The sequence below is a fragment of the Chlorocebus sabaeus genome, chromosome 15 (assembly GCF_047675955.1).
Source record: "Chlorocebus sabaeus isolate Y175 chromosome 15, mChlSab1.0.hap1, whole genome shotgun sequence".
Classification (NCBI taxonomy): Eukaryota; Metazoa; Chordata; class Mammalia; order Primates; family Cercopithecidae; genus Chlorocebus; species Chlorocebus sabaeus.
In genome coordinates, this window is record NC_132918.1 from 76,614,746 (window position 1) to 76,686,834 (window position 72,089).

Here is a 72,089-nt window from a genome sequence, read left to right on the forward strand (position 1 = left end):
AGCAGCCTCAGCTGTACCTGGGCCCCTTTGAACCAAGGCTGGAGCTGGAGTGGCTGGGATGCAGGGAGTAGTGTCCTGAGGCTGCACTGGGTGGCAGGGGCCCTGGGCCTGGCCCACAGAACCGTTCCTCCCTCTTAGGCCTCTGGGCCAGTGATGGGAGGGGCTGCCATGAAGGTCTCTGAAATGTCTTGAAGGCCTTTTTCCCATTGTTTTGGCTATCAGCACATGACTCCTCCTAACTTATGCAAATTTCTGCAGCAGGCCTGTATTTCTCCCCAGAAAATGGGCTTTTCTTTTCTACCACATGGCCAGGCTGCAAATTTTCCAAACTTTCAGGCTCTGCTACCCTTTTAAATATAAGTTCCAGTTTCAGGTCATTTCTTTGCTCACACATAGGAAGCAGCCAGGCCATCTCTTGAATGTTTTGCTGCTTAGAAATTTCTTCTGCCAGATACCCTAAATCATCATTCTCAAGTTCAAAGTTTCACAGATCCCTAGAGCAGGAGCACAATGTTGCCAGGTTCTTTGCTAATATATAACAAAAGTGACCTTTACTCCAGTTTCCAATAAGGCCCTCATCTCCCTCTGAGACCTCATCAGCCTGGCCATCTGTTTATATCACCATCAACATTTTGGTTAAAACCATTCAACAAGTCTCTAGGAAGTTCCAAACTTTCCCTCATCTTCCTGTTTTCTGAGCCCTCCATGCTCTTCCAACCTCTGCTGGTTACCCAATTCCAAAGGTACTTCAACACATTCAGGTATCTTTATAACAATACCCCAGTCCTGGTACCAATTTTCTGTATTAGTTCATTCTCACACTGCCTTAAAAAAATATACCTAAGACTTGGTAATTTATAAAGAAGTTTAATTGGCTTATGGTTCCACAGGCTGTACAGGAAGCATGATGCTTCTGGGGAGGCCTCAGGAAATTTTCAATCATGGCAGAAGGTGAAGGGGAAGCAGGCATGTCTTACAAGCCAGAGCAGGAGAAAGGGGAGGGGGCAGGTGTTATACACCTTTTTTTTTTTTTTTTTTTTTTTTTTTTTTTTTTTTTTTTGAGACGGAGTTTGGCTCTGTCACCTGGGCTGGAGTGTAGTGGCGCGATCTCAGCTCACTGAAACCTCTGCCTCCCGGGTTCAAGCAATTCTCCTGCCTCGGCCTCCCAAGCAGCTGAGATTACAGGAAAGCACCGCCACACCCAGCTAATTTATTTGTATTTTTAGTAGAGAGAGGGTTTCACCATATTGACCAGGCTCGTCTTGAACTCCTCACCTTGTGATCCTCCTGCCTCAGCCTCCCAAAGTGCTGGGATTACAGGCGTGAGCCACCACACCCGGCCATGCTATATACTTTTAAACAATCAGATCTCATGAGAATTCACTTACTATCACAAGAACAGCACAAAAGAAAAACTCCACTTCCATGATCCAATCACCTCCCACCATGCCCCACCTCCATCCAATGTTGGGGATTACAATTCAACATGAAATTTGGGCAGGGACACAGATCCAAATCACATCACACACACTCTTCCAGAACCTGGCCACATACCATTATGACATGGAGTCTATCCTCACCCCACCCCTACCTCTCTTGAACCTGGGCAAGCATTTGTGATTGCCTAGTAGAATATAGTGGAAGTGATGGTGCCTTATTTCCAAGGCTAAGTTAGAAAAGGCAGTATGACTTCTACCTGGCTTGCTCTCTCTCTCTGGGGACATTTGCTCTTGGAATCCAACCAGCATGTCTTAAGTAAGCCCAGGTCACATGCAGAAGCCACGTGTAGGTGTTTGGGTCATCATAATTGGCTGAAGTCTTAGCTGTCAGTCATCATTAACCACCACATGTGAGACTCGATAAAACTTCAGGTGATTCCAGCCCCTGGTCTTTGAGTTTCCCCAACTAATGCCAAAAGGAGCAGAAATGAGCAATTTGGATCCCACCCAAACTGCAACAAAATAATTATTGTCATTGTTTTAAACCACTACATATTTAGAGTCATTTGTTACACAGGTTCAGTTACTGAAATAATGAGGTTGGCAAGTAAAAATGAACTAGGTGATATAGGGCCTTGTAAACCACAGGAAAAGTTTGTATTTAATTCTGAGTGTACTGAGGGCCTTTGAGGTTACATAATCCAGTTAAGTTTTAAGATCCCTCTGTCTACAATGAGAAGAGTAGTACAGTGGGAAGATGTTGGGAAGCTATTATAGTAGTCCAGGCAAGATATGATTGGGGCTTAAAACTGGGTGGTGGCGGTGGATATGGCAAGATATTAACAGATTTGCAAGTCTCCATTTAGCAATCAGAGTTAACATTCCAAAACACAAGTATGATATCATCGTTGTTAAAAAGCCTTTCCACAGATTATAGATAGTGGATGTAAAGTGCTCTGCACAAAGAAGACTGTAATGTAGGTTCTAAAAAGATAAGGTGGGGAAGAATGTTCCAGGTAGAAGATACAATATAAATAAGCCTGAGGTGCTGTGGAAACTAAAAATAAAGTCAGGACAAGTAGGCCTCTTGGAAGTCTGCACCCATCCCTGCGAATCTTTAATAAATGCCTTGAATGAATGGTTCCCATAATAGACCTTGCTCCTAAAAGCTCTAGTGATGTAACTGTGAGTACTTCAGGTATGCTGGCACAAAGGCACTGTTTCAGCCTTTGCTTCTACAGGATGTATATTTAACATCATTCCTGTAGTAGACAGCAGCAGTGTTTTCTTTTCTTAGGCTGGGAACTTCCACTTGATTTTATATTTGAATTATGTTCATGAAAAAGAGGCAGTGGGAATCTACAGGAGAGACAGAAATGTGGTCAAGAGAAGGAGAACGAATCAGCACTCAGTGAAGCAGGAGAAAAATGAATGGAAACCCAGGGAAAAAAGGGTTCGGGTCCCTAGTACGGTTTCATATTTGGTAAAAACACAAGCAAGGTTGGGAATCTACAGTCATTTAGGAAAATACCAAATTAAACCCCGTAGAGAGATGTGAAAGCTCAAGACAAATTCCACATGGAGATTTAATCCGAACACAAGTCCTTCATTCCATTTTCTGACCTTTGCTCATCTACATTTCTGGTCTGAATCTTGCTGGGACTTGTTTCAGGGAAAACCCATCTGTCCCCCAAATTTTGTCAAATCCTATTTAGAGTAGGGTGAGCTAATGGCTGTAGGATAGTATAGCATATTGGCTAAGGGCATGGTGCAAAGTTAAGCTTCCTGGGTTCAGATCACAGCTGTGCCACTTATTAATGATACAATCATGCATAAATACGTTGGCCTCTTTGTGTCTTAATTTCCTCATTAGTGAAAATAAAGATAAAACAGTCCCAGCTTCCTAGGGCTATCACAAGTATTGAATGAGATAATATATTTAGTCCTTGATATAGCAACTGACACATAGTGAATATTCTAGAAATATTAGCTTTTGTTTCATAAATATTCCATAAATGTTTCATAAATATTAGCTTCTAAATCACCACTTTTATGTGATTCCTGCTAAATGAATATAAAGTTGTCATTATCATATAATGTTTTGGTTATTATATAATGTTTTGGTTATCATAAAATGTTTTGGTTATTAATGTACCCATAGAGAGACAGAAGAGTCATCCCTGGAAGGCAAAATTATTTGTGTTAACTAGCTGAAGTGTTACTTACACTAGTAATTCTGCAATGATGGCTCAATGTGCTTCATCCTAAAGGAGAGAAGATGCTCTGGGGGTTACAGGAGCAGAAAACAGTGCCTCCAACCAAACTGAGAGTATCAGAAAAACTTTCCTGTTAAACGAGTCTTGAAATAAATTTAAAGGACAAGTTGTGTAAAGTCAGCCTCAAAGATGGCCCCACCTCCTCATATTTCCATCCTTGTGTACTCTTCTCCTACGCTGTACCATGGTTGGCCTATGTGACAACAAGCACACAGCTTCCATCTTGAGCTCTCACTTGACCCCTCTCACTCATTGCCTTGGATAACTTGCTCTGGGGAAGCCAGATGTCATATCATGAGAACATTAGACAGCCCTGGAGAGAGGCCCAGGTGGTAAGAACTCAGTCCTCCTGTCAATAGCCAGCAAGAAATTGAGTGCTTCCTACAATCATGTGAGAGAGAGCTTGGAAGCAATTCCCAAAAGAGATTCCTTTTCTTAAAAAATTTCCACGATTCCCCATTGTTCCTAAGCTAGAACTTAAAACTATATCCCATAAGACCCTCCGTGATCATACCCCATGCCTACTTCTACAGCTTCAGCTTAAATCTTCTTCTTTTTTTTTTTTTTTTGAGACGGAGTCTCGCTCTGTCGCCCAGGCTGGAGTGCAGTGGCCGGATCTCAGTTCACTGCAAGCTCCGCCTCCCAGGTTTATGCCATTCTCCTGCCTGAGCCTCCCGAGTAGCTGGGACTACAGGCACCCGCCACCTCGCCCGGCTAGTTTTTTGTATTTTTTAGTAGAGAGGGGGTTTCACCATGATGCCAGGATGGTCTCGATCTCCTGACATCGTGATCCGCCCGTCTCGGCCTCCCAAAGTGCTGGGATTACAGGCTTGAGCCACCGCGCCTGGCTTAAATCTTCTTTCAGATAGTTTATTTCTTCAACTTCCTTCAGAACTTAAATTCTCCACTGGACCTGGAATGTTCTTCTACCTGTTCTTTGTCCCCTTAACTATGGTTTATTCTTTAGAACTCCACTTAATTGACATTGTCAATCAGAGTGCCCTTTATGCTCATCCTATCTGTTCCTGTTATCCACTGCTGTGTAACAAACTATCCTAACACTTAGTGGCTTGAAACAAGCATCATTTACTATATTATGTGATTTTGTTGGTCAGGGATTCAGGCAGAGCTCAGGTAGGTGATACTTCAACTCCTTGTAGCATCAACTAAGGTCACTCAGTGGTATTCACCTGGAAGATGGGCTAGTCTAGAGCGACCAAAATGGCTTGATCACATGTCTGGTGCCTTGGTAGAGATAAAAGTCTAGGATTACTGGAACCATAGGCCAGAATGCCTCCACATGGAGGACTCAGTACTCAGACATCTTATCTGCTAGCTCAGAGCTCTGAGGAAGCGTGTTCTAAGAGGCCTGGATAGAAATTGCAATGCTTCTTATGAGCTGGCCTTGTAAGTACCAGAACATCACTGCCATTTTATTCCACTAGTCAAGCAACAAGGTGAAGCCAGCCAGGATAAAGGGAAGAGCATTACAGTCCACCTCTCAATGGCAGGAATAGCAAAAAATTTTCAGTCATCTTTAATCTACCTGACTATATAGGTCTCATAAGCTATTATAATATTAAGTACATTTTATTATAATTTGTAATTACATGCTTATTTGTTTGCTTACTTATTCAATGTATTTTTCTCTCACTGGATCTAAGAATCATGAAGTCAAGGCCATATCTGTTGTTTATAGCCATATATGCAGCTACTGGCCCAAAGCCTTGCTCAGAGAAAGTGCTCAATACATATCAGTTTAATAAATGAGTAAATGTCTTCTCTTTAAAAGTGCATTCCATGAAGGCAGGAAATGTCTGTTTTGTAGGACCTAACACATAAATAAGATACAGAACTAGCTAGGACAGCCAGTGTTGGTAGGATCAAAAGCCTGAAATTCATGCATTGGACTGTTTCATATTTTGTATATCCTGAATATTACTCTTTTGTTTTACTCAAATTATTCAGTAAAAATATCTTCAAAGTTGGAGCCATCTCTAGGAAAATCTAGAGAATAGGTTAGCTATGTGTTTGAGTCAGAATTGGAAAAGAGCTCACTCCCCAAATCATCATGAAAGTGTGACTGGAATGCAGAAAAAGAGATCCTTGAAAATAAGTCAGAAGTCAAGGACACTGATCCAGCCCCTCTTCTCTCCACATAGTTCCTTTTTCGTGTTTTAAATATTGCTGATTCTGAATTTAGGTTGTTAAGGGAGGCTGCTTTATTCTCTAACATAACATATTACGGAAGAATGCAAGTAAGACTGCAAGTGAACTCAAGATAACATGGCTTCTAAGAAAGATGTGGAAGCCTGTAATCCCAGCACTTTGGGAGGCCGAGATGGGCGGATCACGAAGTCAGGAGATCGTGACCATACTGGCTAATATGGTGTAACCCCGTCTCTACTAAAAAATACAAAAAAAAAAAAAAAAAAAAAAACTAGCCGGGCGAGGTGGCAGGCGCCTGTAGTCCCAGCTACTCGGGAGGCTGAGGCAGGAGAATGGAGTAAACCCGGGAGGCGGAGCTTGCAGTGAGCTGAGATCCGGCCACTGCACTCCAGCCTGGGCGACACAGCGAGACTCCGTCTCAAAAAAAAAAAAAAAAAAGAAAGAAAGATGTGGGCCCACCTGTTTAGGCAAAAATTGTACAACTCTCCAAAAGAATCCTGCAGAAATACTAAGCAAGGTTACATTGACTTTGAAACATCATGTTGAGTATTTTCAGCTGAAGCAGCTCCTAGTTTGGGATAGCAAGTCAAAGAAAGGGCTTTTTAATCCACCATGAAAATGATCAACATTTTCTAAGCATAAAAACAAAAATATTTTTCAAACATGAAGGAAAAGATCAATTGCTTAATTTGTTTGCATAACCATTCAAATCTTTCACACATCAAAAAATAAAAGGTAAAATGAGAAAAAGGCATTTCTGCCTAAGTCAAGGGATTGCTAGGCATAGTAGATAAAAGCAACATAGTACCACAATTACTTCTGGCTTTGGAATCACCTAAGCTTGTGTTCAAAACCTGGATCACTTACTTACAGGTGTATGACCCGAACAAGTCCATTAAAAGCTGCCTGAGGGAGTGGAGCAAGATGCAGAAATAGAAGGCTCCACTGATCATTCCCCCTGCAAGGACACTAACAGGCAACTATGTATACAACAAAAGTACCTTCATAAGAACCAAAAATCAGGTCAGCACTCACAGTACCTGGTTTTAATTTCATATCACTAAGAGAGGCACTGAAGAGGTAGGAAAAACCTCTTCAGTGCCTCTCTCAGTGATATAAAGTTAGTCTTGAATCACTGACACCACCCCCCGCCCCCATATTCCCCAGCAGTGGTGGCATGGTACCAGGAGAATTTCTGTGTGCTGGGGAGAGAGAGACCACAGCAACTGTGAGGTGCTGAACTCAGTGCTGCCCTATTATAAAAGAAAAAAAAAAAAAAAGAAACAGACCAAACTCAGCTGACCCACAAAGGGAGCATTGAAACCAGCCTTAGCCAGAGGGGAGTCACCAATCCCAGTGTCTCGCTACTGTGGGCTAAAGGATTCTGGGGCCCCAAATAAACTTGAAAGGCAGTCTAGACCACAAGAACTGCAACTCCTAGAGAATCCTAGTGCTGAATTGGGCCCAGAGACAGTGGACTTGGGGAGGGGGATGGAGAACATGACCCACTGAGATACCAGCCCAGGTAGCTAAGGGAGTACTGGCATCACCCCACCCCCATCCCAACCCAGGCTGCACAGCTCACAGCTTCAAAAGAGAGCCCCCTTCCCTTCACTTGAGGAGACAGAAGAGTAGAGAAGATATTGTCTTGCATCTATGATATCAGCTCAGCCACAGCAGGATAGAGCACTGGTCAGAGTCATGAGGCCCCATTTCCAGGCTCTAGCTCCCTGATGATATTTCTAGATACATCTTGGGCCAGAAGGAAAGGACCCAGTCCTGTGAGGACTCATCACCTGCTAACTGAAGATCCCTTGGGCCCTGAATAAAGAGCAGTGATACCCAGGTACTATGTTGAGGACCTCAGGTGAGACCCTGAGACTTGCTGGCTTCAGATGAGACTCAACACATTCCCAGCTATAGTGACTATGAGGCGAGATTCCTTCCACTTGAGAAAGACAGAGGGAAAAGTAAAGGGGACTTTGTCTTGCACCTTAGATACCAGCTCAGTCACAATGGAGCAGAGCAATCAGAAGGCTCTTAGGGTCCCCAAGTCCAGGCCTATGTTCTTGGAGTACCAATTCCAGAACTTGGCTCTTGGATGGCATTTCTGGACTTGCCCTGGACCAGAGAGGAGCCCACTGCCCTGAAGGGTGAGTCCCAAGCCAGCAAGCATCTACCACAGACTGACTGAAGAGTCTATGGATCTTAAAGAAACATCTGCGGTAATCCCCGTGGGCCTGTGGTGCTGGTGGCCATGGCGTAAAGCTCCTTTGCCTTTGGAAATTGGAGGGAAAAGTAGGAAGGACTGTGTCTTGTGGTTTGAGTGCCAATTCACCTGCAGTACAATAAAACACCAAGTAGATTTCTAAGGTTTTTGACTCTAGTCCTCAGCTCCCAGATGGCATCTCTGGAAACAGCCAGGGCCTGGGGCAGTTATTTACCCCGAAAGGAAAGACATAGGCCTGGCTGACTTTGCCACCTGTTAATTGTAGAGCCCCAGGACCTTGAGCAAACATAGGCCATAGTCAGGGAGTGGTTACAGCAGGCCTTGGGGGAGATCCAGTGCTGTGCTAGCTTCAGGTCTGACCCAGCATAGTACTAGGAGTGGTGGCAAGATGGGTGTTTATGTCAATCCACCCCCAGCTCCAGGTGACTCAGAACAGAAAGAGAGACACTGTTTGTTAGGGAGAAAGTAAGGGAAGAGAACAAGAGTCTCTGCCTGGTAATCCAGAGAATTCTTCCAGATCTTATCCAGGACCATCAAGGCAGTACCTCTACAAGTCTGCAAGAACCAATATATTATGGGCTTGGGGTGCCCCCTAAAGTAGATACAGCTTAGGTCACAACACCCAAGTCCTGTCAAATATCTGGAAAGCCTTCCCAAAATGGATAGGTACAAACAAGTCTAGACAGAAAAGACTGCAATAAACACCTCACTCTTCAATGCCCAGACACAGATGAACATCTACAAGTATCAAGACCATCCAGGAAAACATGACCTCGCCAAATGAACTAAAAAGACACCAGGGATCAATCCTGGAGAAACAGTTATGTGACCTTTCAGACAGAGAATTTTAAAAAGTTGTTTTGAGGATATTCAAAGAAATTCTAGATAACACTGAGAAGGAATTCAGAATTCTATCACACAAATTTGACAAAGAGATTGAAATAATTAAAAAGAGTCTAGCAGGAAATCTGGAGTTGAAAAATGCAACTGGCATATTGAAGAATGCATCAGAGTCTTTTAATAGCAGAATTGATCAAGTGGAAGAAAGAATTAGTGAGCTTGAAGAAAGGTTATTTGAAAATACAATCAAAGGAGACAAAAGAAAAAAGAAAAAACAATGAAGCACACCTAGAGGATTTAGAAAACAGCCTCAAAAGGGCAAATCTGTTATCAGCCTTAAAAAGGCCGTAAAGAAAGAGATAAGGATAGAAAGTTTATTCAAAGGAACAATAATAGAGAACTTCCCATAGAGAAATATATCAACAACCCAGTATGAGAAGGTTATAGAACAACAAGCAGATTTAACTCAAAAAAGACTACCTCAAGGCACTTAAGTAAACAAACTCAAAAAAAGTCAAGGATGAAGAAAGGATTCTAAAAGCATCAAGAGAAAATAAACAAATAACATAAATAGAGCTTTAATACATCTGGCAGCAGACTTCCCAGTGGAAACCTTACAGCCCAGGAGGCAATGGCATGATATATTTAAAGTGCTGAAGAAAAAATAACTTTTACCCTAGAATACCATATCCAGTGAAAATATCCTTCAAACATGAAAGAGAAATAAAGGCTTTCCCATAAAAACAAAAGCTGAGGGATTTCATCAACAGCAGATCTGTCCTACAAGAAATGCTAAAGGGAGTACTTCAATCAGAAATAAAAGGTCATTAATGAGCAATAAGAAATCATCTGAAGGTACAGAACTCACTGGTAATAGTAAATACACAGAAAAACACAGACTATGATAACACTGAAATTGAGGTACGTAAACTACTTTTATCTTAAGTAGAAAGATAAATGATGAACTAATCAAAAATAATATGTATGACAATTTTTCAAGACACAGAGAGTACGATAAGATATACATAGAAACAAAAACTTAAGCAGGAGGATGCAATGAAGGCATGGAGTCTTTATTAGTTTTATTTTTGCTTGTTTCTTTCTTTGTTTATGCAAACAGTGTCAAGTTGTTATCAGCTTAAAATAATAGGTTATCAGTCAGTATTTGCAAGCCTCATGGAAACCTCAAACCAAAAAACATACAATGGATACACAAAAAATAAAAAGCAAAAAACTAAATCATATTACCAGAAAAAAAATCAACTTCACTAAAAGGAAGACAGGAAGGAAAGAAAGAAGAAAGAAGAAAAACTACAAAACAACCAGAAAACAAATAACAAAATCACAGGAGTGAGTCCTTAATAATAACAATGAATGTAAATGCACTAAACTCTCCAATCAAAAGACATATAGTGACTGAACGGATTTTTAAAAATACTCAATGATCTGTTACCTACAAGAGACACACTTAATCTATAAAAACACACATAGACTGAAAATAAAGGGATAAAAAAAGATATTCCAGGCCTATAGAAATCAAAAGAGAGTAGGAGTAGTATACTTATATCAGACAAAATAGATTGCAAGACAAAAATCATAAGAAGAGACAAAGAAGGTCACTATAAAATGATAAAGGGATGAATTCAGCAAGAGGATATAACAATTATAAATATATATATACCCAACACTGGAGCACCAGATATACAAAGCAAATATTATTAGAGCTAAAGAGAGAGAGAGACCCTCAGACAATAATAGCTGGAGACTTTGACAACTCACTTTCATCATTAGACAGATCTTCCACACAGAAAATCAACAAAGAAACATGGGCTTAATCTGCACCATAAACCACATAAATCTAATATACATTTACAGAACATTCTATCCGATGATTGCAGAATACACATTCCATTTTTCAGCACATGGATCATTCTCAAGGATAAACTGTATATCAGATCACAAAACAAGTCTTAAAACATTCAAAAACATTGAAATAATATCAAGCATCTTCTCATAATGGAATAAAACTAGATATCAATAACAACAAGAATTTTGGAAACTATACAAATACATGGAAATTAAACAGTATGCTCCTGAATGACCAGTGGGTCAATGAAGGAATTAAGAAGGAAATTGAAAATTTTCTTGAAACAAATGATAATGGAAACATGAAACACCAAAACCTATGGAATACAGCAAAAGCAGTACTAAGAGTGAAGTTTATAGTTATCAGTACCCACATCAAAAAAATTTTCAAATAAATTACCTAACAATGCATCTTTAGACACTGAAAAAGCAAGAGCAAACCAAACGCAAAATTAGTAAAAAGAAGAAATAATAAAGATCAGAGCAGAAATAAATGAAATTGGAACAAGGAAAACAATACAAAAGATCAATGAAACATTAATTAGGTTTTTGAAAAGTTGAACAAAATTGACAAATCTTTAGCCAGACTAAGAAAAAAAGAAGATCCAAATAAATAAAATCCGAAATGAAAATGGAAGCATTATAACTGATACCACAGAAATTCAAAAGATAATTAGGGGCTACTAGGAACAACTATATGTCAGTAAATTAGAAAATCTATAGGAAATGGATAAATCCCTAGACACATACAACCTACCAAAATTGAACCACGAAGAAATCCAAAACCTGAACAGACCAACAAGAAGTCATGAGACTGAAGCCATAATAAAAAGTTTCCCAGGACCTGATGGCTTCACTGCTGAATTCTACCAAACATTTAAAGAAGGACTAATACCAATCATACTCAAACTATTTTCAAAAATAGAGGAGGAGGAAATACTTCCAAACTCATTCTACAAGGCCAGTATTACCTGATGCCAAAACCAAAGACACATTTAAAAAAATACAGGCCAACATCTCTGATGAATATTGATGCAAAAATCCTCAACAAAATACTAGCAAACTGAATTCAACAATGCATGTCAAAGATCATTTATCATGACCAAGTGGGATTTATCCCTGTGATCCAATGATAGTTTAACATATATAAATCAATCAGTGTGATACATCACATCAGCAGAATGAAGGACAGAAACCATATGATCATTTCAATTGAATGTAGGCCATAGTCAGGGAGTGGTTACAGCAGGCCTTGGGGGAGATCCAGTGCTGTGCTAGCTTCACGTCTGACCCAGCATAGTACTAGGAGTGGTGGCTGAAAAAGTATTTGATAAAATACAACATCCCTTTATAAGAACCCTCAAAAAACTGGGTATAGATGGAACATATCTCAATGTATTAAAAGCCATATATGACAAACCCACAGCTAGAATCATACTGAATGGGGAAAAAATGGAAAACCTTTCCTCTAAGATCTGGAACACGAAAATGGTACCACTTTTACCACTGTTATTCAACATAGTACTGGAAGTCCTGTCTAGAGCAACCAGACAAAAGAAAGAAATAAATGGTATCAAAATTGGAAAGAAGTCAAATTACCCTTGTTTGCAGCTGATATGATCTTATATTTGGAAAAATCTAAAGACTCCACACAAAAAATATTAGAACTAATAAAGTCGCAGGATACAAAATCAACAAACAAAAACCAGTAGCCTCTCTATTTGCCAACTGTGAATAATGTGAAAAAGAAATAAAACTAAGTAATCCTGCTTACAATACCCACAAATAAAATTAAATACCTAAGAATTCAGGCACCTATAGTCCCAGCTACTCGGGAGGCTGAGGCAGGAGAATGGTGTGAACCCGGCAGGCGTAGCTTGCAGTGAGCCGAGATCGCACCACTGCACTCTAGCCTGGGCAACAGAGCAAGACTCTGTCTCATAAACAAAACAAAACAAAACAAAAACCTAAGAATTAACTGAACCAAAGACCTGAAACATCTCTATGATAAAAACTATAAAACACTGGTGAAGGAAATTGAAGAGGACACCAAAAAATGTAAAAATAGTCCATGTTCATGGATTGGAAGAATGAATATTTTTAAAATGTCCATACTGTCCAAAGCAATCTACAGATTCAGTGCAATCCCTATCAAAATACCAATGACATTCTTCACAGAAATAGAAAAAAAATGCTAAAATTTATATAAAGCAACAAAAGACCCACAATGGCCAAAGCTATCCTAAGTAAAAGAGCAAAACTGGAAGAATCACCTTACCTGACTTCAAATTATACTACAGAGGCTATAGTCACTAAAACAGCATGGTACTGACATGAAAACAGATGCATAAAACAGTGGAACAGAGTAGAGAACCCAGAAACAAATCCACAGAACTACAGTGAACTCATTTTCGACAAAGGTGCCCAGAACAAACACTGGGAAAAAGATTGTCTCTTCAGTTAATGGTGCTGGGAAACTAGATATCCATATGCAGAAAAATGAAACTAGATCCCTATTTCTCCTGTATATGAAAATCAAGTCAAAATAGATTAAAGCCTTAAATTGAGACCTCCAAACTAGAAAACTACTACAAGAAAAAGTCAAGGAAACTCATTGTTCTGGGCAAAAAATTTTTAATGTCCCACAAGCACAGGCAACCAAAGCAAAAATGGACAAATGGGATCACATTAAATTAAAAAGCTTCTGCATAGCAAAGGAAACAATCAACAAAGTGAAGAGACAACCTACAAAATGCAAGAAAATATTTGCAAACTACTCATCCGATGAGGGATTAATAACCAGAATGTATAAGGAGTTCAAACAACTCTATCTGAAAAAATTTAATAATCCAATTTTAAAATGAGCAAAAAATCAAATAGACATTTCTCAAAAGAAGACCTACAAATAGCAAATAGGCATATGAAAAGGCACTCAACATTACTGATCATCAGAGAAATGCAAATCAAAACTACAGTAAGATATCATCTCACTCCAGTTAAAATGACATATCCAAAAGACAGGCAATAAGAAGTGTTGGAGAGGATGTGAAGAAAATAGAACCCTTGTACACTGTTGGTGAGAATATAAATTGGTACAATCACGATGAAGAACAGTTTAGAGGTTACTCAAAAAACTAAAAATAGAGCTACCATATCATCCAGCAATCTTACTGCTAGGTAAGTACCCTAAAGAAAGAAAATTAGTATATCAAAGAGGTATCTGCACTCCCTCGTTCATTGCAACACTGTTCACAATAGCCAAAATTTGGAAAAAACTTAAATGTCTCTCAACAGATGAATGGATAAAGAAAATGTGATATTTATAAACAATGGAGAACTATTCAGCCATAAGAAAGAACGAGATCCTGTCATTTACAACCACATGGATGGAACTGGAGGTCATTATGCTAAATGAAATAAACCAGGCACAGGGAGACAAACATCACATGTTCTCACCTATTCATGGGATCTAAAAATGAAAGCAAATGAACTTACAGAGATAGAGAGTAGAAGAATGGTTACCAGAGGCTGGGAAGGGGGAAGGGTGGGAAGGTGGGGATGGTTAATGGGTCCAAAAAAATAGAAAGAATGGATAAGACCTAGATTTTACAGTACAACAGCATCACTATAGTCAATAACAATTTATTTGTACATTTAAAAATAACTAAATAGTATAGTTGGATTGTTTGTAACACAAAGGATAAATACTTGAGGGCATGATTATTATGTACTGTATGCCTACATCAAAACATCTCATGTACCCTCTAAATATATACAGCTATTAGATACCCACAAAAATTAAAATAACAAGTTTAAAAATAAATAAAAATAAAAACCGCCTGAGCCTCAATTTCTTCATCTCACGATGGAGAAAACAATACCCATTTTACAGAGTCATTGTGAGAATCAAGAACATCCTCTATAGGTGCAGAGGTTGTACACTACACAAAGGAGCACAGCTGAGGAAGCAAGTAGGAGCTGAAATTCAACTCACTTTCCACGCACCAAGCCATAGGCCTTGAAGCAGAACTGTAGTTTCCTACCTGAGGTGGTAGACACATTTTCTCATTTATATGAAGGAGCCATATGAACTAGTACTGATCAGATGACAATTACCCAAAATACAAGAAAATTACATAAAATAATGATTATATTTTATTATTTTTATAATTACATAATAAAAATTATATAAAGCAATAGATGTAAAGCACTTAAATCCATATCCAGTACATTACCAGAATGTAGTAAATGGAGCTATTACCATTAAGGACAAATAGAAGAAAAAGGGTTCTTCAGAACAATGAGTAATGCCATGTACAGATAATCGACATGGAAAGTAATTAAAGTTCTAATAACCATAAGAAAAATATTCATAAGTAATTAAAGAAAACCAGAAAACCATATTAAAACTAGAAACTATCTTCCTCTAAAAATGGCAAACTTCTAAAAACTAATACTCAGTGAAAGCAGAATTGTGAAATGGGCTTTCTTCACAAGAGACAAATAAAAGTGTGCGTTGTTACCTCCCCACTTTCTGAAAAAACTTAATGATGTGTATCAAGAGTTCGGAAACAACCTATATCTTTCATGTCTTGGTAATAACCCTTGTTCAAACTTAACCAAAAATAAATCAGAGTTGAGATGCAATTGAAAGTTTATGTTTGAGAGTATTCGCTGCAGCATTATTTGTAATGGCCAAAGACTGAAAATAACCAACGTGTCCAACAGTGAGGGACTGATTGCTCCAAAACAAATACATCGAAATTGAAATAAATCGAATGGAAAAAAGAAGAGAGAAAATGAAGTGTTGCCCCAACTCATCATTATTTCTTTTGTTCCTTCCTTTTTGGTAAGTTTACGTTTCCACTTTAATCTTTGGGAGACTGTTTCTCATCTTGTGGGAAGCAAACAGTTGCTTGTGGGAAGTAGGTGAGTGGTGTCTTGGGTCAGGCTTCTGAAAGAGTCTGAGACAGAGGTTTAGCTGTGCATGGTTTATGGAGAGGGAGCTCTCAGAAGAAAGGGAATGATGAAGAAGGATGAGGTACAGGGGAGGAGCTAGGCAAGACTGGGATCTCAACTAGAGCCTGCTTCAGCCTGACCTCATGGGGAGCTCTGGAGCAAGAAGTGCACCATGGAGTTGGTCCCCGCTGAGGCTAGGGGTCTGCTGTGTTGTACCTCTGTGTCAGTCACCATGGGATGCAGGATGGTTGGGGGAAGCATAACCCCCAAGTTGAAGTGGCTCCTTTTGATGGCAATTCTCCTGAACGGGAAGCCGCTGTCAGCCATCAGCTGCCAATTCTGAACAACTAGTCTGGTAAAGCGGATCTGAGCAGGGCAGCAGCAGTGTCGCCTGCAAGAGGAGAGAGGCTGGGTATTCTGATTCCCGTAGTGGCGTATGAAAAATGTCAAGAACTTCCACAGCATGATAATTATCACATTTCCTCAGTTATCTGGGGAACTTTGCCTGCCGCACACCTATGTTGTCACTGAGTAATTAGGTAACTTGCTGGTTAAACTGTCGTGGGGAAAGAGTTCTGGCAACTTGCCTCAGTGAAATGCAAGTTTACGGTCATTGCTCACAGCCTGGAACCTGATATTTCAAAAATGCTTTCTAGTCGGACATGGTGGCTCACACCTGTAATCCCAGCACTTTGGGAGGCCAAGGTGGGCAGATCATGAGGTCAGGAGTTCGAGACCAGCCTGACCAACATGGTGAAACCCCATCTCTACTAAAAATATGAAAATTAGCTGGGTGTGGTGACACGTGCCTATAGTCCCAGCTACTCAGGAGGCTGAGGCAGGAGAATCGCTTGAACCCAGGAGGCAGAGGTTGCAGTGAGCAGAGATCATGCCACTGCACTCCAGCCTGGGCAACAGAGTAAGACTCCATCTCAAAAAGAAAAGCATTCTATATATGTTGCAAATCTTTTATGTAGTAAATAAAAGGCCTATTGAAAAGCAAGAAATTGAAAATGCAAGTGATGCCACTTTAAGGTTTGGGGAGGTGACAGCTTTAAACAAATTGGCCAGTTTATATAAAGACAAAAAAAAATAGAATATGGAAAGTAAGACAGCTTTCCTCATTCCTCTCTGGATTATGAGCAAAAAGCTCTGACTCCCCAGGAAGCCCAGAAGCCACTGAGGAAAGTTCTCGGTGAATGAAGGAGTCATAGCTGCCCTCCACCTCCCTGCTCATGACCTACAGGGAAGCAGCAGTGTGTGAGGTACAGAGGAAAGCTGGGATCCCCAGGCTGCCGCTGGTTTGACTAGACAGGAGAGTGGCTGCCGGGGCCAAGGGGCAGCTCACTGGTAGCTGGCAAGGCCATCTCAGGCCCACCCCATTAAATTAGTATTAGCCAGGGATGTGTGCTCCAGTTCACAGTTACATGCTCAGCTAAGGATAATTTCCTTCCCACACAATGAGGAGAAATAAACAGTTTGAGTGAGTCCTTCTCAGCTGTATATCCAGGTTTATCCCTGCCAACTCCAGAGCCAATCCACTGAAAAGTGTCCAGTTTGTGCTCCTGTCTAGGTACTTGAATAATAATCTGTAATTCTTACCCTCAGAGAAGCCCAGGGCTCACTGGTGTGCTCTCTCTCTCTCTCTCCTTTTTTCCCTTCTTCCCTCCCTTGCAAACCCCTTTTCCTAGCTGACTATATTAGCACTAACTTAATTATCCCTGCCTAAAGAGAAAGAACGAGTTTCTCATGGATTCTCTTACGGAGTCAGATTAGGAGCACTTGAGCAGTGAGGTATTAGATGCACATCAACAATTCTACAAGTGCATAGTAAAGCACCTACTGTGCACCCAAGAGTCATGTACAGGAGTTAGACCGGAACCCCCAGGGCTCCCTATCTAGTAAAGACAAAGATATAAAAACAATTAGTGCAGCTGTTCACATCTCAAGTGTATTTGAATTATGATTTATTGTTTTGTAACTCAAGTCTATTCTATTTCTAGCCTTCAATCTGTCCCAGTGACAGAAACATACACAACCTGGGGTTTGTTCCCCTCTCTTCTCCCTGGAGCTGTGCCTCATTTCCAGGAGTTTAGTAGTCAAGGCAGAGATGTCTTGGTTATTGTCTAATAATGGGCGCTGGGCACGGCATCCCTCAGCCTGGCTGGTCTTTGTTCTACTGAAGAGGGGGTGGCAGTGGGGGTATGAGACCATTTCTGAAAGATAATTCTGACATTGGGTGGAAGATGGAGTTAGGGGGCAGGCAAAGACTGTAGGCAGGAAGAGGAATTCAAGGGTTATTTTAAGTGTCCGGGGAAAGAATGATGAGTTTGGTCTGGATTTGATAGTGACAGAAGTAGGGAGGAGGGAAAAGAATGGAGAGGAGTTCGAAAGGCAGAGCTTATGGAATTTGTGACTGGTGACATGCAGGGTAAGAGGAAGGGTGGCGTTGAGGGCAACATCAAGTTTCAGTCTTGGGTGACTACATGGCAAGTGGTGCCCCTCCCACAACAGCAGCTTTATCCAGGTCCATCCTTAACAACTCCAGAGCCAATCCATAGGAAAGCAGGGGAGCAGGGGCCTGGCCTGGCTGAGTACCCACTGAGGTGTGAGCAGAGAATCACAGACGTGGGCATCCTCACAACTCAGGTGCTCATTCTTGCCATGTACAAGGATGGGACCACCAGGGAGAACTCAGAGCCAAAGGAAAGAGCTGATGACAGAGGCCTATAGAGCATCGATATGCAAGGGGTGGACAGAGAAGTCACAACGGTGAGGAGATAGGAAGGGAGTAAGGACAGAGGCTATTAGACGTACCAAAGGGAGTGTTTCCAGAAGGATGTTTTCCAGCAAGATAATGGTCTCTTTACTGTTGGTCATGAACTGAACTTACTGACTAGACACCAGATGATTTGAAATTTAAAAGAAAGAAATGGTCCTTTTACTGAAAGAGCAGTTATAATTTTGCAGAAGCAGATCAGCTTCAAAGAACATTTGTAGCTGAAATGAGAAAAACTCAAAATTATGATACTAGGAACATGAGCTGGTCCTGTAACAAGTGAGACAGAAAAAGGACTGAGGAGAAACGTAAGGAGAGGAATGGAGAACAACCAGTTGGGAAGAAGCAACTGAGCTCATTGAATCTGATTTGAGTGCACTGGAAATGAACACACTGAGAGTCCTTCCTACCAGGCTTGGCAGAAACACCCAAGTGTCGGTTTGATGAAATGCCAGGAGGCATGAGTGTAGAATAGTTGGCTTCCCAAAATCTTTTGCACGACAATCTAGAATTACATCATGCCCAAGACTGCCTGTTATAAAATGACAGAGTAAAGAAGTTTCTGGTACCCTTTACTTTTGGAAATGCCTCAAAGCAACAAGGAGAAGGAGAGACAGGACACAGGACACAAGCTCCACTTTTGACAGAACTAGGGACATCTGTGTAGCTGAGCCACAATATACGAGGAAGAGTTGCCAAATGCAGAGAAAATTAAACAGAGTTCTGGAAGATGGGAAAAGCGCAGAATAAGTGATAAATCCTGAGGGGTGAAATTAACAATTCTGTCTTTGGATCCCGATGGGTTTTGTGAGCTGGCAGGGGGACTCCCCTGGATTTTACATAATGGCAGAGGTGGTGGGCCAAATATCCACAAGTGGAAATCATGTGGGTAATACAGATAATTCTCTGATTACAATGCAATTAGACTAAAAATGAATGACAAAGGCTTTAAAACACCATGTCAGAATCCATGGGCTGAAGCTAAAGAGTTCTCAGAGAAAAATTCATAATCTTCAGCATACATTATAAATAAGAAAAGATGAAGAGAGATGAATTACATATACATTCTCAAGGAGTTATAAAGCAGAAAAAAATAATAAATAATATTAAAGCAGAAGAAAATAAGAAATAAAGCCAGAAATCAATTAATTATAAAATTAAAAAACAGTAAAACTACATAAAAAGACATATAGATAAGAGAAAGAGAAGACAGACAGACATATGTTCTTTGACAGGGAAAAATACATCCAACAAAATAGAAAATCCTAAGCTAAAGTAAGGACTAAAGGTGTGAAGCATAAAAAATTAAAAATGAAAATGTGAAAATGTACAAATATAGAGTATATTAAAAGAATCATAACAGAGACTATTTTTATCACTTACAGTCCAATAATTTGGAAAACCTGAATGTAGAATTGTCCAAGAAGACATAAATTACCAAAATTGAACCCCAAGATACAGGCAATTTAAACAAGCCAATTACTGTCAAAAAAACAAACAAACAAAAAAAAACTAGGAAAAAATCATCAAATAGCTACTTATCACAGAAACACCAAGTCCAGATGGTTTCACAGGGAAAACCTACCAAAACTATAAGGAATAGCAAAGCTGATGCTATTTAAAATTGTTGCAGAACAGAGAAAAAGAAAGATTCAAAATTATTTTTATGAAGTCACCACAACACTGATACCCAAATCCAACAAAGATAACAGATAAAAAAGAAAACTACAGACTGATCTCACTTGTGAATGTTCACAAAAAATACATAACTTAAAAATGCTAGCAAGTCCAGCAACCAGTTAGCTAGAGAACTAACATAACATGATTAATTGGAGTTTATGCCAAGAGAACAAATATGGCTCGATATTATAGAACATATGAATATAACTAATCATTCAATCACACAAATGGAAACATTATAAGGTATCTACAGAGATGCTGAAAAACGATCAGATAAAATTCATATCCATTCTTGATTTTAGTGCATATAACCAGTTTTTCCAGTTTCTGTGGGACTGAGAAGTTTCCCAGGAACAAGACTTTCAATGCTAAAACTGGGAAAGGCCCAGGCAAAAGGGACAGGTTGGTTACACTCATTTTGATAGAAATAGATAAATACGTCTTTATCAACAGAGACAGAGAGAAGCATGGCTATGCACAAGCATGCATCTCAACCCAAACAGAATCATCAGAGAAACACTGCAAACATCATCAGTAAAGTCAGGAAGAAGTCAGTGACATCCACTGACACCATATTATTTTAAGATTGTTATGGAAGTACTAGCCAATGCAATTATGTAGGAGAATAAAATTAAAAGTATAAAAAAATGGGAAGGAGGAAATAACATTACCACTATCTACAGTTAATATGATTGTATACCTGTAACACCTAAGAGAATCAACTAGAATTTCAAACAACGAAAAACAGGTAAGGCAGTTGGGTGTATAATAATAAAACAAAAAATAGACAGTATTCCTACAAAATAAATGGTAAGCTGTTAGAAAATATCATAGAAGAAAAGATATCCTTGACAAGAGAAGCAAAAATATAAAATATCTAGAAATAAATTTAAATAGAATTGATTCAAATTAACAAGATATACAAGGTGTATGAAGATAACTTAACCTGAGGTAAATATGGAAAAGAAAAGTTGAAGAAATTAATATGCATATTCCATCCTTGTATGGGAAGGCTGTCAATTCTCGCAAAAGTAATCTATATATGTAATGTGAGAAGAATAAAAATACCAATAGGATATTCTTTTTGGAGCTAGAAAACTGAATTTTGAAATGTCTCTTGAGAAACACAACACAGCAGACCTTCCAACAAGTGATTGTTATTCATCTCTCCCAATGCTCCTCATCACAGCATCCTGGCTTCCCTTCCTTTTCCCTTCCCTCTTTCTTGCCCCACTCCCCACACACCTGATGGTTTTTCTCATCTTCCCAGGCTACCCCTCCCAGACTCATCCTTTACTACTTAAGTAATTTGACCTGCTTTCAAATTCCACTCTCTCCTTTCCAGCATTCTCCCTGAACACAACAGAAGGTACAAAGCCAGCTAAGCAGCAAAGACTTTCCTCCTTAGATGGGAGCTGGGAGGAGATTGAGAGATGGGGAGCAGGATGAGAGGGAAGCAGACAACTGTAAATACCCACACACACTTTTTAACTACTGCAAGTTGTGGATTGCTATAACACTTTAATAAACAACGTGTATTAATTAGTTTTGCAAATAATAAGCACTATAATCATAGCCAAAACTTTAATAAGATAGTCAACAAGAGAATAATAATCATTCATGTTGAAATTTCAAAACCCATGCACCAATTTGTACATAAACTATAACTTAATATGACTGAAAAATTTCTATGCATTTTTTAGTTTTTTTCTCAGGCCTCTAATATTTGTACACCTTCTCTTTTATCTTTCTTTACAAAATTAAAAACAGGATCTAAAAAATTGATCGTCTCTAGAGAATGCCATCTGTAGTTTGCTTATTTCCAGTGAGGGATAATTGCCATGGTCCATAACTCCACACCCTTGCTTATCACTGTATCAGTCAGGATTTGCTAGATTATGGTGTGGTAACAATGTCAAATCTTCCTGGTTTTAAATAATGGAGTTTCTTTTTCACACATAGAACATGTACAATGCAGGCTGTCCAGGGCTTTGCTCATTGCAATTACTTAGTAACCCACAACTCCCATTTCCACTATCATAGAGGCAGGATAATGGGAACGTGGCAACTCACACTGTTCTTAAAGCTTCTGCCCAGAGTGACACACATCACGTCCACTCACCTGCCACCGGCCAGAGCAAATCACGTGGCATGCCTGATTACAACTGACTGGGAATGTATGCTTCTGCCTGAGACAGAGGTGCTGGATGTTTTCACAAAGTAATACAGTCTACCAAAATCCCCTTCGTTCCCAAGGCCATGGTGAAATGAAAAGCCAGACTGAGCTCTGCAAAAGAACATTGCCAACTGGCCCACAAAAGAGTAAACTCAGGGCCCGGACCACATTTGCTCTTGGATTTTCAACCAGGTGGAAGGAAGGATATTTGCTCTCTCTGGAAACTTCTGACCTCTTGGGAAGAAGGTGAAAGGGTGGCAAATACTTCAGAAAAGTTCAATTTTTCAGACAAAACTCAAACAAAGGCTGTATTTTGTTGTGAAGTGACCATATTTTGGGAAGGAGAAAAAAGCAAATGAATATATTTTCTCTACATTTCTCAGACTTCCAAATATAAATGAGTGGGCCAAGGCTAAATATCTCAAAAATGTCTTGATTGCAGATACACAAGTATCCATACTTATGTTATTCATTTAGTCTAGTCAAGTTATAAAAATTGTTATGCCACCACCCGGGTATGTTTCTCTGTCAGGAAATGAAAATAAAATATTATGGCCCTAGAAGCTTAGCTTTTTATTTTAAAACTCTATTGATACTCATCCATTCCCATTTTCATGACTCTGTTCAAAATTCATTTTCAATAAACCATCTTCCCCAATCTAGATAGCATGTAGATATATTGAACTGTATCTAACTCTACTCTTTGCTCTCTGAGTTTAGGTATATTTTATTCTGTATCTATATATCATGTTCTCAGTTTTATACTTTTGTTACATACTTGCATATAATTTGCTTTTCTCCTAATTGAGTTCATTACATTAAATGTGCATGTATATACACACCCAGATAGAGAGAGAGAGGAGACAGATAAAGGCAACTTAAATAAATCATTTTATCCTTTTCACAACAAGTGGAAACCCCAATTTCAGCTGAATTACATAATGAGAAAATTTGTTATAACTATATATAACTATATACTTATTATAACCATGTAACTTTATATTATAGCTAATCATAACTATGTAACCATATTGAACTTCAATAAAACTATACAGTCCAGAGGTCAGATGAGCTTCAAAGTTAGTTAAATCAGAGGTCCAGCAACGTCATCAAGAATGCAGATGCTTTTCCTCTCTCCACTGAGTCATTCTTCAGGTTGGCATCCTCTTTGGATTAACAGAAAGATGGCTGTCTTCTTTCCTTGTAACTTGTTAAGGATCGGTGAAATTATGGAATTGCTCCAGGAAGCCCTCTAACACACATCCCCTCACACTTCCATAATCAACTGTCCATTCCTGTATTATTAATGGGCAAAAGTGAAGGAATTACCAATGTTGGCTTGGAATGGATGTGAAGATCCAACTGCAATGTCCTCCTCAATGTGCAATCCACAGTAAGCTTCTACTTCACATCACTTCCTTTCTCTGCCCCAGTTTTCTCATCTAACAACCAAGGGGCCGAAATGGATGATTTCTAAGTTTCATTCTGCATCTAACATTCAATGACTCACGAGTCTTTAAGAGCAAGAATGTGAGATGCAGATAATATTATCTCTCTGACCTTCAAATTTACCATCTGTAAAATGAGAGAAGAATACCTATCTCATTGAGTTGCTGGGAGGGTTGATTGAGGTAATGCAATGAAGGATCTAGCACTGTGGCTATCACATTGTAGTTACTCAACAAATGACATCATAATGATGGTTATTATTTTATTTATTATGCAGAGAAAATGATATTCCTAAGAAAACTCAAGAACTAATAGAGAGGGAACAAGGGGCTGCTTTTTCAAAGAGAAATAAATAAACTAATTATCTCTGAAGTTGTTTTGTTTTGTTCTGTTCTGTTTTGCTTTGTTTTTGATAGCCGTTTAACTTAATCTTTTTAAACTCATCTTTTGAACTGAAAATAGCTTCATTATTTTCAAGACATATTTCCAGAGGGGAAATCACATAAAGATTACTATGCCCTTGTCACCATTAACTGTTATTTGCATCTAAGGAGGAAAACATGTCATTTACCTTCCAGATGCTGAGTGTACAATTTATTTTTCTAAGGGCACAGGTATGTTTCCTTATTGTTTAATTCTACTTTGCCTGTATTTCACAAATCACTGGTGCATGCAACTATTAACATTTAATAAACAAATTATTTTTAACTCTGTCTTCCATGCCATCTTTGGGCTAGAATGCAATGCTTCAACTAAGTAACATAACTCGTTACACTCACTGTACTCTCTAAACAAGAGGTCTTTGCTCCTCTGCATGTAGGAAGCAGAGAATGTTTTACTCAACAGTAGAGAGCAATAACACTTACTACTTTTTTTGGGAATGCATCCCCATTTTGGTAAAAATATTTGTAGACCATTGCAGGGTCACCTCCTTTTGAAAAGGACTACAGCAAATGCAAACATAAAATTATTTCTGATTGGGCTAGGCATAGTGGCTCATGCTTGTAATCTCAACACTGTAAGAGACTAAGGAGGGAGGATTGCTTGAGGCTAAAGACTACTGACCAGCCTGGGCAACCTAGGCCATCTCAACAAAAAAAATTTTAAAATTAGCCAGGTGCCACTGCACCCCAGCCTCCTGGGTGACAGAGAGGGACTTGGTCTCAAAAAAAAATAAATTATTTCTCATTGACCTGAAACAAAATTAACAGACCACTGTACCCATTGAAAGATACTTGATTCATTTAGGTTGTGAAAAGTTTAGTGACTTTAAAAAGCAGAGAAATGAAGTCTTCTCTATCAGAGGATTCTATTATCACCTTAGTTGAGCTCCAGCAGATTGAAATAATTCAGAATAATTCATGTCAGACTTTCATGATTAGTGCAGAATGGTACAGATCCAAAGTGTGAGGAGGTTTGGAGAAAAGATATTTGCTAATGGCTGGAGTCATAAATATAGTCTCCAAAAGACCTGCCAGGTTCTTTGTCAATCCTGAGAACTGAAACCAACAAACCTCTCTGTCCTTGTGCTAAACAATTACGGGACAAAACATTCCTTCTATTTTCTTATCAACTTAATTGAGGAGTATTTATATACAAGCATACTTCTTTTCCCTCTGGGCTAAACAATACTGGAATCAGGCAAAAATAATTTAGCTACCTGATCCAGGAAATACTTGCACTTAGAAGATAAGACCATAAAATAATAAAACAGTTTACTTTCAGACACCAATAGCTGCCTCACCAATATACACACCCCAAAACCTTCACCTCTATATTACATAAAATATTATGTCATAAACTCTGCCTGATTCCAGTTAGTTTTCTGCCTCGAAAGACTCACCTTAAAATTTTCCAGCCCAGGTCCTAAACCCAATAAATATCCTCCCCGACTATCCCCTTCCGAGCTATTACTAACACTGTCAGTGTAGTGTTCTCCTTAATTGTAGAAAGCCTAATAAGCTTTGCTAAATCAACAGGCTTTTCTTTTGGAGTATTGACAGCTAACAATCCTTTCCTACAGAAAAATCTCTCCAAATAGATCACAGAGCTGCATAAAGTATTTCTAAACCTTCTTCCCAATATATCCTCATTTCCTGGTCAACCACAATTAACAAATAGCTACTATTTTCTATGTACATAGCCGTGCATCAGAGATTGTGTCAAATATAGATCATGTCCTTTTGAGACTGCAGAGTAGCCTTGGAGAGAGATACTGGCTACTCTCTGAGAAACCAGCAAACTCTGGACTGAGAAACCAGCAAACACATGCAGCCAGTACGTGTTTGGTGCAGGATGAGTGGCACAGACCTTAGAGCCTGGAGGGCCCAGAGAAGGGATGTCCCTGAGGCCTGAGAGACAGGCAAGCTGCTGGGACAACCTGTTCACACTTTCTGTCTCTCACAGCCTCCCAAGATAACTTCCTCAGCTCTTCTCCAGGCCCTTTACTGAAACCAAAGCATGACTGTTTATAACTCATGAATATATAGGATGAGTTTCCTTCCCATTTAAACTGCAGAAGACAATGAAAGATGTTTGAAAGAAAGTCCAATTAAGTATTCAAAGGATTACAAGGGCCAGGAGAAACCCAAATAGCTATTCCTTTGTCCCTCGGTCCTTCCTTGTTGCCATTTAAATTCTGCCCAATCACACGCAACACTTATTTATTCGCTTGGATGCTTATTTCCTCAAATGCCAAGGCAGCATCAAAGACTTTCCATGTGGCAGGAAGAAATCCTTTTGAATGTAACTTGTGTATTTGTTCTGAAAAAGCAACCAACAATTAAGAATCTCCACTATTTCATGGGCGTGAAATACCGAATGTCAAAAGCACATCCAGAGACACTTCTAGACTCTCTCCTCCTCTAAGCCTGTAACTGAAAGGACAAAGCAACTTCAACCAAACACAGCAGCAGAGCGTAAAAAAATCAGCCCACACAGTGCTGCTCCTCAAGGTACCACCCACCATTACCACCAAATGTTAAGTACCTTTCTCCCATTGCCTCACCCTTGTTGATTTGTACCCTTTAGCACTTAGATTTGGAGACAACTTGTTGGATTTGAATCCTTGGCTTAGCCCTGCCACTTACCAATGACGTGAATTTGGACAGGTTACCTAACTCCTTTGTGCTTCAGTTTTCTCACCTATAATAATGAGACTGCTAATACTGAATATCTCACAGGTTCTAGGAAGCATTAAATTATAACAAGTTTAATAATGGATATAGAGCATTTAGGCTAGCTAAAATGTATTCTGTTATGCTGTAGTAATAAACCCCCAAATCTCAATGAAATCACCCAATGAAAGTCTATTTCCTTTTTATCCTATATGTCCAAATTGGATCATTAGCCTATCAATACATGCTTAGATAACGAGAAAAGAATATGGCAAAAGTCAGATGGTTTTCAAAGATTCCACCCAGAAGTATCCTGTACCAGTTTCACTTACTAACATTTTGTTGGCCAAGGCAAGTCACATAGCTATGCCTACTTTTAGAGAGAAGTAGAGAAATAGAATCCTATCATGTCCCAGAAAGGGTAGAAAAACTACCATATATTTTAACAGTCCTAATGGTTACCAAGGCATTAGAACATAAAGGTTAGCTGTTATTGTTGTAGTTGTTATTATTATCATCAAGTGTATCATCATGTCAGAGCAAGAAAAAAATCACAGGAGTTCCACTGTATCCCATTTTTTTATTCACTCAATATTTATATTCATAATTATTCAATATTTATTGAGGGCTACTGTACAATAATTTGGTCTTTGTCCTGGGTATCTGGGAGGGAGCTTCTAAACCCTTTCAATTCCTTGAGTGATAGGGTATGTTTGTTATTTGTGGTGGGATCTTGGAACTGCCCCTGAGTTTGTGTAACAAGGTGACATACGGTAGGCCCCTAAATGGTTTCAGGAAAGGGACTGACTATACCAGAAAGACCAACCATGTGATTAGCAACTTGCATCATTGACCTATATGATATCAGCCCAACCTCCATGGAGAAGACAGGGTCTAGGATTGAGTTCAACCCCATAGCCAACAATTCAGTCATGCTTGTGTAATGAAACTCCAATAAAAACTCCAGACACCAATGCTTAGGTAAGTGTTCCTGGTTGCTAAACACATCAACAGGTTGTGATGGTAACAGATTCTGATTTGACAGGGAGATGACATGCAAACTCCATGTCTGGGATTCTTCCAGATCTTGCCCTATGGGTCTCTTCTTTTAGATGGTCCTGATTTGTATCCTTCATAATAAAACTATAATTGTAAGTGTAGCACTTTCCTGAATTCTGTTAGTCATTCTAGCAAATTATCAAACATGTGGAAATAGTAGGAATCCCCAAATTTGTAACTAGCTGTTCAGAAACATGGTGGCCAGGGAGCCCCCAAATTGTGGCTGATGTTGAATTGAAAGCAGTCTTGTTAGGGATTATGCCCTTAACTTGGGAAGTCTGTGCTAATTTCAAGTACTTAGTATTAGAATTTCATTTCAGGTGTCTAGTACACACCAAGCATTCGAGATACAGAAGTTAATGAAAGAAGAACAGTTCCACTCCCATAGACCTCATAGTCAAGAGAAGGAGACATATATTAAAAACAAACAAATAAAAAAGGTCTAAAAGAAATATCACCATATACTGAGTACTTTTAATAAAAGAGGTGGACATTGTAGAAAAGAAGAACTGGTTACACCTGGCAGCCTTCAGACTAAATTTTGCCCAAAGATGTGATGTGCTTAGCTCTAAGTTGTATTAGTTATCAATTAATATCAGAAAATTTAGCGCGAAAATCTAGATTTTGATCTTCTCTTGAAAATTATGATATCTGGTAACTCAAGATCCCGAAGTTCCCCCAACAACCACCCCTTTAGGGAAGCGTGTATTCCCTGGTTCACTATAGTCTGCACATACACACCATTACTGATCTAGGCCACCTGGTATCCACAGACATTTGTGTTGGTTCCCTTATTCTGAAGCAAGCCATTTGTGGAAACTGGGGCCCACAAAGGGGAGCTAATTTGTACACAAAGCGTTAGTCTGTGGCAAAGCTAAGACCAGAGTGCAGACCCCTTCTGGTCCAATCCAGAAGCTTCTTCCACCACTCAAAGTCATAGTCAAGCCTACAGTGGGCTCCCACTTCCTCTCAGAGGAATAGATGCTTTTGCTTAAAGACGTCTCACCACGGGCATTCAGTTCTTGACTAGGATTCCCTACCTGCATCTGCTGACCTTAGTCACACCCCAAGGTGCAGATCTTTTCAATCCTTCTCATCCATCATAATGTACTTCTCCTTTGATCATTCTTTTACTCATTCATTCAGTCACTCATTTAAAACGTATATGCCACTCAGGATGAGGAAGTGACAAAACTCAGAATTACCCTCCTGCAATAAACAACTAGAAAACTGGAAAAAAAAATATAGGACACAGGTATTTTCAGATATGAGACAAAAGTCAGTTCAGAACTGTAATCTCTGGGAGAAGGGAAACAAATGAGGAATAACCTATCTTTCTGCCCAGAGGCAATTTCCAAATTGCAGTACAAGGGTAGAGAACTGAAGCAGAGCCTGGTAGTCTTGCTGAGTTCATAAGGCATATATCAGAATTCGAGGAGGTGACAAAAGCTAGAATTTTCAGTGAAGACTGCCCAAAGAGAAAGCTACACAGAGAAGGCATTCCAGAAAAAAAAAAAAAAAAAAAAAATAGAGTATTACTTTGAGTTTGACTGGATACTTACATCAGGCTTACATAGTGTAAAACCTCACAAGGCCATACAGAGAAACTTTTTAGGAAAGAGCACTAACTGGGGAGCAAAAAGATGAGTAACCCTTAGATTCACACAGTACCAGGACTCATTAGAGTTCCTACAATTCATTGAATATACAAGGATTCAGTAGAAAACCCAGAGGACTACCATGCCTTAGTAATGGGGTTAACTGAACCCTAGAGCAGCGGTTCTCAACTGGATGGAGGTTCGGCAATGTTTGCCCATATTTTTGGCTGTCACAATTAGAGGGTTACTACTAGCAGCTAATATGTAGAAGCCAGAGATGCTGTTAAACAATCCACAATGCACACACAGACCCTCAAAACAAAGAATTATCTGGCCAAACTGTAAATACTGTTGAGATTGAGAAAATTCTACCTAAACTAAACTCAGAATCACCCTAAAGGAAATTTAAAAGAATACTCCAAAGGTTCAAACTAATCTGCAAGAAACTTAACCACTTGCCAGACATTATCATAACAACATCTGACATTATTTAAAGAGTACAAAAAGTCCCGTATTCAAGAAAATAAAATGTACAATGTTTGTCATTCAATAAAACAATTATGAGACATATGAAGAAGTAGAAAAATGTGATTCATAACCAGGAAAAAAATCTGCCAGAAGACATAGACTAAGAAATAAAAGATACAATGAAGTTACAAAGACCTTAAAACAGCTATAAACATACTCCATGTTCAGGCAGTGTACTAAGCCCTGATACTAAAGTAGTGAGCTCAACGAACATGGCCTCATGGAGTTTACATACAGTAGAAAACATAGGTATTTAATAAATAAGTATGTAAGTAGATATATAATTAAAAATCATGATAAATACTGTTAACAGGAAAAACAACAATAACAAAAAGATGCTAGAGGAGAGAGTAACAAAGGGAAAATTATTTTATATGGATATTCTGGGATAGAGATTACATTAAGCCAAGACCTAAAGAGCTAACCAGCTCAAGAGCTGTAAGAACAGCCTTTCTGGCAGTAAGAATAGCATGTAGAAAGTCCCTGAGACAGGGAAAAGCTTAAAAAATTAAAAGAGGCTACAAAAAAATGAAACAATATTCCATGTTCATGAATTGAAATAATCAATGTTATTAAAATGTACATACTATCCAAAGCAAGATACAGATTCAATGCAAAATCCCAATCAAAATACCAATGACATTCTTCAAATAGAGAAAACAATCCTAAAATTTACAGAGAATCACAAAAGATCCAGAAAAACCAAAGCCATCGTGAGCAAAAAAGAAAAAGCGAAACTGGAGGAATCACATTAGCTGACTTCAAATTATACTACAGAGCTATAGTCACCAAAACAGCAAGCTACTGGCATAAAAACAGAGATATAGACAAATGGAGCAGAATCAAGAGCCCAGAAATAAGTCTATACATCTACAGTCAACTCATTTTCAACAAAGGAGCCAAGAACATACACTGGGGAAAGGACAATTCTTTCAATAAATTGTGCTGGGAAAACTGGATATTCCTATGCAGAAAAATGGAAGTATGTCTCTTGCCATATATAAAAATCAAATCAAAATGTATTAAAGACTTAAATCTAAGACCTGAAACTATGAGACTACTAGAAGAAAACTTTGGAGAAACACTCTAGGATATTAGTCTGGGTCAAGAGGTCTTGAGTAAGACCTCAAAAGCACAGGCAACAAGAGCTAACTAACATGGACAAATGAGATCACATCAAGCTAAAAAGCTTCTGCACAACAAACAAAATAATAAACAAAGTGAAGAGACAATCCACAGAATGGGATAAAATACTTGCAAACTACCCATCTGACAAGGGACTAATAACCAGAATATATAGGGAGCTTAAACAACTCAATGGGGAAAATAAAAAATAATAATAATAATCCAATTAAAAATGGGCAAAAGATCTGAATAGATATTTCTCAAAATAAAATTAACAAATGGCCAACAGGTATATAAAAAATTCTCAACATTACTAACCATCAGGGAAATACAAATCAAAACGACTGTGAGATAAGGTGTTATTCCACTTAAAATGGCTTTTATCCAAGTAAGCCAATGACCAGTGCTGGCAAGCATGTGAAAAAAGAGGAACCCTTGTACAATGTTGGTGGGAATGTAAATTAGTACAACCACTACAAAGAACAGTATGAAGATTCCTCAAAAATCTAAAAATACAACTACCATACAGTCCAGCAATCCCACTCCTGGGTATTTATCTGAAAGAAAGAAAATCAGTATTTCAAAGGGATATCTTCCCATGTTTATTGCAGCACTATTCAAAATTGCCAAGATATGGAATCAACCTAAGTGTCCATCAATGGACACATGAATAAAGAAAATGTGGTACATATACACAATGGAATACTATTCAGCCATAAAAAAGAATGAAATACTATCACTTGCAACGTGGATGAAACTAGAAATCATAATGTTAAGGGAAATAAGCCTGACACAGAAAAACAAATATGCTGGCTTTTTACATTTTTTTCATTCCTATGTAGGAGCTAAAACCAAAAATATTGAATTCATAGATATATAAAATAGAATGATGGTTACCAGATGCTGGGAAGGGTAGCAGAAAGTAGAGGATAAAGTGGGGATGGTTAATGTGTACAAAAATATAGTTAGACAAAATTAACAAGATCTTGTATTCAGTAACACAACAGGGTGACTATAGTCAATATATTCTATATTTTAAATTTACTAAAAAAGTGGAATTAGAATGTTCTTAACACAAATAAATGATAAATGGGGTAATAATACCCTAATTATCCTGATTTAATCATTACACATTGTATGCCTGGAGCAAAATATCACATATACCCCAAAAATATATACAATCACTATGTATCCAAAATAATTACAATAAATTACACATTTTTAAAAGGAGTTCAGTGCCGGGTTCTAGGCCAAACTAGGTCCAAGGGGAGTCGGTGGGCAGGTAAAGGATAACTAGAAAAACACTCAAGGAATCACAGGCAGTTTTGACATGGCTTTATTCTCTCTCGAATAAAGAGAGAGAGCCTGGTGAGACATATGTATAGCATTAGTGGGGTGGTTATACCTTTTACAGACAACAGTGGCTCCATCCAAGCCAAGCACGAGCTCAAGTGAGTGATCACCTAATGTGCCTCACAGGGCGTGGTTACATAATGTGTGGGGTTGTAAGCCTGTGCTCCAAACCTGCTGAGTCATGCTGTGCTGGAAGGCCGCCTTGGCCTACTCCAGACTAAAGTGCAGCCATCTCCCTTACAGGGAGTATAATGAGCAAGTGAGGAAGAAGCATAAAATGATGATGAAGATACAAGAGGATGATGAAGGCTGGTAACCCCTGGAATATAATCTGGATTTTCTTCTAGTACAATAGGAAACCACTGGGGCAGTGGTTGTCTTCCTTGGCTGCACTGGAATCACCTGAAACTTTTGAAAAATGTACTTGTGTCTCAAGCATAGAAATTCTGAAATGATATGGCATGTGGCTAGAGCATTAGGATTTTTTTTTTTTTTTTTTTTTACGCCCCAGGAGAGAATTTTTACGGGCAGCTGGGGTTCAGAACCACTGTAAGGGAAGAGTTTAAACAGGGAGTGACATCATTTGATTTTGAAAGTTCTGTTACACTCACCCTATACTCATTATAAACTTGGCTATAATGTTCCCTTCCTTCTAGGAAACAAGGCTCACCTGAAGCTCTTTTACCATAAACAATATCAGAATGGTCATAATGAATTCTACTACTGAGAACAGTGACACCCCCCAGTATTCAGAGAAATATGCCAGTATTTTCCTTCAAGTTCAAAACACCTGTTGTGGCCTAAATCAAGTCAATCTGTAATAGTCAATTCTAAGTGCTTTGTATTCAGCTCATCCTACCCACAGACACAGGCAGAGTGAGCTTGGCATCCAATTTTCTGTACTGTCGTGTAGCTCATGTACTTGTACCTCTTTGGGGCTGAAGAAGAAATCTAGCCCCATAAACTCACTCTCTCTTTGTTCTTCCCATGGATCCCTGTCTCTTAAACCCTTTTCTCCATCACCATCTCACTTGTATCCCACCTCCTCTTTTTCTCTGTCTTCAGCTTAGGTTGTCAGTCATTTATTTCTATCACCTGAGGACTCAGAGAAAATTTTTGATCCACTCAAGTGATCTAAAGGGGAGGGCAGTGGATGAAGGATAGCAGCCATCAATGATTGATTCATTGATTCAAGACCAGTGGTTCTCAAAATAAGAACTATTACAAATGTCTTAGAAAAAAGCCATGTATGCCCAAACATGCACCTTATGGCATATATTTGTAATTAAGATTTTACTTCAGGCCAGACACGATGGTTCATGCCTGTAATTCCAGCACTTTGGGAGGCAGAGGAGAGTGGATCACTTGAGATTAGGAGTTTGAGACCAGCCTGGCCAACATGGCAAAACACCCACTCTACTAAAAATACAAAAATCAGCTGGGCATGGTGGCACACACCTGTAGTCCCAGCTACTTGGGAGACTGAGGCAGGAGAATCGCTTGAGCCCAGTAGGGGCAGAGGCTGCAGTGAGCTGAGATCATGCCACTGCACTCCAGTCTGGGCAGCAGAATGAGGCTCTGTCTCAAAAAAAAAAAAAAAGATTTTATTTCAGTCAGAACCACTGGTCTTGAATCATCCTGCTCAAGGGCAGGAGCATCAGCATCACCTGAGAAATGAGAAATGCAAAATCTTGACCCACCAACTCAGACCTACTGAATGCTCAGAAAGTCTGGACATAAAGCATAGCAATCTGACTTCACAAGTTGTCCAGTGGTTTTGGTGTACACAAACAGTGCTTTGGAAACTACTCTTTAAGACAATCAATGTTTGTGCATTATTATGCTATGAGAAACTTTCTCTCTTCTCATCCTTGAGTTGCACTGTGAAAGGCCTCTTCCTGTTATGTGGTATATGCCTAACTCCAAATGGGTGTGACTATGTAGCATGACTGAGATAACAGATAAATGGGGACGAAATAAAACCAACAGCATCTTGCTATACCCCACATGATAAAAGTCAAAAAGACATCATGGGCAAAGGCTCTTACTACAAACCAAAGTTATCCTGGAAAAAGATACTGCATTGTTAACCTCTGTCCAATCTGAAGTGCCTTTTCTGTAATTAAATATCAAGAAAAAAGCATTCACCAGCTGAATACTAGTGCTACTATTACAAATCTCTTAGAAAAAGGCCATATATGTGCAAATATACATCTTGTGGCATATATTTGTAATTCACTTTTTACTTCATCTTGTTATTGCAAAAGTTGTCAGGAAAAAAAAATGTGAACATCTGTGTATATGTATATCCCAGGGAGGATGATTTTATCTTGTTGTTTTTAAGATGCCTCAACTCCAACAAGTTGGTTTTGAGGAAAGTACCAATATAACAACAAGGCCGATAATTCCTAATTGCTTCTTCCCATTCCAAGGTCAAGGAGGTTTACGCAAACAGATAAGGATTGATGTTTAAACAGATTCAGCTTGGTAAAAGGCCATAGAGTCCATGGGGCCATGCTCCTTCTTGAGTTCTATTCATCATGGAAGCCATATGGTTTTCACTATAGATGGTCCAAATCCTCATCTCCCCAGGTCAAGTGAAGTGAAAACAAGAATATAATCCTAGCAAAGTCATCACTGGCATTTTGTCTGTTTGCTTCTCACCAACTTGGGATCATACCATGTGCGTGTATGTGTGTGTGCACATATACATGTGCATGTATGTTATGATTAAGATCATAACCTATATAATGTTATATATCTGTTGATCCTAAGACAGCTATATATATATACTTATATATGTTTCAGTATTAAGTTTATTGTTTTCAGCCCAGATTTTCTGTGAGAGCATAATATACTCTTACTCCTTGTTGGAGGAAAAAATAGTATGAACATATTACATATGTACACATATATAATAGATAGTCATTGATATATGACTTATTCTATGCCATGAGATATTTTTAAAGCATAATTTTTGATAGGGAAAGATATCTCATTCTATGATGTATTATAATTTCTTAAGCCACTCCTAATATTTGACAGTTAGATTGTTTTCAATTCTCTCACAATCATAAATAAAACAGCAATAGACATCCCTGTACATAAATCCCTGTCCACACCTTTGATTATTTTTTTAGGATAAATTGTTAGAGCATAAATAATTGGGTGAAAGGGGACAAACATTATTTTAAGCCTTTGGTTCTCAGTGCCAAAATGCTTTCCAAAAACTTTGTACTATTTTTTCCTCCAACAAAGTGTAAGATATATTATTCTCCCACAGAAAATCTGGCCTAAAAACAACAAACTTACCACTGAGACATCTCGGGCAATACTTCTCAAGCTAGACGATTTTACCCCCAGGAGACACATGGCAACAACTGGAGACAATTTTGGTGGTCGTAACTGGTAAGATGCCATTGCTGTCTAGTAGGCAGAAGCCAAGGATGCTGCTAAACATCCTGAAATGCACAGGATGGCCCCCACAGCAGAGAATTATCCATGACAAAATGTCAACAGTGTTGAGGTTGGGAAACTGCACTGGAGGCGTCCCCTTTAAAATCAGAATCCAAACAGGATTCGCTCTCAGAACGAACCTCATTCTCTTGGGAGTTCTAATCAATGTAATAAGGACAAAATATAAATAAGATATCGAATTAGTGGCAAGAAGAAGACAAAATGATCATTTCAGAACACATCATTACACATTTAAAAATAAAAGACTCAACTGAAAACAAATAGCATGAGTAGAGAATATTACCTTGCCATTTCTGTTTCCCAGTAAAGAACTACCTACCAGCCAGGTAAACTTGACTACATATCATTCACATGTATTTATATATTTATTGATTGAAATATTTATTGAGTACCTACTAGTTCCCTGGTATATTTCTTAGCACTAGAGACACAACAGTGTATCAGAAACATCTCTTAGCTGGTGCAGCTTGTATGTTTGTATGAGAAGATAGACAAAAAGTCAGATAAATAAGTAAGTATGCAGTGTATTAGCTGGTGATAAGTGCTATGGAAAAAAAATTAAGAATGGCACAGAGGAAGGAGAATTCTTAGAGGGGCGGAAGAACAAGCTCTTGTTTGTCCTATAAAGATTTTGTATTTATCCTATTTGGCTTTTGCTCTGGGGGAGTTCAGACAGCCATTAGAAGATTTTGAGCAGAGCAGTGGCATGTTCTAATACATGTTTTCAAAAGACACTGTATGTCTAATGAGTGGGAAATAGACTTTTGGAGGTAAAAAATGGAAGCAGGTAATAGAGAAAACAGAGACAAGGCCAGGTAGGGATCTATTAGGCTATTATAAGGATGTTAGATTTTACTCTGAGAGAGATGAAATACCCCCAGAGAGTTTTGAGAAAAAGGTGTAACACAATCAGACTCAAATTTTTAAAGGAGCACTCTGGCTGTGGTGTGAAAACATACCGTTTAGAAATGAAAGGCAAATGCAGAAACAACAGAGGAAGACAGTCTTTTAACGCTAGCAGGAAAATTCTAGCTCCTTTCCCCCTCCATTTTTGTCTAGCTGATTCTTACGTGCTGTAGATAGGTGAGTAAGGAAATAACACTGCTTTTCATTCTCTTGGCAAGCAAATATTAATAAAAAGCCTTTCAAAAAATTAAGTTGGTAAATTTCCTGTTTGTTTCATCTTGGCTTCAGTGGGCCATCCAGTAGTTTCTTTTGCACGAGGGAGGATTAAGTTACTTGACCCTGTGACTTTAAGGAAAGTTAAATCTCATAGCCAGAGCTGCTGTCAGATTCTAGTCTTCCCTAACCATTCTTGGGAATGATTTGTTAGCCTTGCTGACCGAAGCAATCTATATGTGAGGCTTTTTAAAGAAGCAAAACCTTGGAAGTGCTCCCAGCCCCTATTATTGGTTTCTTTTTCATGAATCCTTTTCACCAGCATCAGGCTCTGTTCATTAATGTCTGATCCTTATAGGTCACACAGAAGAAAGGAATTATATTCTCCTCTAGAAAGACACCCTCATGTGATTCAAAAGTCTGAGGTTTGTGAGTTAAGGAGAGAAGACAAACCACAAACGGCTTCATCGATTCTGATTCAGAGAAGACAGGGACCCCTGACTATGCTGAGCATCACATTCCTTAACGATTCCTTTCAGGGACTTAAAAAAAGAATTCCTTTGGCTTATCAGCTGACTTTGAAAAATGAAGACTAAGTTCATTATTTTACTACATTTCAAATTTTGACTTAGTGGTTATGATTTAATAAGGGCTCTAGTTGGTTAGGACTGTTTGGTGTGAAGTTTTATGGACAGACAAGTGGTTGTCACAACTTAGGAACAAGGCACATTGAGAATATCCACAAAAGCACAGAGCAGATGAGGGAAAGATCTGACTCTTGAATTACACATGAGGGCAAGGCAGGTACTGAGGGAAGTGGCCTGAGTTCAGGACAAGCCCCAGACTTGGATGGAGATGGTGAGTACAAGCGGGGAGTTGGGAGACAATAGGCTCCAAGGTAGCTGCCTTATATACTAGTCGACGTGGAAAGTGGATGGAAAAGCTAGCTCTTAAAAGAACATATGTCATTCAAGCCTCATCCCTGGGAGACTCAGACCCTAGCTCTGGTTGTCACCAATGCATCTATAAGGCAGCTGTGACTTTATGGGACACTAGACTGCATGGTTCTTGAATGAAGAATGTTTCTGATATGCTGTAGTTTCTCCGTGACTTTCCATTGAATCTTTGATTCAAAATCAAAGATTCAATGGAAAGTCACAGAGTAGCTCATTGGATAAATCTAGGCAGATGACATGAGTAGCTCATTGGATAAATCTAGGCAGATGACTTAATTTTAAGCAACCAGATGGAGGAGCAGAAGCTATCGCGTATTTCCTTAGTTGGTTTATCTCTAAACCTATATACAGGAATCATCGCTGTACCTGATTTTAACTTACTAGGAAAGGCCAAAGGAGTTGATACGATTCAGGGTCTGTTCTTACTGCCTTATTCAATAAGATTCCATCAAACGAAAACAATCTTAGGCCGGGCGCGGTGGCTCAAGCCTGTAATCCCAGCACTTTGGGAGGCCGAGACGGGCGGATCACGAGGTCAGGAGATCGAGACCATCCTGGCTAACACAGTGAAACCCCGTCTCTACTAAAAAATACAAAAAATAGCCGGGCGAAGTGGCGGGCGCCTGTAGTCCCTGCGACTCGGGAGGCTGAGGCAGGAGAATGGCGCAAACCCGGGAGGTGGAGATTGCAGTGAGCTGAGATCCGGCCACTGCACTCCAGCCTGGGCGACAGCGCGAGCCTCTGTCTCAAAAAAAAAAGAAAAAGAAAAAGAAAACAATCTTTCAGTGGATTCAGGGACTTATTTCACTTTTATTGAACTGTGGTATGATTTTCTTTTAATGTTTTTAGAGTCACTAATGGAGACATACAGAAGCAGAGAAAATTATAAAACTATGGGGAAGATGCTGAACTAACAGGGCCAGGGAGTAGGGGGTGGATACTAGAATGAAAAGAGAATGGAGAAAAGTCACAGAGTCTGCTTTTGGGGATAGCTCTTCACTCCATGACAAAACAAATCTGGTTGCTTTCCACCAATCACTCCTGCCTCCTCCTCCTTCTTAACCCACACTTGTGAACAAGGGCAAGAGGGAAGTCAACTGGTCAAAGATGGCTCTAGTTAGAGCGTAATTTTTAAAGACCTGATGACAGTCTTTTGATAGTTCCTGCTCTTTATTTGTTTTTTCTAACAAGCCCTGTAACTTCCCACCTAATTTTCTTTGCCAGTGTGATCACCCCTCCCTGACAAGCCCTTCTTACCCTCTTTTTCTTTGGAAGCCTTGGCTGTTTCTTAAAGTCGGCCTCCAACATACCCTCTACCACCATGAGGCCTTTCAGGAGCAGTTGGTCCTTCCCTTGGACCACAGTTGGCCCTTTCCTTAAGGTCTGATCTTAAAAATCTTAGTCTATTTTAGCTACAAGCAAGCCAACTAATCTTTCGAAGACTCAGCTTCATTATTTGTGAAATAGGGATGCCATCTGCATTGCTTCTCTCAGAATACTGCTAAGATGAGTGATACGTGTGGAAACTGCACGAACCATACGGTGCTTTGCAATTAAGATGAGAGCTGTTATAGGTACCCTTGCGTCCTATAATCATGGCCAGATAAGGACTTTTAAATGTCCTAAAATCTCTGAAAAGATTATGATGCTCCCTTAATGTAAAAAGACAAAACTATAAAAATAAAAATAATAGTTGAGCATAAGTTATAAGCATGAATAATGTTGGAGGATGACTATTTCAATGCTTTATCATTTTGAAAACTCAAGTTCTGCTTTTTCTTTGCCTTTCCAGCTTGTTTTGAATCTTGGTTTCACTAGTTTCCTATGTGTAATAATTTTCTAGTGCTGCATTTTATCTCATTTACTAGGTTGGAGATTACTTGAAGCCTCCGTCTCAGCTTGCACATAGCCACTGCTCAATAAATATTTGCTAAATTGAATTCTTCCTCTTGACACTTCACAGAAATGTGTCTTCTATGCAATCAGAAAGTTCCACAAATAATTAAAAAAACATAGCTGGCTCTGAGCAGCCATACCTTAATCACTCAACAGGAAATTATTAAAAGCAAAATATACATATAATACAGAATTTGAAACAATGGAAAATGTTTTTAAATGGAAGAAGCAGCCGATACCCTCAAAAACTACATGGGGAGAGGGGGATTCGAAAATGAGAGTCATGGAAAGGAGTAATTGAAACATAACTGGGAGAGGGAAGGGGTGAATAATGAAACTTCTAAGCAAATTCTTGAAAATATTAAATTATAAGAAATCATTGTTGGAATTAAAGTTGAAATGAATCTTAGTTGATATTTTAGCTAACCCACCCATTCACCCAAATTTAAGCTCTTATCCACGTGCAACAAAAGCTCATAGAGTAAGCAAACCATGTATTGCAATCTCCATGATGGCACCTCACTTGGTTTCCAGGGGCATCCATGCTTTCTGTTTATGCTAACTAATCCTTATTCCTAGAGATGGCTATGACTCAGCACTTTTTTGAGACTATATTATACCCTAGAAATCCATGACATTTTGCTTTTTGTGGGGATATACATAAACATTCTTAGTGCCCTAATTTCTCCTTCATTTCTCTCTTTTACTGTCTTTTAATTTCCTTCTGCCTCTGGTCCTCCATCATCAGCATTTTTTCACCTCAACATGGTCCTTTTTACCATTCTTTCTCTATGATCTTCATGCTTTTAGCAAAATGCATTCTGCTGGAGGGGGTTACATACTCAAGAGACTCAGTCTTCGCTTATGAACTTTCCAGAGTTACTATAACAAGGATAAATGCATATGGTTTAAAAAATAAAATGAAATGAAAATCAATTTTTAACCAATGCATTACATTAGGAAAAAAAAACTCTATTGTATTATTTTAACTTTACATTTGATTATTCTTTTTTATTTTCTATTTGGGGCAGAAATTAGTGAGTTTAATAGTTATAAAATGGTCTTTGTCATCAGAGAAAATTTCACCACTGCCTTTCTGTGGACCCTGAGGGAGCCATTTTACCTTCTCAGGCTTTAGGTTCCACTTCTGTGAATGGGAATAAAAAAGAGGTAACAAAGAAAAAGCACTTAGCCTGGAGCCTTGGCATTTCCAACTTCCCTCCTCCCCTAACACTGTTTTCCTTCACTTCTAAAAGAAACTATATGTCCTTGAATTCTTGTCTCTAGATCTGTTTCTGGAGTAAAGAGAGGCAGACATTCTCAAGACACCTTGAAGCAGAACTTTGCTCAGACAGCAGTCACTTGCATGTTCTTTCTTAGTTTTTTCAGTGTAGGGCAAGTAGATATTGAGGAGTTGGCTCCAGGTCAAACTCCTATGTGTGATTTTTTTAAGCCCAATTGCCCATAGACAATTACAAAGGTTTTACCTGATAGGCCCCATGGGGGAAATCTACCCTCCCCAGACGTTGGGCACAGTTGGAGAGATTTATAGTCAAGAACTCAGAGGCCTGGCCATGCAAAAAAATCCACATTCTTAGCCCAGGCGTCTCCATTCTGAGGCCTCCTTATCAGGGGATACCTCCACTGATGCCTTTCTCAGGCACCTCTGCTAAGACCACGTTATCTGGTGAGCCTCAAAGACATTTGACTCAATATTCCATACTTATCCCACTCATAGCCCTTCCCTCGTTCCTTCTTCACCTAGCCTTCACATGCACATAACAGAAGGAGCTTTTTATTCACAGCTCCCCATGACAGTGAGATGATCACCACATCTGTGCCAACCCACCTGACCCTTCCACCTACACTATTCAAAAATGGAACAAGGCGTGGGCATGGGTTCTGGAGCCCTTTCATGTTCAGGTCCTCTTTACAGTTTTGCAGTTAGTGGCTAAAGCCTTTACTGGTGCTTTGGTTTTGACTTGTTGTTTTCATTGACCACCTCAACACCTGTCAGCTCAGTTCTTTCTAGCTCAATGCTTGATGAAGATCATTGACCTGGGAAAAGATCACAATAGAACTTTCTGTGGCCTAACAAATGCAGGCCTCTTTTTATTCATAGCTGGTCACCACAACCAATTTGCATGAACTCTTGATCTTCTGGAGAGAAAGAAAAACAGATCCCAACCACTCCTCCTGGGAATTTAAAGTTAAAGAAGCCTGTCGGGATAGGCCGGAGTGGTTTTAACCAAGATCAGCAAGTAGAGATTGCCACCAGTACCCCAAAGGGCAACTTGACAGGAGCGGAGGGGCAGTCGGGGAGTCTGAGACTCTGAGCTGGTGATCCAAGCTCAAATAAGAGTCAAAGAGTCTTGAGAGAGACTGAATCTGGAATAGCATATAGCTATCATTGCAAGTTCCACAGGACCCAGCCAGATGGCAGAGGGACATCCTTTAAAGACCAATCACTGAGCATGCAAGAACTGGGAAACTATAACCTGGGAGTCCAGGCAGGTGTTAGCACTGCCACTGGGGAGAGTTTCACCGAGCATGGGCACCATCATGCAGCAGACACACATGCATCAGATGATGCAAGGTTAGTGTTCAACAACTGAAATAAAGGCTGCTACAACTTTCCAGCTCTGTGCATGTGTATTTGTAAGCATGCACACAAGCGAATGTGCGTATATGGGTCTTCTGCTTGTTTTCATGACCAAACCCAGAGTGACAGAGCAAGCCTGCTGATTCTAAAGGCAGTGCCCTCTCCATTCTGTATTCTGCTTTCCAGGAAAAGCAACATCTACTACTGAGTTTTAGGACATAGCGAGGTCTGGCCCAATTAATGATAGAGGCCAAAGAGTCCAGTCATTTTTTTTTTCTTTTATTATGTTATTTATGTAGCTTTATCCTTAGAACAAACATAGTATTTCTTCATCATACAGATTCCACAGAAAGCAAGAAGAATATAATAAAAGTCATTGATATCTCACTATGCACAGATAACCACTGTTACTGTTTTTGTGAAATGATTTTCAGTATTTTCCTTTTTTCCACAAAATTCAAGGGACAATATATACATAAAATTGTAACCTGCTATATCAGAGTCCCAGCAAGAACACCCAGTATTATTAAAAGATAAATTAAGAATAGCCTAATAAAGGGCTGTTTAGTTATGGGTAAGGCTACCACAGAGGAGAGTGCAGGGCCCCAGACCAATGACAGCAAAACGGCATATCCCTGGGCCTGAAGGGGTAGGTTGGGGTGAGATTACCAGAACCCCAAGGCAGAGAGGGCTGATTGGAGAGAGGCTTCTGAGAGAAGCTGAGATTTACAATCCAGAAATGGAGCCATCCTGTGGCAACCACACAGGAAGGCAACTGGAATAAAGTCCCCAGCTCACCTTTCTCTCTCCCTCCAAACCCCTGCCATGCTCCAAAGTGATAAACCTAACCAGAACCTAGAGGGCAAGGGAGCCAATGATATAGACCAGGGGCTGGCAAACCTTTTCTGTAAATGCCAGATTACAAATAGTTTAGGCTTATAGGCCATATGGTCTCTGTCACAAATACTAAAATCTGCAGGTGTAGCATGAAAACAGCCATAGGTAATACTTAAATGGATGTAACTGGATTTGACACCATGGATCAGATCTGACCTACAGACTAAAGTCTGTCAACCTCTGGTATAGACCATATGGGTCAGCCTCTCAGCCTCACACAGAGCAAGGTAGAAAACATGGAGAATAGATCCAGAAAGCTCACTGAAAGATACCCAGCAATGTGTTTTATTGGTCTAACATAAACATTTACTGTGTTGAAATTTTTATTAACCTTGTGATAAAGTAACTTTATTGGAAAGAGGGGCAAACAGTTCAGCAAATATTACAGACCTAGTAGCTGTAGTGTCATATACATATATATCAAACATATATAAGGAACTTACTTTACTGATCCCATTCTTTGTATTTTGCTTATTTATACCACATAATGTTACAAAAAGATTTTAAGGAGGCTTAAATATACACTATAAGTTGAAATTAAATATGAAATAAATGAACTTTTAGAAATTTACCCTGTAGATATAATCATTTGTGTGTATAGAACTTTACATATTCAAAAAGAGTTCAAATTAAATTAAAAATAAATGGATGGGCAGGACGCGGTGACTCACACCTGTAATCCTAGCACTTTGGGAGGCCAAGGCAGGCAGATCATGAGGTCAGCAGATCAAGACCATCCTGACTAACATGGTGAAACCCCGTCCCTACTAAAAATACAAAAAATTAGCCGGACGTGGTGGCGGACGCCTGTAGTCCCAGCTACTTGGGAGGCTGAGGCAGGAGAATAGTGTGAACCTGTGAGGCGGAGCTTGCAGTGAGCTGAGATCGCGCCACTGCCCTCCAGACTGGGCGACAGACCGAGACTCTGTCCCAAAAAACAAAAAAAAATTGGATGAACTTATAGTAACTTACCCTACAGATAAAAGCATGTATGTGCACAAAGACATATGTATAAAAGATATCCATTTCATCACTGCTTTTAATGGCAAAAAAAATTGAAAATTATCTAATTCAATTGGGAAATGATTAAATAAATTAAAGCATATCCACCAAGTGGATACTTTTCAACCATTATAAAGAACTCTACCAGAACTTGTGTGGAATGACCTCCAAGGTGTTGTATTATAAAGATATGTATGTATGTGTGTATGTGTCTGTTTGTATACATACACAGTTATGTTTATGTACACATATATAACTATGTATTTGTGTGTATATTTTTTTCTTTTCTTTTCTTTTCTTTTTTTTTTTTTGAGATGGAGTCTTGCTCTGTCGCCCAGGGTGGAGTGCAGTGGCCAGATCTCAGCTCACTGCAAGCTCCGCCTCCCAGGTTTACGCCATTCTCCTGCCTCAGCCTCCTGAGTAGCTGGGACCACAGGCGCCCGCCACTACGCCCAGCTAGTTTTTTGTATTTTTTTAGTAGAGACGGGGTTTCACCGTGTTAGCCAGGATGGTCTCGATCTCCTGACCTCGTGATCCGCCTGTCTCGGCCTCCCAAAGTGCTGAGATTACAGGCGTGAGCCACCGCGCCCGGCCTTTTTTCTTTTCTTTAAGGCATTGTTTATGGATAGACAGACAAAAAATTAAAAACACTGGTTTTACCCCTAGAAAGGGGAACTGAGTGATGAAGGGGTAGAGTAGCAGAGAAACCCACTTTCATCTGCAAACGCTTTTGTATGTTTTAAATTTTGCATCATACACCTGTGTTACCTTTTTAAAATAATTCATTCATTCGTTTGAATTTTTTTAATGGTTAAGAAAAGATCATGCATTGGTACACATGTGCAGTCTATATAGCAGTACATACTCTCGGGTTTGTATTAACTCTCCTGCTCATTATCTAGCCTGAGGGAACTTGACCATCCAGACATTCTAGAGCGTCATGTTGGTCCCCATATTGATGATGTCTTGCCCGAACCTGGAAAATAAAAAGTACTTTCTACTCTGGAATAATCTAAGTAAGACACAGGCATGTCGGGGGATGAAAGATAAATCCCATTGAGCCAGGTATCTCTTAAGTGATGTTCTCCGGGATGCAGGGGTCTGGGACATGGTGGCATAATCCCTTTAAAGTGAAAGACAAATTTCTATACTTTGTGCAACCCACCACTAAGGAGCCACAATAATTGTTGTACCTCTTTAAATTTTAGAGGTAAAAACAGCATGATACATTTATAAAATAACACATAAGAATGCCAATATTTATTGGGTCCTAGATCAAGAGAAAGCTATACAATAAGTACAGTATGCAATGCAAAGTGTTTTGCCATTTGGGCCACATGGTCCAGCAGTTACAATGGTACCCAAGGTGCTATAGCAAACAGATTGGTTTAGACTCCCATGGTAACCACTCTTGCTGCTATCCTCAATTCATAACTACAACCTCATGAAAGTTTCCTGTGACTATTTGACTAAAGAAAATAAAACTTAGGTCAGGTTTATAGATGGTCTATACAGTATTCTAGCCTGAGCCAGAAGGAAATGTTGCTGACTCACTCTGAAGTGTGAAAAATATTGAAGAATCCTTTCCTGGGCAAAACTTTAAGAAGCACATTTGATTATCCACTTTGTCAGACAGAAATATGGTAAACGAAATGGATCCACCTTGATTCTTGAGCAATGGCTAATGATTTAGCCACATGGTTCAGGTACTGGAAAAACAGCTCTGTAAGAGGAATGTCAGTGGCAATGGTGGAATAAGGACCTCTGAAAATCTATTTCTCCATAAAAGCAATGACAACACTAGCAAATTGTAAAAATCAACTTTTTCAGAACTCTGGAAATTAACCAAAGGCTCATAACAATCCAAGGAGTGTTTATTCAGGAAAAAGAGCTGACTCAGTAAGAACAGCAAGCTATGTGATATTTTAACTTGCCCTATTCCCATTCGCCTCTCCTAGCTACCCAGAAGCCTTGAAAATAAACTGTCCGTAATCACAGCAAAAACTAGAAGCCTAGCAGCCACTGGAGCAAGCAGACAGGCACAAAGCTCTCCAAACCACCAATTCAGAGAATTGTCATTATTTGACCTCTCCGGGAGTTTCCTGGAAACTCTCACTAGCAGGTCTTTATATGACCTGACTGGAGCTCACTCAGCATGAACAACCTTTTTCTTAGGACAGTTAGCAAAAACAATCAGCAGCAATTGTTTCCTATCACAGCTGCCTGAGGTGGCAATAATAGGCAATCAACAAGCTGACCAAGAAACTTAAAAGGAAAAGCAAAGTCCATAAGGAGCTTTGAAAAGCACTGACATCATCCTGGAAATCTAGAAGCCCATTCATAAGTTCAGGGCTGTCCACATACCCAGGACTGCACACACAGCCAGAAAAAAAACCTTGAGAATACTCCAAACTCACATCTCTGGCTTACCTTGAAGTTCTGCTGAAGTTCGAAGTAAAGGCTACTGCTTGAGCATTGAAAGCATGTCCTGATACGCACACAGAGTTCATCTGCAAAGGCTGGGAAATTTATTGGTTCAAAGCATTGAAGGAAGTCTCTATGCAATCATTAGCTTATCTCTAAGCTCACTGAGCAAAGACTTCAGCAGCCACACACAACAAAGAATGTAGACTTTACCAAATTAGTTCAGGAAAGTCACTAAACAAACAAATTGCTTCCATAACCACAGCAATGGCTACAAACACTGGAGAAGAGGGGAGGATCTGATTTCCAGGGTTGACACACAATATTTAAAATGTCCAGTTTCAAAAACAACAAAAAGTACAAGACAAGCAAGGAAACAAGAAAGTGTGATCCTATGATGGGAAGAAATTTTAAAAGTCACTAAAAACTGTCCCCGAGGAAGCCTGGACATTGAAATTACTAGAAAAAGACTTTCGATCCACTTTTTAAAATATACTCAAAGAACTATAGAAAACCATGAGTAAAGAACTAAAGGAAAGTATGAGAATGATGTCTCATCAAACGGAGAATATCACTAAAAAGATAAAAAGTATAAAAAATAACCAAATAGAAATTCTGAAGTTAAAAACTTCAAAGGAAGGAAGGGAGGAAAGGAGGGAGGAGGGAGGGGAGAAAGAGGAAATAAGGGAGGGAGTAAGGAGAGAAGGAAGAAAGGACATTCTCTCTCTGTTTCTCTTTCCTCGCCCCCCATTTTCCTGATTCCCCATGAAGTAAAACATGTTTATCTGACAATTGTATTTGTTAATCTTATAAATTACCTGTTCATTAACTTGCCCATTTTTCTTTGGGTTATCTTCTTCTTATTGATGAAAAGTTCTTTATCTATCCTGAATATTAATTCTATTATATGTTTTAAGTATTTTTTATCTTTTCTTTTATATGTTTTTATATTTTATATTCTTTTATATGTTTATCTTTTCTATTATATGTTTTAAGTGTTTCCTCCCTATCTACAGCTCACTTTTTAAACTTTATCATTCCTTTTCAATAGAGAAGTTTCTATGTTTAATATAGTCACATTTACCAACGTTTTCCTTTGGTACTTCTAGATTTTTATTGGGTTTTATGTTTACTTACATTTGGCTTATTGATTCATTCATTCATAATTATTTTGGCTATAGTGTAAGATGGGAATATAGCTTATTTTTCTTCCCAAATGAATAGCAAATTGTGCCAATACCATTTATTGAATGGACTATTTTCCCTTATACGTTTGAAATATTTCTTTATCATATGCTAAGTTTTGTTACATGTGCTAGTTTGTTTCTGGGGGTTTTATTGTATGCTATCAAACACTTTTCTATTTCTGCACCAGAATCCCACTGCTCTAATACAGTTTTGTCCTACTTCTTCGGCCCACCCTGGAGGCCACCATCAGCTTCTGAAGAGAGTTCTCATACACAGTGATGGCTTCCTACCTCAAATCCCTGCATTCTCTGGTCACAGAGGCATGATTAGCCAGTTTGCTGAGAAACTAATGACCCCAAGTATAACTCCCAACAATGAAGGAACGTGAGTGGGTGGGTGACTGGGTGGATCCCAGCATCTTTACCACTCTAGAGAGTTCTGAGGCATGTCCCACACCTCCTTTCAGAGGTTCGCCAGCAGGCCTGAGCCCCAGTTGCCCAATACAATCCCCTTATATGAATATTTGTTTTATTAGCTTTTCTGCTTGTCCTATCTCACTTCCCTACTTCCTCACCTGATTCCTAGAGCCATCACACAAATAAACCACTTGCACCCAGATCTTTGTTTTGGGGTCTGCTTTTCCAGGATCCCCACCTAAGATGATTGATTGACTGATTTGGGGACAAATTGTGTATTTACAACATAGAATGTTCCCCAAGACTTTTAGGAAATAGTGTTCTCATTTCCTGTTAGATCCAAGATAAACATTTACGGACTAAGTACTGTTAGGCTGACCCCTTCTCCCATCTTTCCCACAACAATGCTTAAAGTGATCTAACATTCATTCCACTCTCACCTGCACAGAAATACTCCTCCACATCAAACAATGCCTGTAGGACCACTGGGGGACAGTTTAGTTTTTATCTGAAAAGGCTTTGACATGGGGGAGGACAGTAAATTAATTTTTCAAATCCCTACGTTTTCTAGATTAAAAGTTTTCTCCCTGTTAATTTTCCTATTTTGCATCTAGCCATGTTCTCCAAAATAGATCACCAGAAGTTATAAGATCAAATGACAATGAAATAATATGTTATATATAATCAATAATATAATATGTTCCAAATTTGGAAGATCTTCCCATTACTAAACTCTCAAAATGAAATTAAAGCCCAAAAGAAGTTACATACAAAATTATTTGGTAAAAGTTGAAATTAAAATCCCCAAACCAACTTGCCCAAGGTTATTTTTCTGCTTAATCTTAACCAGAGGGTCTCACTCATTTCAAGACAGGGTTTCATCAACAGCTTCATCCTGGGCTGTCACCCACTGGAATGGGAGTAGCTCTATTACAGAAACCAAGTTTGTTTGTTTGTTTGTTTGTTTTAACAAGGCCTCACTATGTTGCCCAGGCTGGCCTCAAACTCCTGGCCGCAAGCAATCCTCTGCTTCAGCCTCCCAAGTAGCTGGAACTACAAGTACACAAGTATATACCACTGCACCTGGCTTCAGCACCTGAATTTCTTATGCACCTTTACTTTAAAGAATCTCAAAGACTAATTTAGTACCAGAGAATCTCAGCATCAGTCACATATCTCAGAATGTTGGAACCACAAACAAACCCTCCACCCAAAAGAAATAATCCTACCCATAGTTACATTACCAGAAGTCGCTATTTACTCTAATTTTGACTCTTGTAATAAAAATGCATAGTGAGAGCCTCAGTGTCATCTAAACATAAGGTAACTTGGAAAAGAATTTCTCTTGGTTGTAGTGTTGCTTGGATGCCAGTCTGTAATAGCTGTTCAAAATCCATGACATGTGAACCTACAGTCAAATGGGCAAAAGTACACATCAAGTGATTAATTCACACTATTTTTGTCTGGAGGAGAAAGAATCCAGATAAGTTTACTGTCTTTTTGAAGAGCGGTCATGGGGACACTCCCGAACACCAGGTCTTATCAGAGGTGACTTATATTTTCTTCTTGCATATTCAAAACTTCATCTTTTCCATTTCATTTGAACCTTTTGTCCCTGGCACCCCAGTGATGCATTGAGAATGGGTTCCTAATTAGGATCTCACCTCTACGTTTTGCATGTGTGATCATCCATTTACAATTCATGCCACAGATTTCCTACTATGGAAATGTGCAGGTCCATAAAATCTGCTCTGTGGGGCAGTTTGACCCTTGAGAAAATGAGCATACAATTGAAGAATGGCCAGACAATACACAATAGAATTCTAACCCACAAGTTCTGCAGCAATCAGTTTAGAATGATCAAGACTTGGTCAATGACTGCTAATGTCCCAATATTTTTGCCCTGGGTTCCAACTCAAAACCAACCATAGAAAGTCCAATTTGTTCCCCAAAGCAAGCACAGATGATGCTCCACTCTGGTTAGCCTGCCTCCAGACTCCCTATGATAACAGCCTCCGATCAGAGCACATCTGAAGTCCTCTGTTTCTCACTATAAAGCTCTCCCATTCCCTGCTTGCCTTTGAGTTTTTGTAAAAGGCAAGTAATGGTAGCTGACTTCCTTGCTATAGCAAACACTTAATAAGTAGCCTCTGCTTGCTCTTACTGGGTGATCTGTTTATTTCCACAACCTCATCACCACAATGGCTTCTGCCAGTTTCATCTTCAAGTATTTTATGATGACACTCAGGAATGGCTCTGAAGCTTGTGTCCAGGGCCCTAGCGAGAGCATACCTAAGTTTTATGCTCATGGAAAACCTGTTTTTCTTCTGCTTTTGAAAGTACCAGACCTTTAACATTTCCTTCAGTTCCATCTATTTTCTGCATGGGTGTTGTCTTAGTTCATTTTCTGTTGCTTGCAACATAATGCCTGAAACTAAGTAATTTATAAAGAAAAAAATTATTGCGGTTTGGGAGAATGGAAAGTTCAACATCAAGGGGCTGAATCTGGTGAGGGCCTACTTGCTGGTGGGTACTTACTGCAGAGTCCCAAGGCAGTGCAGCGTATCCCACGACAAGGTGGCTGAGTGTGCTAACTGAGGTCTCTCTTCCTCTTCTCATAAAGCCACCAGTTCCACTCCCATGACAGCCCATTCATCTATTAACCAATTAATTCATTAGTCCATGAATGGATTAATCCATTCATGAGGGCAGAACCCTCATGACCCAATTAGCTCTTAAAGGCCCTGCCTTTACTGCTACATTGGGGATTAAGTTTCAATATGAGTTTTGGAAGGGATAAACATTCCAACCATAGCAGGTGTGATAGGCCTCCATTATTCAGTGTCCTTCTTTTCCCATCTGAATCTTAGCTGAGATTTCAGTAGTCTGGCCTGTTTCTTAATTGACCTTATCATTCCCTATTGAGAATAGTATGAAAACTGCTTGCTGGAATGATGCTTTCCTTCTGTTTGCTTTCACATTGCTTTCCTGGCCCAGACATTTGTCTTTCTAACTTATTCCTCTAGATTTTTTTCCTTTTGGGTTTCTCCAGAGTGTCTGATACCGAGTCAAGGAATGAACAGTTTTCAAAGCATGCAGTTTCCAAACAAAGCTTGTTTATCTTCACCTCCTTGAGTTGTATAATCTACTCAGGAGGCATCATCTCATAAGATCAATATCCAACTCAGGACTGACCTCAATTTATTTTTATCTTGCCTGGCTCTCTAGTAGTACATCTTGTTTGCCCTGTGAGTTCCCTTGGGGGGGATCATAATTCCATAAATTTTCCTGGCAGGTTTCCTCAGGCACAGGCAATTCCTGCTTCCCCATCTATGATAACGGTACAATTTTCCAATTTATGACTCAGTGCCTTCAGTATTTTATCCTGGCTTCTCAGGCTTCCTCATTCACATTTGTCCAAATATTATGCGTAGCTGTCTCGGTCCTCAAGGAGTGCCTACCCATGTGTTCTTATTAGAGAATATCTATCTGCAATTTTATAGAGATATTCCTCAATACTTTCCTAATTTTAGGAACCCTCTAGAGAATCACACTCATCTCCTCCCTGAGATCAATTATCTTTTCTGATCTTAGAGCAGTTGTATAGCAATCCCTTCATTAGACAGGAGCAGCTGGGTAGATGTACTTCTCCTGTCCAGTTTCAGATATGTCAAATTTAGCCTCCAAGAACTTCTTCTCTTTCATATTTGTCTAGACTATGTGCTAAGACTTTAATCATTTTCCTAAAGAAACGTCTCCCTTCTCCCCATTAATCAGATATCTTCCTTTATTTTTCTTTCATTCTTCCACTTGCTCCTATTTTAATAGTAAGATCAACACATAATTTAAATAAATTCAGTTCCTCCTTAATTCCCTGAGCAAACCTGATTATTAAACACAAAGTGTTATGAACACAGGCCTTTGTATTGTCTTCTTTTATTCTGATGGGCAATAATTATTTATTTTCTTCATCCCAAGAAAATGTCCCATCCCTATTTAACAAAAGCTCCCAATTCAAGTTTATGATGTTTGGTAAAACCCATGACCCTTCTCTGTGAGACTGTACGGCTTGGGTCTCTAAAATCCATATTGAGATCTAACCTCATGTAATTAACAAAGAGCCTCTCAAAAGACAGCACCATATAAATTCCTGTCTCTGACCATACCCCTGAGAGTAGAAAGGAAACAGAAAAAGATAGCTCAAGCCAACTCAGAACCTCACTGCATATCTTCAACTACATGTCAGATTTTCAGGAAAAAAGAGTTTAGTCCCAGTTTGTCAGTATATAGAACCTTGGAATTGGGTCTGGCCCAGGCCACTGCCCTGGAGCCACCACGCCTTGGTAGTATCACGTCCACCTAACTCTGATCTGCTCTTGATGAAGCACTGGTCAAAACCAGCACCATTGGGCCAGGTTTCCCTTCTGGAAACTTGGCTCTAGCAAGTCTCCTCTCTGTAGTCCCATTTGCATCAGTGTCATCTACCTATCCCTGCATGGACTCCAGGTCTAGCTCTTTGCCACTCTGATTCCACTACTTTGGGTTCTGTTTCTGTTATGACACAGTGTGGTAGAGTGATAGTGGTATCACTACTAACATCAAACTATCATTATTATATGTAATTATGTTATTACTACATGTTATTTATAAAATAGTTACACATTTTTAAAAATCAGTTCTTTTATTATATATGTTAAAATAAAATTTACTTATTATATAACATTGTGGGGTTTTATTTACAATAAAATGAAAGCTCCATGAGGATAGAAAGTATGTCTTTCTTGTACCACTGTATCCCCTGCACCCAGAACAGTGCCTGGCCCATCATAGATGCTCATTAAATATTTGTTGGATGAATAAGTGGTTAAGAGCAGAGACTGGTGTCAGAATATTTGGACTTAAATCTGGGTGCCACCACTTTCTAGTTGTGTGACCTTAGATGAGTTAGTTAACCTTTGCAAGCTTCAGTGTGCTCTTCCGTAAAATAGGGATGATAGTAATAATTACAAGCTGTGATGTGAGAGTTAAGAGAGTTCACCCATAAGAAGAGCTTGGTGCATAGTGAGGGCTGAGTCAGTTTTAACCATTATTCTTCTGACTGCATACTAGACAGCTTCTCTTATATGCCCCACAGAGGCACTTCAGAATCCAATTATATTCACTAGCTGACCATTCATCCATTCTTTAAAGCTACAAAGTAAGAATTATCTTCAATTACTGGCTATTCTTCATCCACAATCATGTTAGACACACAGACATATTGTTCCAATATGTCTCAATCAACTGCTTTCTCTCAGCCCAACTGGCCAAGTCCAGCCTCTGTGTTCTCACTTATATGGGAAAGCCATGCCTTTCTCAGAGTCTTTATCACATTTAATGGATGCTGACTTATTGGTACACTTTCCCCCCTAGCGGGCAAGCTCCCCAATGCCTCCTAGCTTGTCTTGTTCTGCCTAAAGAAAACTATCACACCCTTAGTAGTCGATAAGTAACTCCCCAGAAAATAATGCTAAAAACTAAAGGTTCTGTAGCAGATACTGCAGAAGAACTAGACCGATTTTCATTTCCAATGTCACTATCCCATGCCTATCTCCATTCTGTTGAAGCTATAAAAACCAAAAGCTGGTTTTCTCAGCCTCTCCTGCAGCCAGGAGTAGCCATATACCATAGTTACATTGTGTGAAGCAGAAGTGGAAGCCTGTCGGTGTCAACACTTCCCTTTCTTACTTCTTTCTGCCTGCAACATGGAGGGGGCCTGGGGTACTGCAGCATTAGGTGACCATGAATGGGATGACACCAACATGCTAAGGATGGCAGAGAAATTTTGAGGAGCCTGTGTCCCTCATGGCATTTGTTCAATCTGGAACTGCATGGGGAAAATAAATCATTATTTGTTTAAGCCAGTATTAATTAGGTTGCCTATTATTGCAGCCAAACACATTCCTAACTCCAATAGGAACACTTGTAGGATGAAACTCCAATCAACACATGACACAGAACATTTCCTGCATACTGGAAAAAAAAAAAATGAGTCTTGTTTGAGCTATAAATAATCACTGTGCTCTTACCTATTGTAATAGACTCTGTATGAGATCCACTGGACACTCTTTAACAACTGGTGTGCCCCTCTCCCAGGTGCTGCAAGTGGTGCCATTAACGGCTTACTTGAGTAACCTTTACCAGACAATTGTACTTGACTAAAGAGAATAGCTGGCCAGGAGATGGCCAGAAGTTTACGTGACCAAGGGAGGAGGCAGATAGTGGCAAATAACTAGTAAGTGATACAAAAATAAATAAATTTAAAAGCCCAGCAGGGCACAATGGCTCATGCTTGGAATTCCAGCACTTTGGGAGGCTGAGGTGGGAGAATTATTTGAGTTTAGAAGTTCGAGACCAGCTTAAGCAACATAGCAAGATCTTGTTTCTACTAAAAAAAAAAAAAAAAAAAAAAAAATAGCCAGGCACGGTAGTAGGCACCTGTAGTACCACCTACTCAAGAGGTTAAGCTGGAAGGATAGCTTGAGGTGGGCAGAGCAAGGCTGCAGTGAGCTATGATTACACCACTGCACTCCAACCTAGGCAACAAGCAAGACTGTCTCAAAAAAAATATATATATATATATACATATATAAAAAGAGCCCAACCCCTTCTCCAAGGCACCATGCATGCTCCAGAGCCTGAATGGATAAAAGCCAACTTGGATGACTGCCTTGCTTGATTCTTTGCCTTCCAGTCCTGCTTTCTTCACTCCCAAACAGGTAATTCCTGAAGAGTATTCCCTCAAATAGGGAAGCAGAAAAGAAAAGAAATTAGAGAAAGCAGTTTATAGACATCACCATGGCTGTTCACTCAGGAAGATAAATTAGGGAAAGGAGATATTCAAGTGCAGGAACCCAAAAGGAAATGTCCATGTTGTAGAAAGTCACATGTACCCAAATCTCTGCCTCAGGTTCTGCATCTAGAGACCCCAAACAAGATACTTACCTACAAATTGCCCATTTTAAGAATATCCTCTTCTGAAGGGAAGAACAGGGATGCCAATGCCAACACCAAGATCTGGAAATCTCTAGCTGTTCACTGCCTTATGATTACTCTCAGTCCCATTGGAAGTGCCTTTGTCTTCCTGGCTGTTGTTGCTGTATATCAGTTGGAAGTTTCTACGAGGCCCCATGGTCTAGAAGCATTAGTAGAAAACTTGGAGTCCAAAACTGATGAATTTCCAACACCATCAAAGTTAATAAGCGATCTCAGAACAGAGCTAAGGGATCTTGAGATTAGATTTCATTCTGTGGCAAACATGATAGGAAAATAGATATTTGCCTCATGTATGGGAAAAGGTATCTCTTTTGGTCCCCAAATTTCACCTGTGTGGAACTGAAGTACCAAAGGATATGGAAAATTTCAGAGGACTCCAGAAAGTGTAAATGTGGAGAAAATTCAGTGCAAGTCTTTAGATATTAAAGTTTTAAAAGAGGCCCACATTCTGTTATGAATAAATGTCCCATCAAGAGCAAGAAATTGTAAGAAAAATAAAGCCTTGGTAAATGGTGTGTAACAAATAGCCCACTTCTTCAGTTGTACATGACAAGGGCCATTTTTTAAAAATCAAACATAGATGTGGGTAGTATAAATATTAATTTTCAAAACGTCAGGAAATGACTAATAGAAAACAGAAAAATAGGGAAGTAAGGTTGCAGAGGAAAGAATGTGAATGAAAGAAATTTTTTTAACTTTTATTTTGAGTTCAGGGGTACATGTGCAGGCTCGTTATATAGGTAAACTTGTGTAAAAATAAATTAAACAAGATACAAAACAATACTTATATTTTAGCTAATCAGAATAGAAATTACTGAAAGCAAGTTGTAGATGTCACCATGACCATCCATTCAGGAAGATAAATTAGGGGAAGGAGATATTCAAGTGCAGAAACCCGAAAGAAAATGTGCCTGTCCTAGAAAGCAGAGACTCACCACAAAGTGAAACAGGGGAGAAGCTTATAGACATGTTCTTTTCAGTGTCCTGAAAGGAGCAAGAAGAGAAATACACCTCGTCTTTGAGGTCAACAAAGCTGAACTCTGTGTACTTGCAATTTTTCTATGTACCTGCAATTTGTGAAGCCAAACTAATTTTATTTTCAAAATAATTTTAACTCTGACATTTTTCATCCTGTAGCTAATCAGTATAATATTGTGATTAAAAACACAAATTCTGGATTAGACTCCCTGAGACAAATTCGAGTTCTGCTACTAATTTTTTGTTTGAAGTGAAATGATTTAAACTCTTCTAATTCAGTTGCATCATCTATAAATGAGAATATGATTAATACCCATCTCATGAGGCATATTGGCAGATTGAAATGAATTAATACACATCAAGTATTTAGAATGGCATCTGCCTCATGGGAAGTGCTCAGTTACATATTAGGCATTAGCATCACATGTGACATAACTCCACCAGGTAGCAGAGTACACAACAGGATCAAAGAACTGTGCTTTGGTTCTAGGGTTGGCAGTTAAGAAAGGCAAGACCTTGTTCCCTCAAGTGGTGGCAGGGAAGGCAATGAGGCTTCTGTGAGCAGCCTTTGAAGTTTACCATGGACTCACTTATGAGCTATAAACTGGTTAGCTCAGTTGGTTTGCTGTACTTATATAGCCTGGGCTCTGATCTGATCTTCTCATGAGTTTTTTCCCCCACCACTTCTCTGGAGTCACAGACTGTATCCAATTCCTGATAAGCTACTGTGCACATAGCTATATTTAGTCTAAGGAAATTGAGTCAATAACTATCACTACCTGAAGAAAAATTCAGAATGCTCTCAGTCTCCAATTATTTACCTGGCAAATGCAACTCACATTTACTTAGGCCCCTGTTAAGTATCAGGCACATAGCAAGAAACAGATATGGCATTGCATGAACACAAGCATATTTAATTATCATATCAACCCTATCATGCCATGAGCTTCATTTTACATTTTCGTGTCTTTCCTAACTGTAAACGTAAACACATGGTCACATGAGTAAAACTGACACAGTGATACTTCACTTCTGCTTCATTCTTTTGGTTAAAACCCAGGTTCAAAGGAAGAAGACTGCACAAGCACATGAACACTTACTCCACTTATTTAGGGAGTGAGATACATTGGAGTAACAGACCCTGTCTCTTCGGGGCTTAGTTCAAATTCCCCGGACAATCAGGTTCATCCCAGTCCAATCAGTTGTAGCCAGACAGGAAGAGTCATATAAGACAAACATGGCCTCAAAAGCCATTCTTTCATCTGGAGCTATGTGGTGGAGAGAACAATTCTTAGAAACAAAGAACGTTAAGTCCTGCAGTTTTGTTCTTAAAATTGCCTTCGATGTAGTATTAGTTTTCTACTGATCCTGTAACAATGTACCACAAAGCTTAACAGCTTAAAACAACACAAATTTACTGTCTCACAGTTCTGTAAATCAGAGGTCTAGATGGGCTCAACTAGTCGCTCTACTTTGGGTCTCACAAGGCCAAAACTAAAATATCAGACAGTCTGGGTATTTATTTGAAGTCCCTTAGGGATAATCTCCTTTCAAGCTCATTCAGGTTTTTGAATGAATTCAGTTCTTTGCAGTTGTAAGACTGAGTGCTCCCCTTACTTACTGACTGTTATCTGGGAGCCTCTAACAGCTATAAACCCACCTGCACTCCTTGTCATGCTGCCCTCTCTATCTTCAAACCACCAGCAATGGTTTGAAGATGAGTCCTTCACATACTTCAAACTTCTCTGGCTTCCTCGCCGCATCTCTTCTGCATTCAGTCAAAGCAAGTGCCCTGCTTTTTAGGGCTCACATGATTGGATTGGGACTATCCAGATAATTCAGGATAATCTCCTTATTTTAAAGTCCATAACCTTAATTACACCTGCAAAGTCCTTTTGCTATGTATTATAACTATTCACAGGTCCCATAAATTAAGATGTGAACATTTTGGAGGAATCATTTCTCCGTACTGCAGCTCTTCTAGGTCTCTTGCATTTCCATACACATTTTATAATCAGCTTATCTATTGCCACAAAAAAGTTTCTAATGTAATTTTGATTGTAATTGCATTAAACCTACAGATTAATTTGGTAAGAATCAACACCTTAACAATATTGAGTCTTCCAATCCATGAATGTAGTATATCCTTCCACTCCTTCTACTTATTTAAGTCTTTTAAAATTTATCTCTGAAATGCTTATAAAGACATTTCACATCTTTTTTTAATTTACTGATGGATATTTAATACATCTTGGTACCTTGGAAATGTAATCTTTTTCTTTTCTTTCTTTTTTTTTTTTTTTTTTTTTTTTTGACATAGTCTCACTCTTGTTTCCCAGGCTGGAGTGCAATGGCTCCATCTCGGCTTACCGAACCTCTGCCTCCCAAGTTCAAGCAATTCTCCTACCTCAGCCTCCCAATTAGCTGGGATTACAGGCATGCGAAATGGCACCTTTTTATTTTTTAAAATTTTGTTGGCAATGCACTTTTTATTAGGCATGATGTATCATTAAAATTTAGCATGGTACTTGGCAAATCCTAGGTACTTAATGTTTGTTAAATGAATGAATTGCACTTTATCTAAAATCCTTTTATGACCCTTGACATGTAATACTTTTTCTTACAGCTATTTGTGTACAAGTCTTGGTTTCCTTTGAGATAGTGAGCATTGTAAGGTAGGGATATTTTGGTGTCAGCTATCTACATCAAATTCCTAGCATCAGCTTTGATATGTTGTAGAACCCATTAAAGCATCCAAAGATGCTATAACTAGCTGGCATGAAATACCGGGACTCGTGAAGTATATTCTCAAACTCCTTGCTAACTTATCTTCAGAGACTTATGTTGCATGAGGTATTATTGATGAATTATTTCATAAAACATATGTATTCCACATATTCTCTAGTGTCTGGAGTCTAGACTCCAGACCCTCTAAATTATGTCATTGGGTTAATGAGAAAGTGGTATACCTAGTCATTAAGCTCTGTCATCCTGGGAGAATTCATTTTTCTGAATTGTGTTTGGCATTAGGTCACTGGCCTGTATTGAAGCACACCCTAGAAAAGTGTTGTGAAATTCAGTTTGTGCTGACTGTTGAGATAATGTTGAGAATATAGTGCTCTACATCGTATCTTTTTTTTTTTTTTCTTTTTTGAGATGGAGTCTCACTCTGTCACCCAGGCTGGAGTGCAATGGCATGACCTTGGCTCACTGCAACCGTCACCTCCTGGGTTCAAGCAATTCTCCTGTCTCAGCCTCCCGAGTAGCTGGGATTACAGGCACATGCAACCATGCCTGGCTAATTTTTTATTTTTTTTTTGTATTTTTATTAGAGATGGGGTTTCACCGTGTTGGCCAGGCTGATCTCAAACTCCTGACTTCAGGTGATTCGCCTGCCTCAGCCTCCCAAAGCGCTGGGATTACAGGCATGAGCCATTGTGCCTGGCCAAGGTATCTTCTTAATGAAAACCCATGGGGAAACTTCTCTCCATCCCCAGAACTGTGAATAACTGTTCATTTCCTTAGCAACTGTAACTTACACATCTGGTCAAATTTCCCACTTTGTGTTTGTCATGCGTGTCCATGTGAAGAGACCACCAAACAGGCTTTGTGTGAGCAACATGGCTGTTTATTTCACCTGGGTGCAGGCGGGCTGAGTCCGAAAAGAGAGTCAGCAAAGGGAGATAAGTGTGGGGCCGTTTTATAGGATTTGGGTAGGTAAAGGAAAATTACTGTCAAAGGGAGGTTGTCATCTGGCGGGCAGGAGTGGGGGTCAAAAGGTGCTCAATGGGGGAGCTTTTTGAGCCAAGATGAGCCAGGAAGAGAAATTTCACAAGATAGTATCATGGCTTAAGACAAGGACTGGCCATTTTCACTTCTTTTGTGGTGGAATGTCTTCAGTTAAGGCGAGGCAGGGTATTTGCACTTCTTTTGTGATTCTTCAGTTACTTCAGGTCATCTGGGCACATACGTGCAAGTCACAGGGGATGCGATGGCTTGGCTTGGGCTCAGAGGCCTGACATTCCTGCCTTCTTATATGAATAAGAAAAATAAAACAAAATAGTGTTGAGTGTTGGGGCAGCAAAAATTTTTTGGGGGGTGATATGGAGAAAGAATGGACGATGTTTCTCAGGGCTGCTTCAAGCGGGATTGGGGGCGGCGTGGGAACCCAGAGTGGGAGAGATGAAGCTGAAGGAAGGTTTTGGGGTCAGGGGTGATATTGTGGGGTCGTTAGAAGACACATTTGTCGTATTGAATGACTGGTGATGGCCTGGATGCGGTTTTGTATGAATTAAAAAACTAAACAGAAGACACAAGGTCTGAATAAGAAAAGGAGAGAAAACAGGTATTAAAGGACTAAGAATTGGGAGGACCCAGGACATCTAATTAGAGAGTGCTTAAGGAGGTTAAGCATAGCCTTGCTAGCAAAGATTATTTATTTACTTTAAGAGGGAATTTAGAGTGGCGGTTTGGGATAGCACCAGGAGATATCAGCTGTGATGGCTTGGAGAAACAGTGTAAACTAGCAGTGTAAACACGAGCAGGGCATGTATGAGTAGTTGAGAACGGTGAATAGGAGTATGACTAGACAGAAGACAGTAGGGATGAAAGTTTTTTGGGGTGCAGTCTAAATTGGTCACACAGGAGCTCAAATGGGCTGTAACCTGTAGCATTCCGAGGAGAGGCCTGAATTCTGAGAAAGGCAAGTGGTTAAAGTGTTGTCTAGTCCTTTTTAAGTTGGTGACTGAGCTTGGCGAGGTGTGTTTTTAAAAGACCATTAGTCCATTCTACCTTTCCTGAAGATTGAGGACGGTAAAGGATATAAAGGTTTTACTGAATACTAAGAGCCTGAGAAACTGCTTGGGTGATTTGACTATTAAAGTCAAATTTAATAGTCTGTTATCAGACTGTATAGAGGTAGGAAGGCCAAACTGAGGAATTATGTCTGACAGAAGGGAAGGAATGACCGCGGTGGCCTTCTCAGACCCTGTGGGAAAGGCTTCTACCCATCCAGTGAAAGTATCTACCCAGACTAAGAGATATTTTAGTTTTCTGACTTGGGGCATTGAGTAAAGTCAATTTGCCAGTCCTGGGCAGGGGCAAATCCTGGAGCTTGGTGTGTAGGAAAGGGAGGGGGCCTGAACAATCCCTGAGGGGCAGTAGAATAGCAGATGGAACACTGAGAAGTGATCTCCTTGAGGATAGATTTCCATGATGGAAAGGAGATGAGAGGTTCTGAGACGGGCTAGCAGCTTGTAACCCACATGGAAGAGGTTATGAAATGATGACAGAATATAAGGGGCCTGTGAGGCTGGAAGGAGATAATCTCCTTGGTCTAAGAACCATTTGCCTTGTGTGGGAAGAGATTGATAGGTGGAAGTTTCAGCGGGGGAGCAGGTGGGTGTGGCCGATGTGAAGGAGGAAAACTGCCCTGGGGGATAGAAGTTGCAATGCTAGCTGCTTTTTTAGCTAACTTATCAGCATATGCATTGTCCTGAGCGATGGGATCTGATGTCTTTTGATGGCTGCTTTTTTAGCTACCTTATCAGCATAAGCGTTATCTTGAGCAAAGGTTAGGGGAAGAAAAATAGATTTTGGAAGTTATGAGAACTGTAGAGAGTTGAGCATAGTTTGTGATTTTTAGGGCCTCTAACAGTATTAAAGCGGTGGCAGCCGCTGCACGCAGACCTGAGGGCTAGGCTAAAACAGTAAGGTCGTTTGGACGGAAAGGCTACAGGTCGTGGTCCCAGCTCTTGTGTAAGAATTCTGTCCGCACTAACCATGCCTAGGAAGGAAAGGAGTTGTTTTGTAGAAGGGATTGGGGTTTGGGAGATTAGCCAAACACGATCAGCAGGGAGAGTAAGTGTGTATTTGTGAGAATTATGCCGAGATAGGTAACAGATGAGGAAGAAATGTGGGCTTAACTGAAGTAATGGGTCTGTCTGTGAAGCCTTGCGGCAGTAGAGCCCAGGTAATTTGCTGAGCCTGTTGGGTGTCAGGGTCAGTCCAAGTGAAAGCGAAGAGAGGCTGGGATGAAGGGTGTAAAGGAATAGTAAAGAAAGTATGTTTGAGATCCAGAACAGAATAATGGGTTGTGGAGGGAGGTATTGAGGATAGAAGAGTATATGGGTTTGGCACCATGGGGTGGATAGGCAAAACAATTTGGTTGGTAAGGCTCAGATCTTGAACTAACCTGTAAGCCTTGTCTGGTTTTAGGACAGGCAAAATGGGGGAATTGAAAGGAGAGTTTACAGGCTTTAAAAGGCCATGCTGTAGCAGGCGAGTGATAACAGGCTTTAATCCTTTTAAAGCATGCTGTGGGATGGGATATTGGCATTGAGTGGGGTAAGGGTGATTAGGTTTTAATGAGATGGTAAGGGGTGATGATCAGTCGCCAAGGAGGGAGTAGAGGTATCTTATACTTGTGGGTTAAGGTTGGGGGGTACGAGGGGAGGATGTGAAGAAGGCTTTGAACTGGGGGAAAAGGCAGCAATGAGGTGTGGCTGTAGCCTAGGAATAGTCAGGAAAGCAGATAATTTAGTTAAAACGTCTTGGCCTAATAAGGGAACTGGGCAGGTGGGGATAACTAAAAAAGAATGCATAAAAGAATGTTTCCCAAGTTGGCACTAGAGTTGGGGAGTTTTGAGAGGTTTAGCAGCCTGGTCGTCAATACCCACAACAGTTATGGAGGCAAGGGAAACAGGCCTTGGGGTAGCATCAGTCTTTAGCCACTGAGCTGAGAAGATCTGGGAAGGAGTCAGTCAAAGAGCCTTGGGCCAGAGCTCCAGGGGCTCTGGGAGTGGCTGCTGGGCGAGTTGGACAGTCCGATTTCCAGTGGGGTCCCGCACAGATGGGACACGGCTTAGGAGGAATCCCGGGCTGCGGGCATTCCTTGGCCCAGTGGCCAGATTTCTGGCACTTGTAGCAAACTCCTGGGGGAGGAGGTTCTGGAGGAACCCCTGGCAGCTGCAGTTCAGGTGTTTGGAGTTGTGTGCTGGAGATGTGGCTGGGGTTTGTCTCACAGTGGAGGCAAGGAATTCCAATTCCAACTCAGAAATAAGTTGCTACTTGGCTGCCTCTACTCTATTATTGTAGGCGAGGTTCATTAAGTCCTGTTGTGGGGTTTGAGGGCTGGAATTTAATTTTTGGAGCTTTATGTAATGTGGGGAGCAGATTGGGTAATAAAATAAAATGCATATTAAGAATAAGATGGCCTTCTGACCTTTCAGGGTCTAGGGCTGAAAAGCGTCTCAGGGTTGCTGTTAAACAGGCCATGAACTGGGCTAAGGTTTTTTCTTGTTTTTTTTTGTTTTGTTTTTTGTTTTTAATGAAAAAGAGCCCAAACCCTAACTGATTTAGGAGAGGTCGGATAAAGAAAAAGGAACATTAACCTTGATAGCTCTAGCCACTTTAACAGGAAATTGCCGGGCAGGTGGGGGAGGGCTAGTCGGGGAACGAAACTGTAAACCAGACCAGGTGTGAGGAGGGGAGGTGATAAAAGGATTACAGGGTGGGGGAGCGGAGGCTGAGGAAAAATTGGGACCTAGCTCGGCCTGGCGAAGAGGGGAGAGGTCAGATGTGTCTGTAGAAAAGGAAGACTGGAAAGACTCAGCAGCGCTTGGGGTTGGGACTGAGGGGACAGGCGGGAGGGAAAGAAGGAAGACTTGGGACAAGTTGCATTGGGAACAGAGACTAGGGAGGGACCGATGTGTAAAAGAATGCCTGGATGTCAGGCACCTCAGACCGTTTGCCCATTTTACGACAAGAATTATTTAGATCTTGTAGGATGGAAAAATCGAAAGTGCCGTTTTCTGGCTATTTGGAACTACTGTCGAGTTTGTATTGGGGTCAAGCGGCATTGTAGAAGAAAAGAAGGCATTTAGGTTTTAGGTCTGGTGTGAGTTGAAGAGGTTTTAAGTTCTTGAGAACACAGGCTAAGGGAGAAGAAGGAGGAATGGAGGGTGGAAGGTTGCCCATAGTGAAGGTGGCAAGCCCAGAGAAAAGAGAGAGTAGAGACAGGGAGAGAAGGAGTTTGGGGGTTCTTGCCCTCCAGAAAAGCGGGAAAGGGATCGGGGCATGGAACTAAGGGATTGGGGAACAAAAATAAGAGGTCAGGGCGCAAAAATAAGAGAGGGCACAAAAAATAAGAGGGGGCACAAAAAATAAGAGGGGGCACAAAAAATAAGAGGTCGGGCTACTTGCCCCGCCCCCAGAAAAGCAGAGAAGGGGTAGAAACGAGAGAAGGGGTTGGGGTGCTTGCCCCTCGCCCAGAAAAGCAGAGAAGGGGTAGAGACAGGGAGAGAAGGGGTCGGGGTACTTGTCCCTCCCTCAGAAAAGCAGAGAAGGGGTAGAGACAGGGAGAGAAGGGGTTGGGGTGCTTGCCCCTCCCCCAGAAAAGCAGAGAAGGGGTAGAGACAGGGAGAGAAGGGGTCGGGGTACTTGTCCCTCCCCCAGAAAAGCAGAGAAGGGGTAGAGACAGGGAGAGAAGGGGTCGGGGTGCTTGCCCCTCCCCCAGAAAAGTGGGACTTGCCACTAAGGGTGAAGGACCAAGGCAGGCATCCCTGCAGCCTGGTCAGACACCTCTGAAACATGGGTGAGTAATCAGAGAGGCGTCCCTGCAATGATTAAACACCAAGGGAAGGCTGCCTTCCCCACTCCCGTGACCGGCGCCGGCGTTTTGGGTCCACGGATAAAATGTGTCTCCTTTGTCTCTACCAGAAAATGAAAGGAATTGAAATTCAGAGAAGGGAGAGATTGAAGGGTGGTGCCAAGATTGAAAGGAGAAAAAGGTCGAGGGATAGTGAGAGAGGTTGGAGAAGAGAGTAAAAAAGGGGCCACTTACCTGATTTAAAGTTGGTGAGATGTTCCTAGGGCTGGTTGGTCTGAGGACCAGAGGTCATAGGTGGATCTTTCTCACGGAACAAAGAGGAGGAGGACAGGGGATTGATCTCCAAAGGGAGGTCCCCTGATCCGAGTCACGGCACCAAAATGTCATGCGCGTCCGTGTGAAGAGCCCACCATACAGGCTTTGTGTGAGCAACATGGCTGTTTATTTCACCTGGGTGCAGGCGGGCTGAGTCCGAAAAGAGAGTCAGCAAAGGGAGATAAGTGTGGGGCCGTTTTATAGGATTTGGGTAGGTAAAGGAAAATTACTGTCAAAGGGAGGTTGTTACCTGGCGGGCAGGAGTGGGGGGTCAAAGGTGCTCAGTGGGGGAGCTTTTTGAGCCAAGATGAGCCAGGAAGAGGAATTTCACAAGATAATATCATTGCTTAAGGCAAGGACTGGCCATTTTCGCTTCTTTTGTGGTGGAATGTCATCAGTTAAGGCGAGGCAGGGCATTTGCACTTCTTTTGTGATTCTTCAGTTACTTCAGGCCATCTGGGCATATACGTGCAAGTCACAGGGGATGCGATGGCTTGGCTTGGGCTCAGAGACCTGATAGTGTTACCACTAGAAAGACCATTATTAATTATTGGCCAACTTTTAGCAAATGACATAGGATATGATAAGCATTTGGAATTTAAGTATTAAGCTTAGAAGGCAGAGCAAAATGTCAAAGAGAGATCCATGAGGGTGGAAACTCTGAAGAGCAGGTGCCATGTTTGTTTCCTTAATGCCTGTATGTGCAGCACCTATATATTAAATGTGTAGGTGCTAAACAACACGATGCATATTCTGAAAGTAATGTACAATACAGGATACAGCCATAAAGAGAGAAGGGAAAGAGCGGAAAGAAGAAAGACTACAGTGCTTGTAAGGCCAAGCAATTAATTAATATGAGACATTTAATGTGACTTTTCCCCTAATTGTGTGTGTTTGTGTGTGTGTGACAGAGTCTCACTCTGTCACCTAGGTTGGAGTTCAGTGGCATGATCTCAGCTCCCTGCAGCCTCCACCTCCCAGGCACAAGTGATCCTCCCACCTCAACCTCCCAAGTAGCTGGGACTACAAGTACATGCCACCACACTGGCTAATATTTTATGTATTTTGGTAGAGATGGGGTTTTGCCATGCTGCTCAGGCTGGTCATGAACTTCTGAGCAATTTGTCCACCTGGGCCTCCCAATGTGTTGGGATTACAGGCATGAGCCACCACGTCCAGCCTAAATTTTTAACTTAATGTTTTTATTTTTTAAGAAAAGGGACGTCTATTAGCAAAAGAAGTCAGATCTTTGTGTACTGGCATGGGAAGACACAGCAAAGTGAATACAAATATGTACTGTATAATCACATTTTTATTTTTGCAAAACAAAATCCATATGAATTTTTGTATGTTTTTTCTAAATATGTAATCATATAGTCATTGGTACAAAGAGAAAACTAGCAGTTCTGATCCCTGTTCTACTTTCTACACTATATTGTTGTGACCTTGACTTGGGATATCTTATGGTAAGGGTGACAATGGTACAATCAGATTTGGTATGAAATTAATTTTTTTGTGTTGCCAGGGGCAGGTTATATTGGTAAACATGGGTCGTTGGTTTAGCACTTCTTATCTGAAGCCATAATGATGTTCATAAACTTTGATCAATTTTTTTCACATCTGGGCATTTATCATAAGAAAATTACCCCAATGACTAATAAAGGTCTGTATACAAAGATATTCATTGCTACCATAATGAATATATTTACCAATTCAAACCAAGTGGGGATAAAATATTGAAATATCTTTTTTTCTTAATATTTCTGTCTCTCAGCTGGATGATATCTGAAGAAGATCTTGTAGTCTTTTCAGTAACTTTAAAGTATTAAACATAAATAACACTCTCTGGGGTATTAAAATGTTTAATTAAATCTAAGTCAAAATTTCAATCTAATTTAATTTCAAATGCTTAATCTGATCTGAGCTTAGAAACCTGATTGGGAGGCAGTAGAAGAAGGGAGCAGAAAGACAACTTCTTCTGTTTTCGTTTTACTTCCTTTCTTACTTCCCTGCTGAGAAGTGGGGCCAACAGAAGAGAAGAGAGATAGATTAAAAAGTCGTTTCACTGATATTAATCTGGGGTCAGAGCTCCCTGTAAGAGGCAGATACCTAAATACTAGCCCTTTCTCTTTAGTCCATTTTTTGGGGAACTCCCCACCTAGGGGCCTCCCTCTCTACATTGTTCCAGTGAAAGACAGGCTCTTGCTCGTGATTTACCTCATTGGCACAGGCAGAACCTTGGGGCACAGTGCTTTAAATTCAACATAGCCCCAACAGTCTTCCAAGGATCACACTTACCCCACCACAGCTAAAAGTACTTCTTATTCCTGCTGCTGCTGCACTCCCAACACTCTGACCTGGGGAAGTATAAGCAGCCCCTGACATTTAATATTTCTAGATGTGTACCAGAAACTAGCCTCTGTGTCCTCCAACATAGGGCACACCTTCCAGAAGTTCTATTGAGAACTCTTTCACCTGGCTTAAGTAAGGAGAGGCGGACGCAGCACTCCTTCATCTCTCCCCAAAGAGATTCATATATCCCATCCCTCCTGTCTCCCTATATACATAGAATACAGGCATACAGAATAGAGTGATGGGCTTTGGGACGGGAGGTGGAACTGGCTGGTTCTAAGTTCCATTTAGCAAGGACCACATGAATCATCTGGCCCCTCTCTTCAGATGCGTGGTACTTACTCTTTTGTCCCAGCTGCAACTCTGACGCAGAAAGGCATTCTGTGACACCACTTTACTCATTTACTATTTTTAAAAACCAATAAAAATTTATTTCACTAAACTTTGAACAACTTTCACAATTTCCTCAATATTACAGTAGAAAACAGTTCATAACAGAGACAAATGACTTTGAAAGTTTTAAATGTGTGTAGTTACTTATGCAAAATGTCTATTATAGCTTACGTTATGGGGAATGGGTTAATCAAATCAAAATACAAATTTTCTACCACCTAGAGAGTACAATAATACGGAAATGATTCATTTATAAGAATCTAGTTTGTAAATCAACTTCACTTATAAAATATTACCCCAAGAATTATAATTCTATCAAGCTTCAAAAACAAATGTACAATCACTTAAACAACAGTTATTAAACTAAAAAAAATGCAAAATGAATTTAGAAGAATGACAGAGACATTATTGCTCTGGTTCAGACCTTCAGAAGGAGACTCTCTTAAAGGCTGGCTCAGCCCTAGGGAATTCACTTCTTGATAATGGGGGTAAAATCCAGCTCTTGTGCAAGAGTCACAGGGAAACTCCCTTGATGGACAGATGTCTCTCAGTGCCAATGCAGGCTGAAAGGACCAGGAAAATCCCCTGTGGAAAGTAATCTCAGGACTTCATAGGGATTTCTTGGAGGAAAGGGGGAGATACAAGAGGTTCCTCCTCTTGTATCCCAATGGATCCTCAACTGGGCTAATATTTTATAACATGGAAACTCAACTGGATGATGTGGTTGAGGTAATAGAGATGGATCAGGAGGACCTAAACAACCAAAAGCATCCTCACAATGCATCCCACCAGACTCCATTTTTTAAAAATGTGGACCAATTGCTCTTCAAAAGCAGTCCCATTCAAACTTGCGAATCTTGTCCATGTAGAAAGAGCACCAGTGTCTGAAGCAGAAAGGTAAACTCTGTCTTGTACATGTGGACAAAGAGTAGGATATCGTTGGCCTGGTGGGAACTATATCATGCTAGGGTCTAGATCCCATGAGATAGCATCTGGTGATGTAAGGCAATATCGAAGCTCGAATCCCCAAACCATCCCAGCTGGACATACCTCCTGTCTTGAGGATCTGATGTTCCAGCACATTGCCTGATTCCTGTGGGCCTCTGCCAAACACTGCATGTGGATCAGCAAGGCCTTCAGGACCCTTTTCTAAAGATCTCAACTTTAACATCTTCAGCTGCTTTTGGTCTTCCATGTGCAGTCTTTCCTAAATTGTACAGGGTTTTTGGCCAGCCTAAATTATCATCTGCAATTCAAGAGCTGTTATCAAGACCAATGGCCTGGTTTTCCAAAGAGCAAATAAGTCCTTTCATTTCGTATCCTAAAGCTTTGGCTTATTTTTAATTTTTGTTTTTTTGGAATTCAGATCTTCAGGGCATGTCTCACATTTTTATTTGCTATGGAGCTTTTCTTCTCAATCACGAATCATTCTCTCCCTCTACAGAATAATTTTCTGTGAAGTTTCTTATCATTGTCTTGATAAGAAAGCTCAGTCTTCAAGTTCATGCTAAAGCTTTTGAATCTCATTTTAATATTTTCATTTTCTGATTCCAACAACGCACTTATTTTGTTTTGAGAGTTTTGATGTAATTTGCTAGTGACTGTTTGACCTTCTCTAGCTAGTTGAGTATATATTTAATTACTTTCTTCTTCAAGAGTTTATAAGGAAGCATTTAGCTTGTTGTTATCAGTTTCCTCAAAGCTCATATTGACTGGTCATCTAAGTGGTATCCAATTCCTGATCTAATTATTTCCATTTCCTGGTGACCTTCCTCTATATCATCTTTTCCCAGGACAGCAGCCAAACCCACCATCTTTAGCAGACAGATTAGTAAGAGTTTGATCTGATGTTCTTTCTCATTTAGAATTTTTCTACCCATGCTTTAGAGCAGTGGTTCTCAAAGTGCAGGAGTTGGGGGTCCCAAGACTCTCTCAGAAGATTGTGAGATCCTCTGAAACTATTTTCATAATAATGCTAAGACAGTACATATTTTTGTCACCATTGACATTTTGTACTGATAATGCGAAACAATTCTGGGTAAAACTGGTGACACTTTAGTATGAATCAAGGCAGAGGCACCAAATGGTACTAGTAGTCATTGTATTCTTCTTTGCCTTGCAATCTCAGTTAAAAAAAAAAAAAAAAGCAACTTCACTTAAGTGTGTCCTTGATGAAGCAGGAGAAAACAACTATTAATTTTATTTTATAAAATAAAGTTTTACATATCTAAGCCTGACACCTTGATACAAATTGTTCTAGTGTCTTGAACAACAAAATTAGAAGTACGCATAAAATATTTCTGCTCCATACTAAGCCATGATGACTGTCCAGAGACAAAGCGTGTGGAAAGCATGTGCAGTTGATTGAGTTGCAAGCTAAATGACTACTTTTTTTAATAAAAAAAAAACTATTTTCACCTGAAAGAAAAACTGACAAACTATATAAAGTATTGGCAGACATTTTCATAAAAATAGTCAAAGTAAGCCTGTCACTTGACAGAAAACTGACAGTATTTTTTGCCAATGATAAAATTCAACTTTTCAAGTGAATACTAGAATTTAGGAAAAAGTTATATCTGTCACCATGAGCTTTACAGCTTCCCAATACTTAAAAAAATTCTGATTAAATCAGTGGCGTTATTAACAAATATAATATTTTGATATTTTACAATAAAATATGTCCCTATTTGGAAAATTTTAATAACTCATTGAGCCAGCATTTCTCAAGTGGCCAATATATGATGTTACAAAACTATGCATAGGTAAAATAAATCCATTCAAAGTGCTGTATTGACCAATTAGTTTTAATGTAACAGAATTTGAAATTTTCATTAGCCTGATGTCAGATTCCTCATTGCAACCACCCTTTAATAAGTAATTATCAGGTTTTAGTAGTAACAAATAATACCCACAATTATCTAAAAAACCTATTAACATACTCCTCCCTTTTCCAAGTACATTTTTAAGACTGTAAAGGGGTCCTGACACTAAAACGTGCAGAACTGCTAGTTTAGAGACCTCAACCACTTTTTTCCTGTTTATTGAGTTTCTCCCACTTTCCATCCACCAGCCTCTTAGGAGAGTAGTTTTATGCTTTCCTAAACATGGACATACTCATCCACACCTTTCTTTAATGCTGTCATTAGTTATTCTTCACTCTTCTAACATAACTTTAAGGTTGTTTTGGCTTCAGTCATTTGGATTGAATGACTTCTGATTTATCTTCTAGCAACTGTATTCTTGTGACGTGAGTCCTCACCAACTCTTATTCTGGACACTAGATTTCTGTTCTCTTGATTCTTTTACTGAAAAGTCTATTTAACCTTAAGGAAGGACCTTTTCAGTTTTTGGAATTTTTAAAAATTATTTGCCTCCAGACGCAGCTTGTTCTTCAGAAGGCTGGCCTCCATCAAAAAGGATTCCAGTGCTTCATAATTTCTTAATATTCCCGAGCTCAAAAATTTTACTTTTTCTTTATCTAAGGCATAAAAAGTTATGCCAAGCTTCTTCTCCCCACCTTTAAAAGTTGATGTTTATCTACAAGAAACCTTATACCATCTCCTGGGCAATGCCCCTGAGGGCTGCAGCTAGGCTCACACCTTCAGACATGGTGCTCACCCCTACAGGACGTTTTCAGGACGGCCTGGTGGAAAGCTTTGTAGACATCACCAGGCCCTAGTGCCACAGAAAGCCCAGGTTGTCAGAGTTTTGTGAAGCCCAAAAAAGTACTCTGTAGAGTATTCTGCTCAAAATACAAGGACCTGGCAAGCAGAACAGACCAGCAATGGG